We start from the raw sequence: 72,089 nt of genomic DNA, 5'->3' as shown, positions 1-72,089 counted from the left end.
CCCCATCATGCCTCCAACATTTGCAATCTACCTCAGGAAAAATTCTTTGGAGTTGTTGTTGTTGTGTCTTTCGGCTTTTCCCAGTTAGGGGTCGCCACAGTGGAACACCGGTCCGCTAATGATTGGCAGTAGATTTTTATGTGCCGAGTTGCCAGCCCTGACGCACAACCATCAACGAAGGTACGCCCATTCATGCATATCTCCACACAGAAGACGCTCTAGCTGAGAATCAAACAGGACAACGTCTTACTGTGAGGCGACAATGCTACCACAGCACCACCACCGCAGTTGGCTGGGATATAAAAATGCCTAAGCAAACACTTCCAACAAAGATCCTAAATCCTCTAGACTTTGTTGTGTATTTGGGAACCATACATATATCCCCCATTGTTTCCTTGTGAATTGCTTATCCAGTCTCACTCCCCAATCCTTCCTAACCTCCTCTGATTGATTCCTGTTGTTATCAGTCAATATTTTACATGCCCTGCCAGTTCTTCCTTTTTTAACAACAGTTTCTCTTCTAGACTCTACTAAAAACTCTTCCAGTCCTCGTCTTTTGCTTAGGATCCCTCAATTTATTTCTTTTTGCCTATATTCTGATATCAATCCTTGATGAGGAAGACAATTTTTAGGCTGTAGTCCAAATTCATTTTTGTAATCTTCCTCTGCTTTTACCATTCCCTCTCTAATTAATTTCTCTCAATACCTTTCTAGAACTGGTCAAGAAAGTTTAGTACAGTGATGACAAATTGCTAGTATTCTCCAGTAAATTCCAGCCCGCTCTTGCCTCTTCTCTGTAACCCTAATTGCAGTCATCCCTATCAGTAGAATCTCCTTTCTCCATCTCCAATTTGGCTTAGTTCTTAGAATACTTTCTGCTATTTTATGAGTATAATATTGTGTATGGTTATTATTACTGTTATTCTCCTTAAGGATCTGCATCCAAAATCCCAGTCTCTCCTTGTCTCTTGGGCTTCCCCCTTGTTTCATTATCTTCCTTTTTCACTTTGGATTATAGTTTTCTGCTTGTGCTTTGTACAGGAGTCTTAATTATGTAGCTCTGAAGTGCCCCTTCAAATTAGGTAACCCCAAACCACCCTTTTCTATTGAAAGAATCAACTAACTTCACTTGACTCTTGCCCTCTTCCCTTCCCAGATAAAATCCTTCAACTCTTTATTAATTATTATCCACAACTTTTCCTCTGGTTGACAAAACACTCCTGACCTGTGTATAAAACTAAAGGGACTAAAAACATTTTCACTGCTTGTAGCTTGCTATCCATATCCATAAAACAGAGCTTCCAGTTTCTCAATTTTTGTATTATTGTTTGTTTAGTTTCTTCCCACATATCCTTAGCTGCCATAACAGAATCCTTTCTAATCTATACTTCCAAGTACTTCATTGCATCATGTTGTCATAAATATGAGTATTGCTTAATCAATTTCTGAGTGGGTACATAGTTTAATTCTATTGCCTGTTTATTTATCTTCACTAATTTTGTATCCTGAAAAGACTTAAAAATTGTTACACAACACTGAAATGTCCTTTTCTGGTTTTATCAGGTGTAAAATAATATCACTTACAAATAAAGCCAACTTTTCTTGACTACCAGTCTTGTTTATTTGTTGGTGTAGATTTAAGATCCTAGAATTGGTGTTTATAGAGTCACTGGTGTTAAACAGAAATATTATGTCAAATAGGTTTGGGTCTTTCATGTCTTGAAAAGTGAGACACAAGTTACATTGGAGCAAACAGTAGTCTACTTAGTATAAGGATAGTTGAAGGATTTAAGTCCTTTAATTATCTTGGTTAAAAATCTTTACAGTTGAGTGATATGCTTGGATTCCTACATCTATAAAGGAGCATTTTGTTTATATTTAACAATGAGTCTAATAAGGGAAGAAAAAAGTGATAAGATAGCTTCCATGTATCTTGATGATATTTCTTTGGAAATTAACTGAGCTAGCTAGAAGGATTTCCCGACTATGGTGGAAACATGATGAGCAGATGAGAATGACTTGTCTCTTATAACCGTATCATTTTGAAGAAGAGTACAACTTATAAGGTATGAGTTTGGAGCAGCTTTTTTACTGAACGATATTATGATCCATTTTTTGTTTGCATTTAGCTTGAGACTGTGTATGTGCATATTCCATCCCTTCTTGAAGCAGTTTGAGCAAATAACAGGGCTCAACTTACACTCATCGTTTAGAAATCTGGGGGTAAAGAGGGGAAGGGGAGCTTTTCCACCTGAAAAAAGCTGTTTGCATGTTTTTTTTTTCTTTACTGTGCTTTCTGTGCAGCATAACAGGCTTAAGGAACAGAGGAGTGATAAAATGTGTACTTATCCTCACTGTTGTGCAAATTTTGTGTTAGTATATTTAGAGATGCAAGGGTGTAGGAGTACTCAGAAGAGTGAGAAGCTTGCTTTCCTGGAAAAACACTATTTCTTATTTTCACTAGTTCAGTGATCTATGTAACTGATAGTATGGTTTCAACAGAATGAGTTCCAATTGCAATTTTTGTTTTCATCTACCATATAATCTTAGTACTATACAGCCACTGTGTAAGAGTTTTTATCCACAGCAGCAAACCTCTAGTTAAAATGTAGCTGGTCATCTACCATGGTACTTAACTCTCTTGATATGCTATCAGTTTTAAATATTTTCCCATGTGTTTTGCTAACAAATAATATTTTATTCATCCTGAAGCTAATGATGCTAAATGTGTTAATGCTGAATGCAAGGTTATTGCCGTTTAATCATGTGACAACCCCATCCAAACCATCTTGGTGTACAGCAGTGTTGAATGGAAATATAACTATGAACCTACATTATAGTTAGGTTAGTGTTATGCTATACAAAAATTGCCTCTGTACTTTGAATTCAGAGACGAAATCCATTACACACTTGGTGGAATACCACTGTTCAACTTTGCTGGGTTAGATAACTGGCCTCCTTCTTTTACTTGCTGTGTTCATTCATTTATCCTTTTTTAATCACTCAGTAACGTGGCCTTTTACATTTAGTTTATGGAACTCATCAATAATTACCACACGAGATGATATCTCAAAAGCTTTTGCCATATCCAAGTTTGCCATGTGTTGATGTCATTTCATTATTCATGCCTACTGTTACTTCTTTCAAAGAAGGAAATACAATTAGAAAACCAAATTTACCCTTGATGACTCCACACTGGTCATATTCATGGGAAAACAGTTTACCTATCTCTTTCAGAATCAGTTCCATAAAGATTCTCTCTGTCTGTGATATTGCAGAAAATCCATGTAATCCTTTGCTGGAGAAGTAAATTATCCAGTTTAGGATAATGAATCTCTTGTTATGATTTTGTTATTTCCTAATCTTTAAAGAATGCAAGCTTGCTAATATAGCCAGTGTCTGATAACATTTTAACAAACTGCAGTCAGTATGTTACTCAGAGAATATATGATATTTAACTATCCATGCTCAAGTTGTGTATCTTGTTCTCTGCTTTAAGATTATATATATATATATATATATATATATATATATATATATATATATATATATATATATATATATATATATGTTCCCCTGTATATATATATATATATATATATAGATAGATAGATATATATGTTCCCCTGTTGTTGGTCCTGCAACTATCACAGTTTCTGTCCTCATTCACCAGGGCTACCAAACCTGCCTTAGTAACCTCAGGCTATACCTGACCCACGTCCAGAGCCAGCAAAGAGATTGAGAACCCTGGTATAGCATCACATTGCTGCTAGGGAATGCTTTTCTCTAATTTCTCCCACCTCTGGACATGCACAGTACTGTCCTGAGTTTGGGATGTATACTGACCATCATTATTGAACTGTCCTTCACTTTCACAAGGGGCTGACATCAGCAGGATGTCATACACATCCTCAGATGGTAACTTGCAGATATTTTCTTGTTCTTCACCAGGGAACTCAAACTGCAATAATGTGGCATGAAAGTGTGCAACTCCCCCTCCCATCAGCATGGGCATGTCCATTTTTACCTACCAGGACCTAATATTCAAAAGTCACTAGTCAAACCTGCATCACCTGGGTTGCAGTAAGGGCTTCGTCTCCATACTCCACAGTGCTGGTATCTACTTTCAGATTATGTTTAATGAAAATAAATACAGCCCTACCCAGTCCACTGGGTCTGCAATACTGGAAGGCAGAATGCCTGGGACTTGGAGTACAGAAGATACAACCTAAAAGCTACTTTTGAGTGATTCTGTAAATGTTAATTTCTTCTAAGAAGAGGAAAACCCCAAGGCTACCAACTGTGTTTGTTAGGTTCCAAATTATTAACAGTGCTGCCTTTACTTCTATTTTCTTAAGCTTAGTACTGGTCATGTGTGTCTCATTCATAATTTGGGTCTGTCTGAAAATAAACTGGGAGGGTGGAAAATGTCCTACTCCATACTTGTACCTTCTCTGTGGTAAGCATTATAAAACATCAGATGAATCTGATGCAAAATGCACGTCTCCTTCCAGGCACACAAGCACCAAATCTACTTAATGCCCAGAGCACCAAGTCCATACCCAATAACTAAAGGACAGAATTTCATATTTATGCAGTGGTACATAGAACCACAAAGTTACTATCTTCCCCAACATGAAGGAATTTCCAGTACCAACAAGGGCAATAGAAAGTCCTATTGTTCCTGTTGCCTCTCTCAAGGGGTAGGATCCCTCAGAATGTTTGCACCATAGGATTCCTGCAACTGTGTTATGCTATTTGCGACATTCCTAATTGTGGACCAATGCAGGCAAGTTAGATTGAGTTTTTTCTTTGCATAGCGTAGTAAGTGGTCTGCCTTTTCTTTTGATCATGGAGTCACCAGTTGTAAGTAGTATGTTGCCATAGTTGACACTATGCAGTAATTGCATTATGGGCTTGTGATCCAGAGTAGTATTTAAGCTTACTCTGATAGCAGTAGTCTATGGACTCTTTCCTGTGGCCTTATGTGGTAATTCAGGGTATATTTACTTTGGTAAGAATGTTTTCCTGTGGCTGTATGGGGTAACTCAGAGTATATTTACCTTGGAAAAAGAACATTTTCTGTGGCCTTATGTAGTGACTCAGAGTATACTTACTTTGATAGATGAAGGTTTTCTTGTGGCCGTATGTGGTGACTCAGAGTACATTTACTTTGGTACAAGAAGGTTTAGTGGATTTATAGTATGTGGTACACTCTGGCTGAAGAACATTAGATGCCCTGAATGATGTTTTAGACACAGCGTCAGAGTAGGAATAAGTGGAATTATGCAGTTGTTCAAAGACAGCAGACATTGTAAAGAATCATTTCTTGTGATTTAGATAACTGATATGATTAAACTAAGTGAATGTACTTCATAATAGTCAAGCTCAATTTCACTTTCCTCTGCTATGTATTATAGAAAATGAAGAAACAGAAACAGAAATACTTCAGACCTTCATAGCTCTTATTATTTTACATTTTCCTATTACACGTTATATTGCGTGTACATATCAAGATAAAGTATTACTTTAATAAAGATGTAAAGTCAGAGGTACACTGTTTAGAAAAGTGCAGTGATGTAAAGAGTATGATCTATGAGACAGGAGATATATAGCAAAAAGAAATCAAATATCTCACAGCACTAACTGAAGAAGAAGCTCTCCTCCAGTTTACTGGCCAAATTTCCACAAACAGTATAAATACTACCTTGGTTCTCTCCTGAAAAGAAGTCACTGGCTTAGAGGTACTAACCTGATCAACAAAGAATAAATAAAAGAAATAAATAAACTGTTTTTGTAGGAGCTAACATTATGGATGTAACACCTCAGAGTAAAGACAGTGGTTTACTTTGCTGAAAATTAACCATTCCCTCTATTTGAAAAGTAGTGTGAATTCCAAGTTCATATATTTGGCTTGTGAGATTGCACGGGAGTAGTGGACACAACCCCCTACTCACATGATCACTTTAAACTATTTAATTAATGCATTTTAAAGTAAACTGTAATTTCAGTTTTAAATATAACCAGTCAGATTTCTAGATCTGCATATCTGAATCTTGATTAAGTAAAAGTCAATAGGTGTTTACATCAGCTACTCCCTGACTAACTCCATGCATCAGGATAAAAAAAAAAAAAGAGTATGGATAAAATGGCAGTAGTAAGGTAACATTTTAATAATGAATATTAGATACACACACACACACACACACACACACACACACACACACACACACACACACACACACACACACACACACACAACCACTAAAAACTTGCAGGGACTATTTTCTTATATACGATTTATAATGCCAAGAGGTTACTGCAAAAAAAAGTGTTCTGCAGGCCAACGAAGTGTGATCCACTCTGGAACAACTGCAAATGGATATATATTGTGTGAAAAATAAACAAGTCATTTAATCCTGCCACCGCTTACACCAGATTCACACCTAAGTGGGTTTAAGTGGTCAGCTAAGACTAAGCAAAAATTGTTTTGATTCTTCTTTCTGCTTCACAGAATAATCCATAAATTCTCTTGATTTATCTTTAATTTCTAATAGGTCAGGTTCGACCTGTAAGTACAAAAACATTCAATGGTATGTTCTTTTGGCATGAAAAGGAAGACTGTACATAGAGTTAGGTAACAGTGAATACAGAAGTAAGGTCATCTGCCAGGGGAAAAAAATGGCATTTTATCTGAATGTTGATTTGAATCATGAGGCACAAATACAATCTGAGAAAATCAGTTTGTTGCACACTATGACATGGCCATCAGCAACATTATATGAAATTATGTCATTTCACACCAGGCTATTTCTTTCTATGGTGTGATGTGTATCTAATGGTTAATAAAGTGATGTTAACATGCAAGGTATTTGATACTAATGTTGGGCAACATTACCAAGCCGCAGTACCTGATATAAAGTATAATTTATGGGTATGTGAGTAAAAGTGTGTGCTTGTTGCTTCTTTACTACTGTAGACATACATAAACTATAACTTAGTGTCACACTGTAAAAACCTTTTATTTTAGGCAGCTATTCACAAAAATCAAGTTATGGTCAATAGTTGCAGACCAGTGTTTGTATAATAAGGTGATAACAAGCATTTTTGGGCTACTAGTTTCAGTCACTGGGGATTTTTCATTACTGCTTGTAGGTTTTGTTCCTTTGAATACTTTTGCCAACAGTAGAGTAAATAAAAGGCAAGAATAAAATGACAATGAAAAGGAGGCACAACCTTATAACTGAAGTGATGCAATCTTTTTGTATAAAGAGTTTTAATTTACTACTTCAAAATGAGTTTCTAAACAGTCTTTGGAGGAGTATAACTGGGTGAACCTGACATGCCATTCTATACAGTCTTTTTTTTTTTTTTTGGCAAACAAGGCATTCAGAGTAGGCAAGCACTGAAAACATGTTTGAAATATCCCTTTAAAGAACTATTGCACTTGTAACTAATTCTAGTCCAGGGCTTGCATGGGGTACGCTACCTCATCATTACACTAGTAAGTAATTCTAGTCCAGGGCTTGCATGGGGTAGGCTACCGCATCATTACACTAGTAAGTAATTCTAGTCCAGGGCTTGCATGGGGTACGCTACCTCATCATTACACTTGTAACTAATTCTAGTCCAGGGCTTGCATGGGGTAGGCTACCTCATCATTACACTAGTAAGTAATTCTAGTCCAGGGCTTGCATGGGGTACGCTACCTCATCATTACACTTGTAACCAATTCTAGTCCAGGGCTTGCATGGGCTATGCTACCTCATCATTACACTTGTAATTAATTCTAGTTCAGGGCTTGCATGGGCTATGCCACCTCATCATTACACTTGTAACTAATTTTAATCCACGGCTTGCATTGGGTATGCTACCTCATCATTACACTTGTAAATAACTCTAGTCCAGGGCTTGCATGGGGTACGCTACCTCATCATTACACTTGTAACCAATTCTAGTCCAGGGCTTGCATTGGGTACTCTACCTCTTCATTACACTTGTAACTAATTCTAGTCCAGGGCTTGCATGGGCTATGCCACCTCATCATTACACTTGTGACTAATTTTAGTCCACAGCTTGCATTGGCTATGCTACCTCATCATTACACTTGTAAATAACTCTAGTCCAGGGCTTGCATGGGGTAAGCTACCTCATCATTACACTTGTAACTAGTTCTAGTGCGGGGCTAGCATGGGGTACGCTACCTCATCATTACACTTGTAACCAATTCTAGTCCAGGGCTTGCATTGGGTACTCTACCTCAGCATTACACTTGTAACTAATTCTAGTCCAGGGCTTGCATGGGGTACGCTACCTAATCATTACACTTGTAACTAATTCTAGTCCAGGGCTTGCATGGGGTGCAGCTACCTCATCATTACACGTGTAACTAATTCTAGTCCAGGGCTTGCATGGGGTGCGCTACCTCATCATTACACTTGTAACTAATTCTAGTCCAGGGCTTGCATGAGTGCAGCTACCTCATCATTACACTTGTAACTAATTCTAGTCCAGGGCTTGCATGGGGTACACTACCTCATCATTACACTTGTAACTAATTCTAGTCCAGGGCTTGCATGGGATACGCTACCTCATCATTATACTTGTAACTAATTCTAGTCCAGGCCTTGCATGGGGTACGCAACCTCATCATTACACTTGTAACTAATTCTAGTCCAGGGCTTGCATCGAACACTACCTCATCATTACACTTGTAACTAATTCTAGTCCAGGGCTTGCATGGGGTACATTACCTCATCATTACACTTGTAACCAATTCTAGTCCAGGGCTTGCATTGGGTACTCTACCTCTTCATTACACTTGTAACTAATTCTAGTCCAGGGCTTGCATGGGGTATGCTACCTCATCATTACACTTGTAACTAATGCTAGTCCAGGGCTTGCAATGGGTACACTACCTCATCATTACACTTGTAACTAATTCTAGTGCAGGGCTTGCATGAGGTACGCTACCTCATCATTAACCTTGTAACTAATTCTAGTCCAGGGCTTGCATGGGGTACGCTACCTAATCATTACACTTGTGACTAATTTTAGTCCACGGCTTGCATTGGCTATGCTACCTCATCATTACACTTGTAAATAACTCTAGTCCAGGGCTTGCATGGGGTAAGCTACCTCATCATTACACTTGTAACTAGTTCTAGTGCGGGGCTAGCATGGGGTACGCTACCTCATCATTACACTTGTAACCAATTCTAGTCCAGGGCTTGCATTGGGTACTCTACCTCAGCATTACACTTGTAACTAATTCTAGTCCAGGGCTTGCATGGGGTACGCTACCTAATCATTACACTTGTAACTAATTCTAGTCCAGGGCTTGCATGGGGTACGCTACCTCATCATTACACGTGTAACTAATTCTAGTCCAGGGCTTGCATGGGGTACGCTACCTCATCATTACACTTGTAACTAATTCTAGTCCAGGGCTTGCATGAGGTACGCTACCTCATCATTACACTTGTAACTAATTCTAGTCCAGGGCTTGCATGGGGTACACTACCTCATCATTACACTTGTAACTAATTCTAGTCCAGGGCTTGCATGGGATACGCTACCTCATCATTATACTTGTAACTAATTCTAGTCCAGGCCTTGCATGGGGTACGCAACCTCATCATTACACTTGTAACTAATTCTAGTCCAGGGCTTGCATCGGGAACACTACCTCATCATTACACTTGTAACTAATTCTAGTCCAGGGCTTGCATGGGGTACATTACCTCATCATTACACTTGTAACCAATTCTAGTCCAGGGCTTGCATTGGGTACTCTACCTCTTCATTACACTTGTAACTAATTCTAGTCCAGGGCTTGCATGGGGTATGCTACCTCATCATTACACTTGTAACTAATGCTAGTCCAGGGCTTGCAATGGGTACACTACCTCATCATTACACTTGTAACTAATTCTAGTGCAGGGCTTGCATGAGGTACGCTACCTCATCATTAACCTTGTAACTAATTCTAGTCCAGGGCTTGCATGGGGTACGCTACCTAATCATTACACTTGTAACTAATTCTAGTCCAGGGCTTGCATGGGGTACGCTACCTCATCATTACACTTGTAACTAATTCTAGTCCAGGGCTTGCATGGGCTATGCTACCTCATCATTACACTTGTAACTAATTCTAGTTCAGGGCTTGCATGGGCTATGCCACCTCATCATTACACTTGTGACTAATTTTAGTCCACGGCTTGCATTGGCTATGCTACCTCATCATTACACTTGTAAATAACTCTAGTCCAGGGCTTGCATGGGGTACGCTACCTCATCATTACACTTGTAACTAATTCTAGTGTGGGGCTTGCATGGGGTAAGCTACCTCATCATTACACTTGTAACCAATTCTAGTCCAGGGCTTGCATTGGGTACTCTACCTCAGCATTACACTTGTAACTAATTCTAGTCCAGGCCTTGCATTGGGGTACGGTACCTCATCATTACCCTTGTAACTAATTCTAGCCCAGGGCTTGCATGGGGTACGCTATCTAATCACTACACTTGTAACTTATTCTAGTCGAGGGCTCTCATGGGGTACGCTACCTCATCATTACACTTGTAACTAATTCTTGTCCAGGGCTTACATGGGGTACGCTATCTCATCACTACACTTGTAACTTATTCTAGTCGAGGGCTCTCATGGGGTACGCCACCTCATCATTACACTTGTAACTAATTCTAGTCCATTGCTAGCATGAGGTACTCTACCTCTTCATTACACTTTTAACTAATTCTAGTCCAGGGCTTGCATGGGGTATGTACCTCCTCATTACACTTATAACTAATTCTAGTCCAGGGCTTGCATGGGGTATGCTACCTCATCATTACACTTGTAACTAATTCTAGTCCAGGGCTTGCATCGGGTACGCTACCTCATCATTACACTTGTAACTAATTCTAGTTGAGGGCTTGCATGGGGTACGCTACCTCATCATTACACTTGTAATTAATTCTTGTCCAGGGCTAGCATGGGGTACACTACCACATCATTACACTTGTAACTAATTCTAGTCCAGGGCTAGCATGAGGTACGCTACCTCATCATTACACTTGTAACACATTCTAGCCCAGGGCCTGCATGGGGTACTTTACCTCATCATTACACTTGTAACTAATTCTAGTCCAGGGCTTGGATGGGGTACGCTACCTCATCATTACACTTGTAACTAATTCTAATCCAGCGCTTGAATAGCGTACGCTACCTCATCATTACACCTGTAACTAATTCTAGTCCAGGACTTGCATGGAATAAGCTACCTCATCATTACACTTGTAACTAATTCTAGCCCAGGGCTAGCATAGGATACGCTACCTCATCATTACACTGGTAACTAACTCTAGTCCAGGGCTTGCATGGGGTACACTACCTCATCATTACACTTGTAACTAACTCTAGTCCAGGGCTTGCATCGGGTACGCTACCTCATCATTACACTTGTAACTAATTCTAGTCAAGGGCTTGCATGGGGTATGGTACCTCATCATTACACTTGTAACTAATTCTAGTCCAAGGATTGCATGGGGTATGCTACGTCATCATTACACTTGTAACTAATTCTAGTCCAGGCTTGCATGGGGGTACGCTACCTCATCATTACACTTGTAACTAATTTTAGTCTAGGGCGTGCATGGGGTACGCTACCTCATCATTACACTTATAACTAATTCTAGTCCAGGGGTTGCATGGAGTACAGTACCTCATGATTAGACTTGTAATTAATTCTAGTCGAGGGCTTGCATGGGGTACGCTACCTCATCATTACACTTGTAACTAATTCTAGTCCAGGGCTTGCATGGGGCACGCTACCTCATCATTACACTTCTAACTATTTTTAGTCCAGGGCTTGCATGGGGTATGCTAGTTCATCATTAAACTTGTAACTAATTCTAGTCCAGGGCTTGCATGGGGTACCCTACCTCAATATTATGCTTGCAACTTATTCTAATCCAGGGCTTGCATGGGGTACACTACCTCATCATTACACTTGTAAGTAAGTCTAGTCCAGGGCTTGCATGGACTACACTACCTTATCATTACACTTGTAACTAATTCTAGTCCAGGGCTTGCATGGGTACGCTACCTCATCAGTACACTTGTAACTAATTCTAGTCCAGGGCTTGCATGGGGTATGCTACCTCATCATTACACTTGTAACTAATTCTAGTCCAGGGCTTACATGAGGTACGCTATCTGATCATTACACTTGTAACAAATTCTAGTCCAGGGCTTGCATGGGGTACGCTACCTCATCATTACACTTGTAACAACTTCTAGTCCAGGGCTTGCAAGGGGAATGCTACCTCATCATTACACTTGTAACTAATTCTGGTCCAGAGCTTGCATGGGGTACGCTACCTCATCACTACACTTGTAACTTATTCTAGTCGAGGGCTTGCATGGGGTACGGTACCTCATCATTACACTTGTAACTAATTCTAGTCCAGGGCTAGCATGGGGTACGCTACCTCATCATTACACTTGTAACTAATTCTAGTCCAGGGCTTGCATGGGGTACGGTACTTCATCATTACACTTGTAACTAATTCTAGTCCAGGGCTTACATGGGGTATACTACCTCATCATTATACTTGTAACTAATTCTAGTCCAGGGCTTGCTTGGGGTATGCAACCTCATAATTACACTTGTAACTAATTCTAGTCGAGGGCTTGCATGGGGTACGCTACCTCATCATTCTTTTCCTCCATCCCCTCCCCATTTTGCTGCAGTCTGAAACCAATGCAGTATTCTGCAAAGACAACAGCTCATTTTTTTCTTCTTTAGCTTTCTGCTGCTTGTCTTCTTTCTGTCCATTTGCATCCAAGGAGCACTCACTTTATTCCTTCTTCCTCCTTTTTTCTAACTTTTTCTTCTTGATCTTGTTTTTATCCCTGTAACGGCACATTATTCTGGTACTCTTTTGAAGTGGAAGCCAGGGTTGCTGTTGAAGCACTAGTGGCTGGCACTCATTTGTGTGATCACCAGTGTGTGTCACTTGTTGGATTTTTCCCAGCAGGATGATTTTCCAGTAAACCAGGAGGTTTCCTCTTTCCCCATGATTGTGTGATATGTGGGTGTTGTGCTGCAGTCTCCCACATCATGCCTCCCACCTGTACAGATACATTTTGTTTTGGTGAATATTTCCTCCTGAATGGATTTTTCTGTTATGTATAATTGCTAATGAATATGGTGATCACACATGAGTTGAACATTCCTCAGGAAGCCTTTTGAAACAACATAGCAATATTTCATACAGAGATTGTAAGATTGGGGAAAGACTGTTTTTGTGTCATTTTGACATTTCGTTTGCATGTGCATTATAGTGCATTAATATTCTTTATGGATGACATTTGTACTATGGTTGCAACGTCCTCCACAAATGTAATGGTTCATGTTATTGTGTTAGTATAGCACTGTTGAATAAGACATCTGCTTGACGTAAGATTTTTTAATATGGAGAGGGTGTAGTGGTACCCAGATAATTACACCTGTGTAAAAGAAGTGGTGTAATAGTGACTCAGTTTTATGCAGGCATGAATCTAACATGATATTTTGTCAGTATTATGACATCTGATGTTTTGGGCTTCCAGTTACATTGATTAAGGCAGATCTGCACTTACAGGACACACTAAAACTCTATTTTCAAATGCAAAACAGTTTAGGGGCTAAATGTGTTGTGTGGAGGTTTTTGCCCTAACTATTCCATACGCAGCATGGATTTGAGTAGGAGTCCTGAATATTGATGGAACTAGGCAGATGCAGGTTATGGAGAGTAAGCAGCTGACATGGACATGCCCATTATTATATGGTGAGGAGCTGACGCTGACATGCCCATTGTTATATGGGGAGGAGCTGACACTGACATGCCCATTATTATATGGGGAGGAGCTGACACTGACATGCCCATTATTATATGGTGAGGAGCTGACACTGACATGCCTGTTATTATATGGGGAGGAGGTGGTAGAGCCCTGTTGCAGGATCTTTACATGACCGAGAGTCAGCTGTTTTATCTTCAGATCACAGTGACTTGAGAGGGCATGAGTTCAACAGGATGTGCTAATTTATCTCTTCTAAAGATCACAGGGGTATGGAAGCATGTACTTCCACTGGGCTCAGTGTAACAGGCATTGTGTCATGCTTTCTCATCAACAACGGGAGAGGACCATACAAAGAGTGACTTCAATGATAACTGCTGATGAATCTGGAAAGATGCAGATGTAAATATTTATAAAGAATATAGAACACTGATATTAAATAAACACATTAACCCCTTTAGTAAAATACCAAACTACAGCAATGTTTTGGAAACATGCCTTCATTAGTTCATTAGTCTGTTCAATAAAACAAATGCTCAAGACTGTTTATAAAAACAACTACTAAACTGATTTTTAAAATAGGCAAATTATCAACTTCTCAACTTCTGAAAATACTGAATATCAGTGTTTAAAAGTACTATAATGAGCTCTGAATCAAGGCCAGGGAATTTAGTGTTTCTCAACAGCTCTACAACTTTAATTCCAAGTTCAGTAATATTATTTATGTGCCACAACCTCAGATATGTTTTAGTAAGCCTTGTAATCCCTAAAATTTGTAATTTTAAGTATGTTTAGTTCCATCACCACTCTTGTATGGAATGCTAAAATCTTAAAGAGAATGTACATAAGAGGATATTTATATTTTTCTCTCTTATTTACTCTAATTTATATATACATAATGGATATAGGTACCACATCTAAAAATGTTTTAAATGTTAGAACTCCCATTTTTTAATATTACCTGCAATATTTTCAGCTTTTTAAATGTTACTTTTTAATTAGCCCCACATAAGGTAGTAGCTGAATCATGCTATAAGAGTAAATGTCAACTTTTTTTGGTACTTCCTTATTATAGTGGCCTTGGCGATATAGTTACGTAAAGAGGGAACATAAATTAACAAGGAAGCACCTGAAACTGTGATGTTTACCATTATTGTTTGACTGTAATTTTCAGTAATTTATCTGAAAATCAAAAATGTTGCAATGGACACAGGAAAAAATGAAATCAAATCAGGGACATTCTGCAAAATCAGAGATATTTGTATGGTAGGGTTTTACGTGTCGGTAGACATCAAATTCATTATTCGCACAGCTATTTGCAACAGAAATTGATTTCAGAATATTAAAAATAACTTTCAGACACAGCTCTCAACCTTTTACATTCAGAATCAGGGACAAATGCTCTAAATCAGGAATACTATTTAAAATATTAGTACTGTTAACATGAATAAGTGAAACAGTAACACAACATGAATTAAAAGGCATTCCTCTAAATAAAAAGGCTATAACTGTAATAATTACATGCAATACAACACATATTCCCCCCACAATCCACAGCTGTAGGAAGAAGAAATGTACAATTTTCAGACCCAAAAAGGAGCATTTGTTGAGAGGTACATTGTTTGAATACAAAAAGCAAACATCCTCTTCTCCTTTAAGATCGGCAGTTGATAACTGCAGTGCTTACTGTGCTATTATATCAGTTGCCAGATGCATGATTAAAAATCAGATAGTAAAATAAGCAAGTACCATTTATTCCCTTAATTTGTTCTAAATACATGCATAATACAAAATACATAATATACATAAGATGCATAATCCCTGAACTGTATCGCCCTAACAATTTTGCTAAGGCAGTTTTCAATTTTGTGTAGGCCACTATAATAAGGAAGTAACGCTTTTTCAAGCACTTTTTATACCCCATAACATATGAAAAAACTAAGAGTTTTAGCATGAGAGGTACTCATAGATATAGTAAGTGTGCTTTTATGCATGTATCAAGTCAGACAAAGAAGTTTAAAAATCTACTTCAATCAAGGTATGTTCCTTTTTGGGGTTCACACTTGTTTGGCTGCATATGTCGTGTATGTAGCTGCATGCACTTTTTCAGGTCTTTATGTGGATAAAATTAAAAAGGGAAGCAGAAGTTAAAATATCTGAATTTTTAACAGATATCAAGAAGCAAGTGAATACTAATGATCTCGTATTACATGTTAAGAGCAATAATGATGATAGAATTGTTTACATTGCAAGTATTACACAGAGGCACCTGAGGGAGTGGTGTAGACTGTAGATACAAGATTACTAAACTTGGAATTGAAGCAGCAACACCATTAAAGAAGCAAACAAGGTTTCTGGGCTTAATACATACTTTAGTATAGCTTTGTTCTTAAAATGAAACACAATCATTTGAGAAGGTCATTATTTAACTGTTTTTCAAAGTGATTAAGAACATAGGAACAATACTAGGCAAGAGATCACAGTGAAACGCAAGCAACCTTCACCCCCCAACACAACCCAAATGACACAAAACCCATAAACTCAGTGTGCCACTCAACCACAGCTCATAAGGCATAACAACGTACCCAACACTCTAGTCATAGGTGACACTATAGTCAGGCACACTGATGTTCTACTCACCAGGCTAAACAAGGAGAAAGGTACTGTCAGCTGCCTGTCGGGTGCCAAGATTTGCCACATAATGCACGCACTCAGGTCACTCCACAACAAATACAACTATGACTGTCATCGTCCATGTTGGTGTGAATGACCTGAGATGTACCTCCCTGGACTACATGAAAAGAGACATGGAGGAGCTGTCCGATCTTGTAGCACAAGCAGGTAGGATCCTAGCCCTGAGTAGCATCCTGCCATCACCCAGAATGATACCACAGTACAAGGACAAAATGATTGACTTCATCAATTGGCTAAGCTTCTAGTGTCATTCTGAGGGGATCCAGTATCTGTCTGCCTGGGAAGAAATGATCGACAAACCATGATGTTTTGCCAGAGATGGCCTGCACCTGTTGGCCTTGGGATTCCGGATACTGGCTAAGGCTCTTGCCATCTATATAGTGCCTTTATTAGGCAGGGTTCAAATTACAAATTCACCACCATAACAGGTACAAGCAAGCAAAATCTGAGGGTAATGCTACTCAATGCTAGATGTCTAAATCTCAAAATACACTCACATGAGGCACTCCTTAAAATGGAGAACATCGACATCTGTGCAGTGACAGAGACCTGGCTCAAGGCTCCAGACAGCACTCCTGCATTACCAGGCTATAATTCATACCACACCTTTCGGCCACCTAACCTGGACTGAAACACTAAAGGCGGAGGCTTGTCCATATTCATTAAGGATATCCCCACTTCCAGGCTAGCTGCTTAGCATAATGCATCCGAGATTATCCAAATGCAACTAACTCTGGGCAAGACCGCAATCCAAATTGTAGCTTGCTACAGATCCACCACCAAGCCCCAGGATTCCCACTCCTCATTTCTTGATACACTGGAAAATATTAGGGTACAACCTAATACCCTAATAATGGGAGATTTCAACTATCCTGCCATTAACTGTGAAAACTACTCATGTACCAACTCTTTTGCTCAACGTTTTCTGGAATTCATAAATTCCAACACCTTCGATCAACTTATCCACACCCCCACCAGGGGCAGCAATATCCTAGACCTGGTCATTACGAACATGGGCAACTGGTGTTCCACGCCAGAGGTCAATTCCTTGTTGGTCAGATCCGATCACAAGCTAATTACTCTAGACATCCATATCCCAACCCCACACCACATTAGGGAAACCACCATAAAAAATTTCTCCAAAGCCAACTTCACGCTTCTTAAGACAGAAGTGGAAAACTTCACGACACCCATACTGACATACAATAGAATACGACTGCTGAATCCTACACAAATGCACTGTATAAGCACTTACACGAGTGCAAGGATCATGCAATCCCTAATAGAACCAAGATGCTATCCTCCAAAAAAAGGAAGCCAATCTGGTGGTCCCCTGCCATAAACAAACTCTGCAATAAAAGAAAGAAACTGCTGCAAAAAGGAGTAAAATCCCATGATTGGAGAACTCCCTGTTCAGCCTCAGTAAGAAGCTGAGATCCCTCATAAAAATCCTCCAAAGCTAGTTACGAAAACAAAATCACCACTGATTCTAAAGACAACCACAAATAATTCTATAGCTATGTCAAGAATCTCAATGGCAACACTGAGATCTACTCTGAGTTACAGCACAATGGCACTAAATATACAGAACCAACTGATATTGCCAACTTCCTGGCAGATAGGTTCAGTGCTAACTTTACCCCTCTCTCAACCTCTAAAGGGCCCATCTCTATACCGGAAGAATGCAAAGTTCCTGTAATCATGACTGCACAGATAAAAAACACACTCTCCAATATCAAGAACATCCATGGGACTTGACAACATCCCAGGCTGCATTCTACACGAACTACAGAATGAACTGGCACCCCACCTAAGTACCATGTTCAATCATAGCCTCACCTCAGGCTTTGTGCCCACTGAATGGCGCACAGCAATGGTTATCCCACTCCACAAAGGGGGAGCCACCACGGACCCCGGGAGCTACCGCCCCATTAGCCTGACGAGCCTGGTCTGCAAGGCTATGGAACATATCATCATGGAGCTTATAAACAATGACATTGGTAATCTCCAAACTCTGGTCCCCACCCAGTTTGGGTTTGTAAAAGGCAGATCATGTCTTGTAAACCTCATAGACTTCTTTGAAGCAGTCACCAAAGCCGTAGATGAGGGAAGGTGGTTCACACAGACTATCTAGATCTCATCAAGGCTTTTGACACCATCCCCCACTCTGGAATTATATATAAACGCACTAAACTAGGTATAAATCCCTATGTCACAAGATGGGTTGTCAACTGGCTCACTGACAGAACCCACACTGAGAAAGTAGCAGACTCCAAATCCAACATCAGACCAATGACAAATGGAGTACAACAGGGTTCAGTCCTGGGTCCTCTCCTGTTTGGTATCTACTTCTCTGAAGTACAGGCTAATACAGAAGGTCTTTGGCTAATGAAGTTCGCAGATGACTGCAAACTAGGAGCCTTAATCAAAACTCCTAATGATGTGGACATACTACAAAAGGGCCTCACTGAGACAGATGCCTGGTGTCAAAGCCATGGCCTCAAGCTCAATGCCAAAAAGTGCATTGTCATCCCTTTTGGTAAAAACTCTGTACCCATGAACTACCACATAGGAGGTAGTCTACTTAACACCAAAAGTGTGATAAGAGACCTTGGGACACAGGTGGACAGTAGTCTCTCCTTTGATAATCACATCACCACATTAGTCAGGAAATCCTTCCACATGGCACACCTTATCACAAAAGGTTTCTCATCCAGGAAAAAGGAGGTCATTGTTCCCCTCTATTCTTCACTCATTAGACCCATTATAGAGTACAATGCCCCTTTTGGTATGTACCTCTACAACAACTGGAAAGGCCGCCGGAAATTCCTCACAAAGAGGATTACCAGCCTCAAACAGATGCCCTATGCAGACCGTCTCAAAAAACTCCAGCTTTACTCCATCGCATATCACCTACTCAGAGGTGATCTCTGCCTAACATACAAAGGTATGTCAAACCCAGAGCTGTTGGACATGCTCCACTTAAATAAATCCCAATCCCTCTGAGCTACACACTCTAGGGACCTAAAACTTGTCACCACAATAAACAGAACATGCTGGAGGGATAGATTCCTGTCCCAGAGACTTCCCATACTCTGGAACAAACTACCTATCTATATCAAACAAAGTTCCTCATTAGCGCTCTTTAAGAAAAATCTTGATGATTGGGTGGGAGATAGGAAATTCACCCTGGGGATCACTTCTGTGGCTCTACTCGACAGAGGCACAGGAAAATAATTTTCTTGGGTGGCGAAAGCCAGGGTACCATTTGGCTAGCCTTATATGAGTACACAGCAAACAGCCTTAGCAGGTACGGCAAGGGCATGGCACCAAAAAGAAGAACTGCCAGCCCAAAGTGGTGTGGAGAACTTATATTTAATGTAAAAATAAACACAGACCAGTTTTGGCAAAAAATTACATAGCCTTCTTCAGTGTGACAAAACTTCCACAAATAGCCACATAATATACACAACAGTTAATTGGCAAGAGAGCATGATTGGTCACAATCAGCACTTTCTTGCATTTCTTTTTATTTTTGTATGGAACACTTTTTTTTTTTGCAAATGCAGGGCTAAAACATCTTGTAACCCTACAGAGCAGGGTCCAGGATACTACTACTAAAATAGGTTTAATATCTTAAATAGACAACATTTAAATTAGCTTGGAGTTGGAAATGGAGGCATTCAGAGAATACTAGGAAACCTATGTGCCCCTCCCCCAGCATACAATAAAACTTGATAATGTTTATAAAATAACACAGGATGGACATTTATCTAGAGCTAGAAACAAAGGAAAAGTACATGGGTCAAATAAGTATTTAAAACAGTATAATGACACTATTAAAATTAAGACAGCGTCTATAACTGTCCATAATCAAAAAACAAAAACAAAACATGCATTATCTAAACTTGCATTGTATTGATAAACTTGGACATTTTTGCAGATGTAGAAAAGTGCACAGAGGACCAAGGCTGTGAGATCAGTGTATCAGAGTATATCATATTCAGGAGGGCCTGGTAAGGGAAAATAAAAAAATGTAATTAAGAAAATAAGGCTACTGGGGACTCAGGGAAGGTCACCTTGGAAGCAGAAAAGACAACATGGTCTAAACTGAAATTATTTACTAATTCTTAACAACAGGAAAAAAGGTGACAGACAAATGATAGAAGGAGTTCTAGAATCACACTTATGAAGAAGAAGATATGATGGATGTTAACTGGAACTCATTTTTTTCAACAGTGTCAAAAAAAGCCCAGTGCCCTAAATGGGACATACCTAGTGAACTATGTGAGAACCCTTCCAGGAAGCACCTAAGAATCATAAATGAAGGTGAAAAAAGAATTTCAGCCTTAAACATAGACAGCACTCTAGGAAAATGGATGCTATCAAAAAAGCTAGACGGAGGAAAATAAACAATGTGTTATATAGATAAGAATCAAAACTACCATCACTGTGCCTGTTATCATTTGATAAAGCATATTAGAAAAAAATAAATGAAAGAATCACAAGAAATAGACAACCAACTGAAATGGCAAGACTTGCATGCCAAAAAAAAAGTCTGAAAATGCAAGAAAATAGCAAATAATTGAACATTGCTCTTCTTCTTTAAACTATTTTTTGCAGGAGGAAGCCCCCCTGCATCCCCAATATGGGGAATATATATATATATATATATATATATATATATATATATATATACACATATATATATCTTATAAGTGTGTGTGTGTGTATGTGTATATATAAGATCACCACACCTCACAGAAAAGGGAATATTCTTAGAAATGGCTATTTCAATTTGAGTATATTAAGTCGATATTCATATATTGCATTCAGTCTCCACATTACAGGACCCAGCATTCTGAGTCTGAATATTTCAAAAGGTTACTGAAAGAATATGGCTTTCAAAAGAAGTAGTAGAGAAAGTTAAAAGATGAGGATAGAGTTCGAAAGTGTATTAAAATGTTAAAAAAAGCAAAACTAAGAACTATATTGGCTAAAGTGAAAGGATGCAAGAAAAACATCAGGAGAGCAGAACTTAAGTTAAAAAATAAGTGTCTTATGATGAAGAGTAGTACATTTTACAGATTTTATTATTATTATTTTTAACAACTGCGTCAATGAGGCAGTCTACTGACCCTTTTCAGTCATGACCTGGGATTAAATACAAGTAACTCAAACAGTAAACACGGTACAAGTAAAAAGAGACAAAATAATATATGAAGAGTAGTTATACAGTTGCATAATTAAAGCTTGCTAAAAAAACTAAATAGCATGTATTTCTAAGATTGCAAAATAATATGGAAACAGTAGAGTTGGTATTTACAAACAGTTAGCACTGGGGTCAGAAAGTTACACATGAGATGGGATTTCAGGTTGCACCAGAATATTACGTATTTCCTCTTTGTTAGCTAAAACTATAGTTGATACTTGCCAGTCTGCCAGAGTTGCAAAATCAGGTACACTCAGAGTCCTTTGCAGGTATACCTTTAAAGCTTGTTTTGAATTCTAAGAAAGAGTTTTTTTCAACTTTTAGGTGGTTCCAGGTGACTCATCCTATTCATAAGAAAGGTGATATTGTCTTTTTGGGTATGCCTAGGAGAGTAGCTTGGCTGTCTAATGGATGATTTTCACCTCAAAGGTGGGCAGTAACCTGATTTTAGGATTTTGAAAAGGAGATAACCAAGAAGGAGAGTGGCACAATTGGGTAGCCATTTGAATTTCTGCAGAGCGAGGCAGTGATGCATGCACTGATCAGCTAAGAGTGCAAACGTGCCAACTTTATTTTCAATTGTTTGAAGTTTGTGAGTATTATATGAGGAACAGAGACATATAATTGGTAGGCCATATTCTAGCTTGGGAATAAGGATATTTCTAGCAATACTAGCTGTGTAAGTAAAAATGTGGGAAATCCTGTAGCAGAGTTTAAGCTGGGTTAATACTTTACTGGTAATTAAATCCCTGTGAGCATTACAAGTTTAAGGATGAATCAAAGGTTAGCCTTAGATACTTTTATTTGTTTACATTGGGTTTGGAATTATTATTGTTATCTTTCAGAAGAATTGTATTTAGAAAGGGAAGATATTAATACATTTCTGTAAAACAAATAAAGGGTATTAAGGCTTAGTAAAGATGATATGAAATGAGCAGAAGTATCAGGCTATAAGAGATGGGTTTACTTGGATAACAAACACTGAACATGAAACCAGAAGATTGGAGAGGGTGACCCTGAATACTGAACACTGACATGAATTCAGGAAGTAGGTATATGTGTCAGTTTGAACAAAAAGCATTGCACATATATTTAGGACGTGGACGGTGGTCCTGGACAACAGACCAAACATGAAACCAGGATGTGAGTGGGGTTACCCTGGACAATGAACAGCAAGCATGAATTGGAGAAATGAGGGATGACCCTGAGCAATGAGCAGTAGGCATGAATTCCTAGGTGGTATGGTAACCTAAAAAAACAAAAATATAAAATTGGGAGATGAAGGTGGGCAACCCTAGATAATTTCAGATAGAACATTCATAATATTAATTGTGTGAGTCAACATCATGAAATGTAATGGGTTATTGTGCAATTTCTTTTTTTTAACACCTTTATTGGATTATCATTTGTGACATAGGCAAATCTACATCTTAAAACATTATTTTGCAGTTTTCAAACATTTTTCATGTTTCCTGTCTGAAATCACAATCTGTGATGAAAGTGTTCAAGAGCAATTTGTGAGATGAGGTCCCATACACACATACAAATTTTACATTTTATTAAAGTTATGAGGAAATGTTCAGCAAATTATATGCAAGATCATAACTTTATCAGTTATTAATATTGTGGGGCAAACCTTTCGGATTTCTCATTCTAGAGACATTGACATGAATCTTGACATCATTATACAACACTTTAAAAGTCAGTTTTGCAATCACAATCTGCAATGATGCCCCCCCCCAAAAAAAAAGGTTCTGTAACAATGGAACAGTTCATGGGGTGAGCACCCTATATTTAGTTGTTACTGAATATTGCAACTCAGACATTAAAAATTATTAGATTGGGGACTTCCAAGATGTCTGGACTCTGAGTAACAGCTTAATTTCAGCTCTCCTGGCGTGAAAACAGAAACTTACAAAACAGAGCCAGTAAATTTGCATTTTTGGGTACATTTCAATTACTAGCTAGTAAACACAATGCCTTCGGATGCCAGCAAGAAAACATTTAGATAACCTGAAAGAAAATCAACCACAAAGGGTGGGGAGAAAACAATGGCTTGGAAGTCTCATGCAACTGTTTAGCAAAAAACAGTTCAAGCTTCAGCTTTGGTGCAAGACATGGCTTCCAGTAATCTAGAGGAAAAAATAAGTCAAATGTGCTCAGATCGGATTAAAATAAATGAAACGCTGAAGGAGTATATTAACCCAAATAACAAAAGTCTGGGAAAAAAGGGAAGAAGCTTTAAACAGATATTCAGACGAGCTGATAAAACTGCAAAAATCAGAGGTTGAAATTAAGAAAAGGCTGGCTGAGTATGAGACTGCTCAAGAACTGATGTTTTAAAAATGGTAGAATTAGAGGACAGAGCATGTAGGAAAACCTGAGATTTCTTACTGTACCAGGGAAACTGGAAGGAACAGACTTTATTAATTTTATGCACTGGGACAGAAGGGCAAAGTACTGAAAGTTGGAGAAAGTAGAGTGTTTGTGGAAAATGATTACTCCCTGTACCCCAGGCAGAAGAGGAGTAAATTTATTCCAGCAATCAGGGACTGCCCAGAGGCAGGTGTGAGATTCAAGCTGCTATATCCAGTTATCTTCAGAATGTTTTTTTTTTTTCTGGAGGGTCAAAGCCATTTTTTGGTACAGAACATGCTAAGGAGGAAATACAAAAGTTTGTTGAACCGAAAATGAGCTAACAAATAGAAGAGGACTTATTCTACTGACAATAAAGCTGATAGAGAGACTAAACCAGTGAAACTGTGTTAAATGTTTCAAAGGAAAATGCTTGAGAGACAGTGTAAAGCACACAAACTGGCAAGAAGAAACAGGAGTACACTGGTAATGAACTAGAGACTGGAGTTGAGAGATGGAGATCAACAGGAAGAAAACCAACAACTTGGAAATGAATGAATAAATATGGGATTACAAAGCATCAATCACATTTGTGACATACGTTGGAAGAAGAAAACCTGGAAATATTGGACTTTTTTGACTTTGTTAACTTGTAATGGACTCAAAAACATATGCCCTACTTTATGTTATTAATGTTTGGAAGAACATTAAAGAAGAGGGGAAGAGGAAGGGAAGAGGTAACTGTAAGTAAAACATTTTTTGTTCTTAACAATATTTTTATAAAACATGACATGTACTGCATGTTATACAGTAAACCATTTTCAGTTACTTTTCTGTGTTATAGGGATACTAAACAGGTGACATTTATTCTTCTTTCTTTCTTTGTGTACAGTTTTAAGAAAGGTGGGCACTGCAATATAAAAACAGAAGAAAGAAAAGTATGTTTAAGATAAAAGGCTGTAATTCTAGGTTGCTGAGGTGAGGGATGGATTGTAAAAGTATACAGAGCATAACATAAGTAAAACTGATATTATGAAAACACAAGACAAACTTGGAAAAATAACAAAAAAGTATGAACGTGACCTGGATACACTCCAAAAATAATTATTTATTCACAAATAAAGTAAGCACTTTCATACAGGATAGTACCTGTACTTCTTCAGACAAGACAAGACAATACTGAATGCAAGACCTTATATACACTCTCCCAGAATGTAAATCTAATGAGCTCTATCACATGGTCAATTAAACATTAATTGCATTAAATAAAAGACCTAGCTTGGAATAATAGAAGAAAATCATTAGAAATACATTGAAAAATACATTTAAAAATAGCTCAGAAGTGTATATTAGAAGTATATTGGAAAAGTAGCCAGTAACACCTGGTAAAAATGTTAAATAACACTTATAAGACTGAAAATGAATGACTATCAATAAATTAGATAAGAAATTAAATAAACAATGGATAAAAATAACAATAAAAATTATTATGACGAAAGATAAAAAGTGTAGTGAAAAATGTGTATTCAAAACAAGGGACTGAATATGTATAAAGATACATGTGTATGTATGTACTAAGTCCTGTTTAAAACTGAATAAATATGTAAAACCATTCTTATACACCATAAGGATGTTAAAAGTCATCTACTTGAATATAAATACCTTGTAAAAATAGTAACATAGATGAATGCACAAAATGAACAATTTAAACAATCTAAAATTCTGAAAAAAAATCTAAAATTCTGAAAGAAACTTACCAAAGAAAATGAAGGCCTTTATCTTATAAGGCTCCTCAGTTTAAGTATGCAAGCTATGGAACACATTTCATTAATCCCTGGGTGCCTAAATGCATCACATCTTAGCTGCCACAACAATTCACATTTCTCCAATCTCAGAGAGGTGGGACCACCTCTAATATTTGTGTCAACTGTATCAATAACTCTAAATTCAAAAACATGTTCTGGTGAATTGATAATGTATTTAGCCAACACATTCTCTATCCTTTTATTCCTGATAGTGTAAAGGTATTCGTACATTTTGTCTCTTAGTCTTCTGTCAGATTTTCCTGTGTAAAAGACAGGACACATTTTGCACTGGGTCAGGTATATAATGCTACCAGTGTTGCAATTGTATCTACCCTTGCATGAAAATCTCATATTCCTGATTTCAAAAGAGAGTCCTGTGCTCACGTTTACAGTAGGGGTAATTTTCACATTTGAACATTCCTTTAATCCTAGGATTGTCTATTCTCGTCTGTTCCAACATGGCTTTTAGATTAATACCCTTCTTGAATACGATTCTAGGTTTACTTGGTAAACTAACTCTTAAGTTTGTATCAGCTACTATTAAATCCCAATTCTTGTGCATTATACATTTACTAATGAATGCTTCATTAATAAATGGGATCACAATTGTGATGGACAAATCCGTAAATGGATCTATGGAGGAATGCATAGTGAGTCTATTATTATGTGGACTGAAAGAGCTATGGTCATTCCCATTCACAACTAAGGAATCATTTAAAATGGCTTTATAAAACCCTGTTGCTCTCTTAGATGTGACCTCCTTTATGATGTCCTCTAATAGGGGTTGTGGGTAACCACGCTTAAGAAACATCTCTTTTAGGAACTGGCATTCACTTAAAAAGTCATGATACTTGTATAGCATTCTGGCCACTCTAACTAGCTGTCCTTTGACCACTGACTTCTTCCGGTGATCAGGATGAGAGCTAGTATAATGCAGAAAGGAATTAGAATATGTTTCCTTTCTGAAGATAGTGGTCACGTAACATTGTTTGACATTATCTTTACAAAATTGATATCCAGGTAGGATATGGTTTCCCTGTGGAACTCACTAGTGAATGTGAGAAAGTCTGTAGTGGTGTTGATGAAAGACATGAATTCTGTGAAAATAGATGCGTTGCCCTTGAAAATGATAAAAATATCATCAAGGTAGTGTGCGTAGTAATGAATATATTCCTGGAAAGGATTGTTCTTGAAAATATAGTCCTTTTCCCAATACACCATGACCAAATTAGAGAAACTGGCCCCACACAGTGACTCAATGGTGACCCCCTTGGTCTGCAAATAATAAGATTTTTCAAATAAAAAGAAATTATTTGTGAGAATTAGATCAAAGAATTATTGTATTAAGTACAGATTATCATCACTGATGCCTTTCTGGACTAACAGCTGGCTAATCCAGTCAATACCTAGTTCATGAGGGATCACCGTGTACAGGTCCTTGACATCCACTGTAACAAAATTATAATCCTCAGTGTAATCCACCCCATTGATGTTAACCAAAAAGCACCAAGAGTCCTTGCAGACTTGTATTTCATCTGTTAAAAATTTCTTAAGAAAATTATCCATGAATTTGACCATGGGGTAAGTAATTGAATTACGTCCATTAACAATAGGGTGCAAGGGAGGATTGTATAAATTTTTATGAATCTTAGGTGTTCCAACTATGATTGGAATCTGTGGTGCTGGGACTGTGAGGTAGTTAAACATCTCTAAGGTAATACGTGCTTCTATGAATATATCATTAAGGAATGTTCTAATTTTCCTATAAGCCCCATTGAGCTCATTCAAAGATACTAGTTTATAACTATCTGTTTCTAACATATGTTACATTTTCATTTTATATTTTATATTTTATAGAAGTCATAATCAAAAATCACAATGCCTCCAAAATTTTAGATTGTTTAAATTTTTCATTTTGTTTTTACAAGGTATTTATATTCAATTAGATGAATTTTAACATCCTTATGGTGCATAAGAATGGTTTTGCATATTTATTCAGTTTTAAACAGGACTTAGTACATACGTACACAGTCCCTTGTTTTGATCACACATTTTCACTACAATTTTTATCTTTTGTCACCATAATAATAATAATTTTTATTGTTATTTTTATCCATTTATCTAATTTCTTATCTAATTTATTAATATTCCTTCACTTTTCAGTCTTATAAGTGTTATTTAACATTTTTACCAGGTGTTAGTGGCTACTTTTCCAATATAATTCTAATGTACACTTCTGAGGTATTTTGAAATGTATTTTTCAATGTATTTCTAATGATTTTCTTATATTATTCCAAGCTAGATCTTTTATTTAATGTAATTAATGTTTAATTGACCATGTGATAGAGCTCAATAGATTTACATTCTGGGAGAGTGCATATAAGGTCTTGCAAAAAATATTTTGAGCTCTCTCTGCTTACTGCTTGCTGCTTCTTGCTGTGGGATGGATTTGAGGTGTTCTTAAGACACTCAGTCTTGCTGGCTGGATTCTGCTAAAATTCAAAGTCTGGTTATATTTGCATTCACAGTCTGTTGCATACAGAAACTTGCAGAATATACACTGATGAGAGAATATACTTTGCAGCATCAACTTTAGAGAGCAGTAACAAATAACTTTTTATAATAAACCAAACGGAAACACGTTGCAGCTTAAAAGTACTGTTCCAACTTTACTTCTCATATAGTACAGATGATGTGAGAGATATAACATTTACCTTAGGACTTGTGTCCCTACCATACCTCTAACATAACTGGATTTATACAGCTCTTTATATACAGTTTTAGTCCTGTAGAAACAATACTAAGCTTCCTTGTTTAACAATGTCTTGTAAGAGACCAGCTTTTCTGACAGTGTGAATATCCTGTAACAGTGTCCTGATGTCCATGTAGAAAAACATATTTTTGAGGAAACATATTGTTCTGTACTCTATTTGGATCTGTGTATAAGAACATATGTTCTTGTGCAAATGCTGATAAGCATATCCTGTTTTTTATGCAGAAAAACATATTTTTGAGAAAACACATTGTCAGAGATCAGCTTTTCTGACAGTGTGAACATCCTGTATTTTATTTGGATCTTTGTATAAAAACATCTGTTCTTGTGTCATATCCTGTTTTTCCATGCAGAAAAACATATTTTTGAGAAAACACATTGTCAAAGTGTCATAAACATATCCTGTTGTTTTAGGAAACATATTGTGTCCATCCTGTTATTTTAGGAAACATATTGTGTCCATCTTTTATATATGCAGAAAAGCATATCAGTGTTCTTTAAAAGCAGATTTTGCATTTTTGCTCTTGCATACATCCTGTTTTTGAGTAAGGGAAAAATGTCCATTCAGCAGATTCCTTTTCCAAGCCATGGTCATTTAGTATGACTGCTGATCACATATTACTAAACTCTGTTTCTGCATTTAAGCAAGCTTTTTCTTTCAGAATATTTACAACGGAATTAATTTCAGATTTATATTCATAAAATCTAACACTTTTATTTAATGTAATTAATGTTTAATTGACCATGTGATAGAGCTCAGTAGATTTACATTCTGGGAGAGTGCATATAAGGTCTTGCATTCAGTATTGTCTTGTCTTGTCTGAAGAAGTACAGGTACTATCCTGTATGAAAGTGCTTACTTTATTTGTGAATAAATAATTATTTTGGAGTGTATCCAGGTAGTGTTCATACTTTTTTGTTATAAGTAAAACTGATATGCCTTTTCTTACTTTTGCATAGGGAAATGACTGGAATAAGGCCCTTGGCTTTATCTAACAACAAGCTTTAAGTGGAAGCAAGTAAATAAAAGAATATTTAATGTAATGAAAAGTTTTCATTTAGCAAATAAATGTTTACAGTGTGACATGAGAAGCTTGTGGCTGAAGGCAACAGTGTATCTGGGTTTTGTGTTTCTATGGAGACAAGCTGACAAGGCAGCAATAAAAACAAATATTTTTTTCTTTCAGTGGCTAAAAGATAATATTTTTTGAAAGCATTCAAGGTGTTTTCAACATCTGGGAGAGGAATAAAGATAAGACAAAAACAGACAGCACTTAGTGCAAGTAGAAGCACAGGTTGTACCATGTGTCTTAGCATGAATAACCTTCATTATAGGTCAATCAAAGGCTGTGAGTGAAGCTGTCAGTCTGGGATAATTGTTCCTATTTGGAGGGTTAAACTTCATTATTTGACAATGTCGATAGTTGTGTGTGTTTGTATAAAGCTAATAGGTTATGCAGGTGTTTGGGGGTATATTTGTTTTTTTTTTTTTTGAGTATTTTCATTAAAACAAAAAGTTCTTGTAAGTTGTGACACAAGTTCAAATGGATATGATAACAAATATCTATATAAAAGATCAACTTGCCAAACATTAGTATATGCATGTAACACATTAGACAGCTAAAAAAAGCTTTTATACATAACAGTTGGGAATAGTAAATTATTCTTATCACCATGGCAACACTTTCCATATTATCTTTGAATGTGAATAGTCTCACAAATATATACAAAAATAAAGAGTAGGGAACTATATTTAAAAATGCAGACTGAAAATAGTTATGTTATAGGAGACATATTTGGAAAGAAATGAGCATGTGAATTAGATAAAGAAAGGATATCAGAATGGCTATTCACCGAAATACTTGGGACAAAGGAAAAATAGACTACTTATATTAATTGCTAGATGAGTTCCAATAGTGATATAACAGGAAACAAATCTTAATGGTAGATTTGTGGCAGTAATGAGCTACTGGCAAGGGAGGATATGCTGGTGTGTAGTTATATTCCACCTAAAACTGCTAGAATGGAGCTTAAGACAATTCTGGGAGAAATAATCAGCTTTCAGCAGGTAATATTACATATGGGGGGGACTGAAATTTTATTTACAACCATGAGGATGTATCGGGGGGGCTAGAAAGGAAATATAACAGAAAAGAAATTTATGAAAATATTTGGTATGAAAGATATGAATTCAGTAGTAGGAGCTCAGAGAGAATTTACATATTATTGCCCAAGGTACAAAAACTGGGCTAGATTAGACAAAAATTATATTTCTCAGGAATATGTGCATTTAATTGAAGGCTTTAATAAACATCTGATAACTATTTCAGATCATGCAACAATAATAACTAAAATAACAATGCAGGGTAACGAAATAAAAATGAGACACTGGTGCTTCCCCAACTATCTGTTAGATAGAGAGGAATTTAAGAAATGGATAGTGGAAATTCAGGAGTTTTTAGGGAAGATAGACATTTCTTCAGAAAATATAGCTAGGGAGAGGGATAAAATGAAAGCAGAGTTTAAAACTATGGTAGAAATAAAAGAAAAAAGATATGACTAAGAAGGAACAAGAATTATTTATAGGGACTGACAAAGGTTGTAGTATTGCAGAACAGGGTAAATCTCACTGAACAAGTAGAGATCCAACTAAAGAGAAAATATGGGACTACCTGGATAATATTCATGAGATTAGAAAAGTTGCTGTTAAGCAACTGTTTTTGATAATAACTCCAGAGCACAAATGTTTTTAGGACAATATCTCAGGCAACAGAAAGCAGAATGGGTTGTTGCCAAGCTTAGGGAGCCTATAACAAGGAAAATAACAAGAGATCATGTACAGCTATTAGAAATATTTTGGACACTTGATGAAAATCTGTATAAAGCAGATAAATGTGGAAATAAAAAAAAAGTACAAAGGGAAATTACAGAAGAATTAAATATGCCAAGGTTAGAAGCAGATTAGGCTCAATTATAAACAGTTAAGATGGAAGGAGATGAGGTAAAAATGGCGATGTATAACCAAGCTACAGGAAAGTCTGCATGGATAGAAGATATTCCTGTAGAAGTTTGGAAACTAGGAGAGAAAAAAGTGATAAAGATCTAGAAGGTTTTGTTTAACAGTATTTTAAAAGGTGGAGAAGCACCAACATCCTGGAAGAAAAAGGTGGTGGTTGTAATACCTAAAGATAGTAAAGTCCCATCAGTTGCAGCTTCATATAGGCTGATTTCAATTCTGTAAAACATGATTATAATGTGTTCATGTCTATAATGGCTAAAATGGCAACAGTGATGCCAAAATTGATAGATTTTTGCAGGGGAGGCAAATATTTGGCAACATTAAAAGAACAGTGATGAACCAGAGGGAAGCAGAATGTAAGAAAATACCACTGTTGATGGAGGGTCTTGATGCAGAGAAAGCATTTGATAAAGTAGGTTGGGATTTTATGAGTAGGGCAATGGAAGCATTTGCATTCCCTGACACAATAATTAGATTAATTAGAAGTATATATGAGGGAAGTGAGGCAAAAATTAAAGTGGGATTCCTCTTTGATAAGTTCTGTTTAAACAGAGGAACCAGCCAGAGGTGTCCTCTTTCTCTTTTGCTATTTGCATTATATTTAGAACCATTGGCAAAGTAAATAAGGGACTCAGAAATTCAATGATATAATTGATATTGTAATAAATAAAAGTTGGCTTTATTTGAAGATTATATCATTTTGTACCTGATAAAAAACAGAAATGTACATTCAGTACTGTGGAACATACTGAGATAGATTCAAGTATTTCCAGAATACAAACTTAATAAAGATAACCCCAAGCAATAGCTACAAACAATTTACCTGCACATGAATTGGTTCAGCAATATCCATATTTATGGGGGGCATGATAAAGTGAAGTGGTTAGGAGTATGTGTTATTATGTTATTGCAAATATGGATATGTGGGAAAAGACTGAAGAGATAATACAAAAACTGAGAAACTAGAAGCTCTGTTTCATTGATATGGATAGCAAGATACAATCAGTGAAAATGTTTTCAGTCCCTTTAGTTTTATACACATGTCAGGCATATTTTTATCAATCAGAGAAGAAGTTGTGGATAGCAATTAATAAAGAGATGAAGGGTTTTATCTGGGAGGGAAATTGAGCAATACTGAAGTAGGATAAGCTAATCCTTCCTATATAACAAGATGGTATGGGATTACATGATTTGAAGAGATACTTAAAAGTTAAACAGTTCAGGATCCTATACACAGCACAAGCAGAAAACTATAATTCAAAGTAGAAAGGGATGATGATGAAACAGGGGAGAAGCTAAAGAAATAAGGAGAGACTGGAAGTTTGGATGCAGATCTTTAAGGAGAATATCAATAACCACACAAAATATTATATTCATAAAGCAACAAAAAGTATTTAAGAAATAAGCTAACATGATAATGAAGAAAAGTTCTGCTGATAGGGATGACTGCAATTTGGGGTGTAGAGACTAAACAAGAGGGGACTGGGATTTATGGGGAAAACTGGCAAAGGAAGCAACTTATTGGGAGCAAATATTAGAGAGGGAAACATCATAGAGTGGGAAGAGGCCAAGAATACATTTTGACTGCAGGCTAGAGATGACTTCCCTATCAAGGACTGATATCAGAGTATAGGCAAACATAAAGGAATAGTGAGATCCTATGTGAAAAACAGCACTGGTATTGTTTTTAGTAGAATGTAGAACGGAAGAGGCTTTTAAAAAAAGTGGATACTTAGTAGGGCATATAAAATATTGTATAATATAGGAATCAATCAGAGGAGGTTAGAAAGGATTGAGACGAGATACTGGATAAGCAATTCACAAATAAACAATGGAGAATATATGTATGGCTCCCAAATATGCAACGAAGTCTAGAAGATTTAAGATTGTTGCTTGGATGTGTTTGAATAGGCATTTTTATACCCCAAGCAGACTCCAAATAATTTTTCCTCAGGTAGATTGTAAATGTTGGAGGTATGATGGGGAAGAAAGAGGTAAATGGGAACATATTTTTGGAAGTGTAATGAATTGGCAAACTTTACAAATTCCCTGCAGACTGTCAGAAATACTGGGTGAACAAATTGGTGTAACTAAGGAAATAATTTTTTTGAGCTGTGATATAGAATTGGAATTACCTAGACATAGTAAGGCCTTGCTGTGTTTAATTTGGGTGGCTGCCAAAAAAGCAGTTACTAGAAATGGAAATCAAAGTCTAGACCAACTGGACTAGAAGTAATAAATATAGTAACAGAGAAAAAAAGAACTGGAAGTGGGATCTTTAGAAAAGGGTAGGAGCAAATTACATAGAAAAAATAGGAATTGTGGGAACAATACATGCAGATGTTTTTGAGGAGGAATGAGGTTTAACGATAGGCAGGAACTGAATGAGATGTGTAATGTTTAATTGACAATGACCGTATAGAAGGTTATATGTGTTGTATTATGTTTGCAACTGAAAATATGTTAATATGGTTTGTTTTCATTTATATAAATGCATGATTGCCTACATCATGTGATAATTCAATGAAGATGCTTCTTGTTTAAAAAAAAATAAATGATGAGATTATAGTTACTTGTTCAATATCTCACAGGAAAAATAATATGTGTTACAGTGTTATCACTACGTCAGGGGCTAATGAGGCATGAGAACAGACTCAGCAATGGGGAAATGAGAAGAGGGAGGAGGATTATGCTGCAGGTCTGTAGAAGGTAAGTAAGGGGTTGGAAGGTTCTATAGTTGTAGTGGACAATTGGAAGGATGCATGGGTGAATATGATGTACCATTTTCTTTACTTACCAAAGAATAATAAAGATGTTTAGATCAGGAAAAATTCAGTGTTTATCTGTTTTTGAATATAGTAATACTAGGAATGTGCACTATCATTATCAATTGAATTTGCAGTAAAAGGTACTAGAAAAAAATTAAGCTTGTTTCCTGCCTTTCCTGTAAGTGGTCTAGACTGTTTGTAGGCTTCTGAGCCCCCAAGCCTTTCTGTGTTGGAGGGAAACCTTATAGCTTAATTTTGTTTCTTAGAACTAGCCAGTTTTCTGGTTTCAGCACTCAAATCTGTTTCTTTGAACTCAGAACTTGTTCAGAACTCATTGTAAGCACTAAATAATCTGCAAATTACTACAGCACTCAACTTTCCTCACTTGTCTAGAGGAAAGCAGTTTTTAGTACTTAATAAATAAGCACGTATCCAGGAATGTCTAAGGGTCAGCGCCCGGTGATTTCTCCTGTCTACCTGATGAATCTGGGCATCTTGGGGCAATGCAGCAATTGCCACATATACACAGACAACCCTCTCCTCCTACCACCCAACACTACAACCTGTGAGAGATGCACTTATATAGCCAAACTGGAAGGAAAGCTCTCTTCACCCAAGACTGGACTAGACAGTCAAGAGGAGAAGGTAAACACTTGCACCACACCACACTCATCACATAGTCCCTCAAAACCTACACCACCAAAACACACACATAGAAACACAAAACACATACCTACATTCACGGATGATCTCAATAAAAACCTGCCTAAGCATCAGGGACCTGCAAAGCAGAAACACAAGCAAACTCCACCCCCAACACAACCCAAATGACATATAGCCCTCAAACTCAGTGTGTCACTCAACCACAGCCCATAAGGCATAACGTACCCAGCACTCTAGTCATAGGTGACTCTATAGTCAGGCACACTGATGTTCCACTCACCAGGCTAAACAAGGAGAAAGTTACTGTCAGCTGCCTGTCAGGTGCCAGGATCCATCACATAATGCATGCACTCAGGCCACTCCACAACAAGGACAAATATGACATTGTCATTGTCCATGTTGGTGTGAATGACCTGAGCTGTACCTCCCTGGACTACATGAAAAGAGACATGGAGGAGCTCTCCTATCTTGTAGTCCAGGCAGGTATGACCCTAGCCCTGAGTAGCATCCTGCCATCACCCAGAATGATACCACAGTACAAGGACAAAATGATTAACTTCAACAATTTGCTAAGCTTCTGGTGTCATTCTAAGGGGATCCAGTATTTGTCTGCCTGGGACGACATGATCGACAGACCACGATGCTTTACCAGAGATGGCCTGCACCTGTCACCCTTGGGATTCCGGATACTGGCTAAGGCTCTTGCCACCCATATAGTGCCTTTTTTGGCAAGGTTCAAATGACAAATTCACCACTGTAACAGGTACAAGCAAGCAAAATCTGAGGGTAATGCTACTCAATGCTAGAAGTCTAAACCTCAAAATGCACTCACTCGAGGCACTCCTTAAAATGGAGAACATCAACATCTGTGCAGTGACAGAGACCTGGTTCAAAACTCCAGAGAGCACCCCTGCATTACCAGGCTATAATTCATACCACATCTTTCAGCCACCTAACCTGGAATGAAGCACTAAAGGTGGAGGTGTGTCCATATTCATTAAGGATATCCACACCTCCAGGCTAGTTGCACAGCATAATGCATCCGAGATTATCCAAGTGCAACTAACTCTGGGCAAGACCGCAATCCAAATTGTAGCTTTCTACAGACCCCCCCCCCACCATGCCCCAGGATTCTCACTCCTCATTTCTTGATACACTGGAAAGTATTAAGGTGCAACTCAACACCCTAATAATGGGCAATTTCAAATACCCCACCAGTAACTGGAAAAACTACTCATGTACCAACTCTTTTGCTCAATGTTTTCTGGAATTCATAAATTCCAATGCCTTGGATCAACTTATTCACACTCCCACCTGGGGCAGCAGTATCCTAGACCTGGTCATTACCAACATGGGCAACCAGTGCTCCACACCAGAGGTCAATTCCTCATTGGTCAGCTCCGACCACAAGCTTATCACCCTAGACATCCACATCCCGCCCTCACCCCCAATTAGGGAAATCACCATAAAAAACTTCTCCAAAGCTAACTTCACACTTCTTAAGACAGAAGTGGCAAACTTCATGACACCCATGCAGACAGACAATAGAGGTACGACTGCTGAATCCTACACAAATGCACTTTATAAGCACTTACACGAGTGCATGGATCATGCTATCCCTAAAAGAACCAAGATGCTATCTTCCAAAAAAAGGAAGCCAATCTGGTGGTCCTCTGCCATAAACAAACTCTACAACAGAAGAAAGAAACTGTTGCAAAAAAGAGTAAAATTCCATGACTGGAGGAACTCCCTGGTCAACCTCACTAAAAAGCTGAGATCCCTCATAAAATCCTCCAAAGCTAGTTACGAAAACAAAATTGCCACTGACTCTAAAGACAACCACAAAGCATTCTATAGCTATGTCAAGAATCTCAATGGCAACACTCAGATCTGCTCTGAGTTACAGCACAATGGCACTAAATATGCAGAACCAACTGATATTGCCAACATCCTGGCAGATAGGTTCAGTGCTAACTTTACCCCCCTCTCACCCCCTAGAGGGCCCATCTCTATACCGGAAGAAAACAAAGTTCCTGTAATCATGGCTGCACAGGTAAAAAAAACACACTCGCCAAAGCCAAGAACACAGCATTCATGGGACCTGACAATATCCCAGGCTGCGTTCTACACGAACTACAAAATGAACTAGCACCCTACCTAAGTACCATGTTCAATCATAGTCTCACCTTAGGCTTTGTGTCCACTGAATGGCGCACCATGACAGTTATCCCACTCCACAAAGGGGGAGCCACTACGGACCCCGGGAACTACCGCCCATTAGCCTGACGAACCTGGTCTGCAATGGCATGGAATGTATCATCATGGAACTCATAAACAAAGACATTGGTAATCTCCAAACTCTGGAGCCCACCCAGTTCGGGTTTGTAAAAGGCAGATCATGTCTCCTAAACCTGATTGACTTCTTTGAAGCAGTCACCAGAGCCATAGATGAGGGTAAAGTGGTTCACACAGCTTATCTAGATCTCGCCAAGGCTTTTGACACCATCCCCCACTCTGGAATTATAGAAAAGCTCACTAAACTAGGTATAAATCCCTATGTCACAAGATGGGTTGCTAACTGGCTCATGGACAGAACCCGCACTGTGAAAGTAGCAGACTCCAAATCCAACTTCAGACCAGTGACAAGTGGAGTATCACAGGGTTCAGTTCTGGGTCCTCTCCTGTTTGGTATCTACTTCTCAGAAGTACAGGCTAACACAGAAGGTCTTTGGCTAACAAGGTTTGCAGATGACTGCAAACTAGGAGCCATAATCGAAACTCCTAACAATGTGGAAATACTACAAAAGGGCCTCACTGAGATAGATGCCTGGTGTCAAAGCCATGGCCTGAAGCTCAATGCCAAAAAGTGTATTGTCATCCCCTTTGGTAAAAACTCTGTACCCATGAACTACCACATAAGTGATAGTCTACTTAACACTGAAAGTGTGATAAGAGACCTTGGGACACAGGTGGACAGTAGTCTCTCCTTTGATAATCACATCGCCACAGTGGTCAGGACATCCTTCTACGTGGCTCACCTCATCACAAAAGGTTTCTCATCCAGAAAAAAAGAGGTCATTGTTCCCCTCTACTCATCACTCATTAGACCCATTAAAGAGTACAACTCCCCTTTTGATATGTACCTCACAAGACATCTGCAATAACTGGAAAGGCCACAGAAATACCTCACAAAGAGGATTACTGGCCTCAAACAGATGCCTTATGCAGACCGTCTCAAAAAACTCCAGCTTTACTCCGTCGCATATTGCCTACTCAGAGGCGATCTCTGCCTAACATACAAAGCTATGTCAAACCCAGAGCTGTTGGACATGCTTCACGTAAAGAAATCCCAATCCCTCCGAGCTACACATTCTAGAGACCTAAACCTTGTCACCACAATAAACAGAACATGCTGGAGGGATAGATTCCTGTCCCAGAGACTTCCCATACTCTGGAACAGACTACCTATCTATGTCAAACAGAGCTCCTCATTAGCACTCTTCAAGAAAAATCTTGATGATTGGATGGGAAATAGGAAATTTACCCCAGGGATCACTTCTGTGGCTCTGCTTTTCTACTTTTCTTGGGTAGTAAAAACCAGGGTACCTTTTTGGCTAGGCTTATATAGGCCCTAGGGCTAATAACCTAGTACCTACCTATGAACCTATGCACCTATGAACTATAGGGGTGGATAGGAAGATTTTTTTTTATTATTAAGATAAGATGAGTCATAAGATGAAGCTGTTAGTTTACCACTCAGTCTATGACTCTGTCATTACTTATGATCATGAGTTCTGAGTAGTGATTAAGAGGGTGAGATTGTAGACACTAGTGCCAGAAATTATGTTTCTTCACAGGGAAGCTGACCTTACTCTCCACAATAAGTTTTAATGCATTTATTCTGAAACTTCATTTTTTGGTACTTTTTTACAAGGTTGTGCCAGAAAATAGACTCTTAAGGCACAGTTCACCTTCATAAACTAATAAGCAAAATGAATAAATGAAAACACAGAGGATTTTAGCAGATAGCCACTGCTCCTTCATGGTGAGTGGAGTCAGATGAGGAGGTCTGGATCTTAAGAGGATGTCTCCTTGATGGTTTCCACTGCAGGTGAAACAAATGTTGCCCACTGGGAGGACCTCTAAGGGTAGACCCAGGATGCACTAGAAAGTTTACATGTCATAGCTTGCCTAGGAAAGGCTTTGGGGATCTCACAGGATGAGAAGAAGGCCATTACTCTAAAAGCAGTTGATAATCAGGTTGATCAGATTCTAGTGCCTTAAATGTTTCTTAGATGTTACAGGTTAGGACTTAGTACTTTTATGTGATGGTCCTATCATTTTATAACAGCCTCTCATTTTGTGGAAGACTTACAAATTAATAATATGGGTTTACAATCTGATGGCATTCAGCTTGGTGTGGAGGTTAATTTTTTTAAACATTAAGCTTAGTCAATTAAACACTGGGCTATATAATAAGTTTACATATAAAATCAGTTTTTATATGGTAATAGTTGTCATCCAGACCACCTGATAAAGATTTTACCTTATAATGAGTTTTTAAAAATACATAAATTATGTAATAGGGATGAAATCTTTATGCAAGAAATTTTGGAATCAGAAAATATGTTCCTAAATAGGGGTTACAAGATGGAGATAGGCTTGGAGGCTAAGGCTAGGGTTATGGATCTAAGGTGGCCTAATGTCCAAAATAATATGGAGGTCCGAAGCATTAGGGACAGAATGTGTTCCTGGTTTGATGATAACATCAATGATATCTTTACTGAATATGCAGCTAATAAGGAAGGGAATTTAAGTAATGTTTTCTTTGTAACTACTTATAATATTATTAGTGATAAAATAGTCAATACAGCTCGTCAGTTTTGGCCTATGTTGTTTAGAGATAAGGAATTAAATAAGTTGTTGCCAGAAAAGTTAAAAATTTCTTATAAAAGGGATAGAAACCATAATCAATCTGAATTGCCCATAATGAATGTTAGTGCTGAAATGTCTACATTTAAAGGCACTATACCATGTAATAAATGTTCTGTATGTAAAAATGTGATCAATAGTTTTAAATATATTAATGGATAACAGTTTTTTGTTAGGGGTAATTTTAATTGTAATACATGTGGGATTATATATGCTCTTAGGTGTAGTTGTAATAAATATTATGTTGGTGAGACTAGTAGGAGCTTTAAAGTGCATTTTCAAGAACACTTGAGAGACATAAATAATGCTAAAATAGATAGCCCTTTGGGCAGCCATTTTTCTGAATTTCATAGTTGTAATCCTAACCACATTATTGGTTGTGTCTTGGAGAAAATTGAGGTATCTCTGGGGGAATTAGTAAATCTAGGCACTATGTTACGTAAAAAGGAACCATCATATATTTTAAAATTCAACGCTTTGGAACCTTTAGGGTTAAATAAGGAATGTGACTGGAAGTATGCAATTTAAATAATTAATTGCAGTGGGTATGACTTGTAAAGTTTATGTGTATATAATTCTGCTGTTTTTTATGTTGTTTTACTCTTTGAAGGCTGTATAGCCGAGGCGCTAAGTAATCAATTGGTTGGCTTGTTCGTTGCTGGTGGTATAGTTTTTTTGGACTTAGTACAGACCTTCTACTGGGTGCTTCCTGTGCAGTAGAAGAAATATGAAGAGAGCATGTGGAGTCCACACAGACACAGATAGTTATTAAAAGTCAGGACTAAACACTGACACTTGAACTATGAAGCAGAAATCATACTACTTAGCTACTCTTCTGTCCCTCCCATCACAAAGAATGGCCCTAGAAGAACTTTGAAAAATGAAGGGATATTTGTCAAGCAGTTTAGGTGAAATGCCCAGGATGCAATAATCTAAAAGTTTAATGATGTAAATTCTTACAAATATTTTTAACAACTCATAGTAAGGTGAGGTGATGGTACTAATCTGGGGCAATGTAGATAGGATTTCATTTTACAAGTGAAAGCAGGACAGAGAAGAAAAGATGCAGACAGGCTGACTTAACTTCTATAGTATAACTTCCACAGGATATGTTACTAACAAAAACGAGCTGCCACGGAGTACCTATAAGTACCCAAAACACCTCTACATCCAGTAAAATATTTTTTTCATCAAATATTACGGAGCGGACTGCTCCACTATACAAACCGAGTGTTGTCAAGGAATGGTAAAAACCATATACTTGTTCCCAAAAATGAGAACCGCCAAAAGCAGGTTGCAATGTAGTTGCTAAATGTACTGGCTGAATGCTACAGCAAAGCAAACAATGTCCAGCCGGTAAAGAGAACTGACATTCAATATGAAAGAATTGCAAAGCAAATGTATTTCATCCAACACAAATGTTCCTTTTTTCAGGTTCTAGTGAGCGGACTGCTCCACTACATGAACCAAATAATTCCACAGAGCGTTTAAAACCGAATGCTGTATTGTCTTCTTAAAGCAGATAAAACACCAGATGCAAGTTAATATAGCTACTAGACGTTCCAACTGAACAACCTACTGCAAAAACGATGTTCAGCCAGAATGAAATACTGACATACAATACATTCGAAACTGCAAAGTAAATCTGGTTAAGCGCTTTCACCCATAATACGGGCATCTTCATTCGGTTTTAAATGCTCTGTGGAATTATTTGGTTCATGTAGTGGAGCAGTCAGTTCTCTTTACCGGCTGGACATTGTTTGCTTTGCTGTAGCATTCAGCCGGTACATTTAGCAACTACATTGCAACCTGCTTTTGGCGGTTCTCATATTTGGGTACAAGTATATGGTTTTTACCGTTCCTTGACAACACTTGGTTTGTATAGTGGAGCAGTCCGCGCCGTAATATTTGATGAAAAGAATATTTTACGGGATGTTGAGGTGTTTTGGGCACTTATAGGTACTCCGTGGCAGCTCGTTAACTTCTATAGTCCCATCTATCTTAAAGATGGAAAAAATCAGTGCAAGAAGGCACCATGAATGCCTGTTGATAATATGGTACACAGGAAGGAATGCCTATCAAAAAGAGAGACGTTATCTCAATATACATACAGTGGAGGAGACTCCAGTTTGAATATTGTGTGCAGATCTAAAGAAAACATTTTTGCAAAGACCTGGGGTTAAATTGTGTAGAAGAATGTGCCCAGAATGACACAAGGTCATATGAAGCAATGTTAATGAAACCATCAATGCACATCTTTGAGGTGGAAAAAAGGAAGAAAGAAGACATAAAACAAATGTGTAAGAATCTTAAAGGAACCAGTAAACTCCAGTATTAATTTGAGAATGAACAGTTCAAGAACAATGTCTCACACACTGAAAGTAGAGAAACTGTGATTTTGGGGAGATGTAAAAAAATATTTTTCATAGAGAAACGTAGAGTTACATTGGACAGACTTTTATATAAGGTGTCAGGTTTAAAATTAGTGAACAAATTCAGACTGGCATGGGGCATATAAAAGGCTATACTGGAGATAAGCAGAAGTTAGCAGTATACAAGATGTTTTATAATGACTGCTTATCCATTGGGCAAGATAATGTGTGAACTAAGTGAATCAAATCTTCAAGTTTGGATCCAGTATGTGTCAGCACAGGATAAGCTGCTCAACAGTCCAGCTTGCTTCACTAAGGATGGCCTTTACCTCGCATTTCAAGGCTTTCATATACTGTCTAAAATATTTACTGCCCCTAGTGCCTTTTTAGGCAGTGTCCATTTGATGGACATTCCAGTGTCGCTACCACATCAGTCCCCAAATCAGGTTCCATTAAGATGTATCTCTTTAATGCCAGAAGTCCAAACAGTAATTTACCTGATCTTGAGACACTCCTGCATTTGGAAGACATCCACGTCTTCATAGTTACTGAGACTCGATTTAAATATAAAGAGAGCACTTACACTATACCAGGATTTTGCACTTTTCATGTTCTCAGGTCCAATGACAACTGTAGTTGAGTCCCCATATTTGTCAGTGAACATATTACCTGCAGGCAGATTGATAAGGACTCACACACTGAACTTACTGAACTACAGATCACTGTAGGTAGTATTAGTTATCAATTTACAGCTTGTGCAGAACACTTTCTTTGTCCTCTGATGACCATGTATGATTCCCCAGTGTTTTAAATGATCTCCCTATTAGCAAAATCCCTTTCTTGTTTGGGTGACTTTAATTACCTCTTCAATAAACTGGAACACCTATAGCTCCAATGTAGCAGATGCTCAAAAATTACAACCGTTAATAAACACAAATTCCCTTCTGCATGATGATAAAAAATTCTACTAGAGGGCACAGCATTCTTGACTTTATTCTTACAACTCTGCCTGCCCTTTGGACTCCTCCTCCTAGGGCATCTCATTCCCCAGTGAAGTTTGACCATAAACTTTGACCTTCTCCTTTAAACTCCCAAAAGCTCTTATAGCAAAACCCAGTGAATTTAAGGACTACAGACATGCCAACCTCAATCTGTTATGTGACGAAATATCAAACTTCACTTATGACTGACCTTCTCAGACTTTATTACAGCAGAAAGATTCACTAAGGAATTCTACATCCATTTTGACAAATTCATAGAGCTAGCAGTCCATAGCAGAACAGAGTATCATGGATAATTCAAAAATCAAACCACCTTGTGGTCCATCACAATAACTAAACATCTTAGATTATTTAGTAAATCCAGAAACCATTCTCTCAGGGATAATATCAAAATCATTACAAACAAAAACCTGAAGAACACAATCAGGTCCACTTAAGGAGTTTGTGAACTTAGGCTGGTGTCTAAAGCCAAAATATATTAGCTATGTTAGAAAACTAAAACAAACAGCTTGCATTGTTGGAACTTATTCATAATGGAGCCTCATATTCTATCTCAACTGACATCATCAATATGCTTGTGAAGTAATTTAGTGCTAACTTTACCACTGATGCTTCTATTCAAAGCCTTGAAATAGTTCATAGGTAAGCACTATGCTAGCAGTGCTTGTATGCCATTTTAAGTCAAACAATTTTCCCGTAGTTGAGAATCAAACCCTGTACCTTCTGTTTGTCAGGTACCCTTTAAACATTACGCCAGCCAATTATCCAGTTATCTCTAAACATCATTTATGAAAGTGCTAACCATGAACAAAAGTACTTCTTCCTTGGGACCTGATAATATATTTGGTTGTTTAATTAATAGTGGTAAACAAACATTTGCAGACATACTCCTCAAACTATTTAACTAAACTTTAGCTAATGGTTGTCCCTGATGAGTGGTGCACAGCAGTGGTGAAGCCACTCCGTATAATTGACCTTACAACTGATCCAGGTCATTATAGGACTATCAGCCTTCCGAGCCCTATTTGCAAAGCCATGAAATATATTAATACTGACTTTATAAATTGTGATATCAAGAATCTTGTTAGACTTGACCCCCCCCCCCCCAAGAAGTTTGGATTTGTGAAGGGTACGTCCTTTCTATTTAAAGGAGTAAAAGAGGATTTAGATGGAGGCCATGCTGTGCATGCAGCATATCTTGACCTGGCTAATGCCTTTGACACCATTCAAATGCTGGCATCATGCAAAAGCTTAATGCTTTAAAAATCAGCCCTTGTGTGGTAAGATTAATTGCAAACTGGCTGACATAACTGACACAGAGTGAGCTGCAGGTGCTTCATCAGAAAACATGAAAGTAACCCCTAGGGCTCAGTGAGGGGACCTCTTTTTTCCTATTTACTGCTCAAATTTCTAGGAAAAGAGCCAAGATCTCTAGCTAACAAAGTATGCAGATGATCACAAATGGGGATTTTTGTTAAGTGACTCTACTGTACTCAAACCCTCCAGAATAAACTTGCCTTAGTAAAGTCTTGTACTAAAAAATAGGCTCAAACATAATGCTAAAAAATGTATTATCATCACTTTTGATATACAACCCCTCCTCTCATCATATAGTGTAGGTAACACACCTCTACAAAATGAAAATATAGTTAAGAACCTAGGTACATGCATTGATAGCTCCCTCTCTTTTGACAGCATCTAACAACAGTTGCCAGGAAATCCTTTTATTTAGCTCAGGTAATTTTATACGCAACATTGATCAGTTATCATGTACAATGTTCCCTTTAGTATATATCTCATTAAACATATTAAACAATTAGAAAGACACCAAACGTTCCTAATCAGAACAATTAGAGGTCTAAAGTAACTGAGCTACTGAGAGTGGCTGGAAAATCTATCCTTTTATTTAGTGTCGTATAAACCTTTGAGGGAAGATCACTGTCTCGCTTTCTGCGCAATTAGAAATCCATTGGTCCTGGACCTCCTGTTTCTCTGCAAGTCCAATATCTCCTCCATTACTAGAACCTGGGATCTAACTCTTCACCAAAAAATAAGTCATAGACAGTGTGTGAGGGAGGGACAGGATTTATAACCCAGCACCTCCTGAACCTTTGGAATACAATTCCCCTCCAAGCTAAGTAGCGTGAATCATTATCTTCCTTTAAACATAAACTAGATGACCGAATGAGTATCCAAACGTTTTCTACAGACTTGACCAGTATTGTCCTCCTGGGGGAAGGTGCTTTCTGAGGTAGGGTACTGGGAAGGTGAGAATGATCATGAAACTCAGTACCCCTGGAATATATAGGAATCTATGACTCTATAAAAGTTTTCTAGTTTCCCATCACATTCTGGTTATCCTTGTCTGCTTCTTCTACCGCACATACGTGAGACATTGTTACATGTTAAGTTTTCAAAGCTCTTACCAAAACTCAAGTTCTCTCTTTACTGAGTATGACATATTTATCAGCATACAATATTTCAGCTGATGTTGCAAACACTTTCAGGGTTTCAGCAGTTTTACAAACCCAAAAAAACTGAGTTGTTGATTTAAACATTCATTGAAGTCAAGTCAAGGAAAGAAAAGTGAACTGAAAACTGAGTGAATTATATATTTTTATAAATAACAAGGAAATGGACTTTATCAGTGACTTACTTGTCTTACACTCCTTAACAAACTGTAATTAACAGTAGCAATTATGCTATAATGAATTGCTTTCTCATATCCTTTCCAGCTCTGAAAGCAAGCTAGTCTCTTTAGAAGTTATGTTTCTGCTGTATTTGATCAACACTGAAAGAAGTCATAACATAATAAACAAAGAAAAAGGAATATAAGCACCCAAGTTAACTGAATGACGTGGCAGTAGTTTTGTCCAAGGGCTAATGGAGCAAATTTGTAATGCAATACTTGATTGAGCAGTGAGGAAACCTTAGACACAGAACAAACAGTCTTTTTCTACAATGGCTTAAGTAAGTGCTGGAAGGTATTTTCAACTTTTTAAAAATAAGTCTTCACCACTTGCACAAAAGTGAAATGGATCAGCACTATTTATTTTAATGCACTCACTTTATGCACTAGTGCCATGGGGTGGGTAGATATAATATTGTAAACTTGATACAAGTTTAGGGCAGAAAGCATTGTATTATGCTATGCTTCACATCAGTGACATACACTTGAAACTGAATGCTGTGAGAGGCAATGAAAAAATTTTTGGTCAAAATGTGATTTTCTGCAGTATTTATTAATTCAGATTTTAAGGAACAAGCAAACCACAAACACACACACACACACACACACACACACACACACACACACACACACACACACACACACACACATGCATGCACACATACATTTACGACAATATTCAAAAATAGTAGCTAACCTATTCACGACTTGTGAAGAAATAGCACTGCTGAATAAATGGATCAGAATTCCAGACTACCAGACATATGCACATCTCTTCATGCATTTGAATGCAAACCAGTAACTTTGCATTTGTTAGTTTAAATGCTTTCTTGTTACTGTTATATGTCACTACAGGAACAGAAAACATTTTCCGGAACTGTAATGACCAGATGAAAATATGTCAGCTAAAAATAACCTCAGCAACTGACAGATTACATCCAAGCTTAGCTAAAACAGCTTTAGGTGCTTTAAGACCAAGGAAGCCACAATTGCTAGACTTGTTTCGAAAATGATGTGGTTTTCATGTATGCATGTAAGAGTGAGTACAGCATTGAACTTATAGAGGTGCCTGTAGGACAGTAAAACCAACCAGATTTAGTTCCTTATTCTTGCCATTGTAACCTGGTATACACATATCTATTTATATAATTACTGATGATTAATATAGGCGAGCAAACCAGAAGCAAATCTTTCAACAGCAGAAGTAGAGACAATCTGTCAAGAAGCATGTTAAAATAGTTCATACTACATGCAGGTAGTTCAGTAGTAAAACAGAAGCTGCCCATCGGTTAGTGTGTGTTGTGGGATTCCTCTCCTTCTTGTCTTGCTTAAATTGTATTTGTATGGCACTGCTTATCTTCTCAGAGCAGACTGATGATGCTTGAACAAATACCAGTAATGTCAGTTAAAATATCTTTATGTACATTTTTGGGTTTGAGACTAAGAACTGCAGACTTGTTAGAATGAAGCTAAAAAGTACAAAAACAAGCAGTCTTCACAAAGTAAATATCATCTTTAGCGTAAATGTGCAAACAGGAACTAATGAGAGCATTAATAAATAATACTGGCTCTATGAATAATTTATGTAATGTTGTTTATGTTATAATATATATATATATATATAGCAATATATGTAAAGCATGATATTTGTTCAGTTTAACTTAAGACAGTTTGATTATTTTATATAAATGTAATGTGCCTATGCACAAGTGATAATTCAGTAAAGGTGTTTAAAAACTACTGGCTGTACACAGCAATTGGTTTATTAAAAGACAAAACTAAAACAATATTCTTGCCCATTTCTAGGCCTTATTCAAGTACTGGAAAAGACAAAGACACAGTATAAAATTATTTGTTCTTGTCTTCTAGTAAACCAGTATGCAGGACAGATATGTTTTAAAACACATTCCGCTGTGATTCTTTGTTTATCTAATAAGTGAATTGATGATGATACATGCATTTTGTATCAGAATAACCTGTGCCGAAGGCTGTCTCATGTGACTGAGCTTTGCTCTAACTGCTGTCCCATCCTACACTTACTTGAAGCCCCTGTGAGTGACCTTTCAACTGGCAACATCCAGTTTTTAAAAGGAATAAAGATAGATATGAACTAACTGATGATACAATGCCAAGAACATGTGACTCGTTAGTTTAATACTACACATTATTAATACATGTCCAAAGCCTTTGACAATTCCATAATGCTGGAATAAATGACCATCTTGTCATTCTGTCTATATAAATTAACCAGATCTATATCTGGCTAATGAAGAATGAAGAAGGTATTACTAAAGGCAATAGAGTCTGCATTGTACGTAATGGCCAGAGTGATAACACAGGGTCCCATATTTCATGCAGTCTGTCCAACCCTTTCTAAGTGTGTGGTTTAATAAATACGCAGATATCTGCAAAATCACTTGTGTAACTACTAATTTAAAATATTACAACAGTTACAAATAAAGATGAATAAAGTATGAACAGTGTTTTATACACAATCATTAATCTTAAATATACATAAATGTTCCATTGGGTCTGTACAGTCTGTAAATGGAATCCTTATTAACAGTTGGCAAAAGTATACTGTTCTAAGGTCAATGATGACTCTCCTTAACTTCAACATCACTTAAATAAAACATGAAAGTTATTGCAACTTACCATTTGATGTTTCTATATATTCATTTAAGGGGAATCAATAAGTGTATATCTTCTTTGCTCAAGGTATACCATGCTTAGAATTTTGTAGACAGTGCTGTTCCAAAACACAAGCAAACCAATCAGAAAAAAGTCAAAAGTATTATGCCAAAAGATTATTTCATCTAACAGAACTCATATACAAGAGTAGACAATACTTAATAGCCTAAAGTTTGCTGAGAAACAAATTCATACTGTGTTATCAGGCTTTTAATAACCCTGTGCTTCAAACAATTTTATTTCTTGAAGTTAAAATATGCAATGATAATACTAGAAAATGAATTGCATTATTTAAGAATAAAAAAATTATATAACTAAAATGGAACATTTATATACACAAGTTATATTTATATTCTACAACAGACTTCCCATATTAATAAGTAAAAAAAAATCCTCTCTTAATCATTACAAGACTGACAATGACATGTTTTAAGTGCTCAACAAAACCATGAAATCTGGATTTCATAATGGTCATCAAGAATCTTTAATCACAAAATTATAAAACCATTTAAGAGGAAGGAATGAATGGAGAAAGAAAGGAAGGAGAAGGAGTGAAAGTGGGTGTGTAGATTGATAAGCGTGTCCAGATATACATCACAATCCACTGCCTCAAACTTGTGTGGTACAAAAAAATCACAGCAATTTGATTGAACATTATCCTAAGAAATGCTGAAACAGCCAAACAAGCAAGAATGCATGTTGAAAAAGGGTGCTATGTATTTAATGGGAGAAGTATATTCCAGTGCAGAAGGCTTGTTAGTTACAGTAAACTCTCAGTTAACCTGTACCCGTGGGGATTAGTAGATGCCAGATAAGTGTAGTTTCTGGTTGCTTGAAAGTTACTATTAAAATAGACTTGACAAATACTGTACCCTATACAATACCGTACCATACCATAAACACTGTATTGATTTGATTTTAATATTGAAATACAGTAATTAAAAGCCTGACTAGAATAATAATACTTTAAACTTATATTTCCGCTAGAAAGTGTGCCACACGGAATGGTTTTCAGTGGCACACTGAGTGGATTGGAACTGAATGTACTGAATAGAGAGAGAGAGAGTGAATGCATATATGAAAGCAGAAGTGACTGTGTGTGAGAGATCAGAGAGATGTATGAAAGCTGAAGAATGTGTGTGAGAGATTGGAGAGAGAAAGAGTGAGTGAATGCATGTATGAAAGCAGAAGTGAAAGTGTGTGAGAGATTGGAGAGATGTACGAAAGCTGAAGAGAGTATGTGTGAGAGGTCAGAAAGAGAAAGAGTAAGTGAATGCTTGTATGAAACCTGAAGAGACTATTTGTGTGTGTGACAGATCAGAAAGAGAATGTACAATCTGATGCAAACTGAGTATGGAGCGAGTGTTAACGTTTTAGAAATTTGACTTGTTTGGTTTGACTTGTTCTTAGGTTGGGGAGAGAGGGAATTTATTTGCATCCTCCTTTCTAAAACGCAAACTCTAAAAACGTAAGGTATGTTTCTGCGGGGGGGGGGGACAGAACGTGCAACACAACACATGAAAAACTGACTACTGTATTTCTTTGACTTTTTTTTCTGGTTGCTTGAGAGTTCTGGTTGCTTGAGTTCCATTTAACTGAGAGTTTAATGTATAATGGAGGTTTTAGGTATTTGAGCTAATACTTGTGTCTGTTTCCTGGGGTATTAGGCTAAGCTGAAAAAATGCAGCATTTGTCAAGTGAATTATCATATAAGCCTGAGGTGACGCCAGGAACAATTCCATTGAATTCATAAACTATTAATATGTAGTTGGCACATTTCTGCCTGAGTGTCACACTAGTCTTTACAAAACGTGACTGAAGTTGCATTGTACTCCATGTTCAGTCAACTTTGCATTGTATATTGTATCCATAATCTTAGCCTGAAGGAATAGTGCAGATGGCTAAAGTTAACTCACCCTTCCTGCGGGAATATTTTTGCTGGGCAACAGAATTTCAAATTAAACTCTTTCTAATAAAACTATCATGATAATCAGTGGTGAGCCTTGGACTTGGCTGACTTGCTAGGGGTCCATTTGTACATTGTAGGATACTTTGCCTGGTATTCCAGCTTCATTACTGTTTGTATTTATTTGGAAAATGCCGCATTTCTGATAATATATTCTGGTAAAGCCAAGGGAGAAAGAGAGAGAGAAATTGTATCTGCCAAAAATTGCAAATTAAAAACAAAAGTGAAAACACTTTCTCAATGGAGAGTGCTACAATACAAAAATCATTCCACACTAAGATAAATGGCAGTTTGGACCATAACTTGTTTTAGGACAAATCACTTAACTTACTGAAACAAAAGGGTTAGTGCAAGTATTTTAGATGGATTTTTGAACTTATTAATGATGGAAAAGCACTGGCATAAGCCAAAAATTACATACATACTAATAGTTGCCTGAGACACCAGATGCTGAGGAACACAGTCTCAGTCACTGTTTTCCATAGGAAATTGCCGCTGGTGTGATTTCTAAGACTTGCTAGGTAGTGATTCCCTTCCTTTGAGGGATGTCTCCTTTTGAGCTGGCTCAAACATGAAATTGGTATATATAAGTTTGGGGGTATACAGGGCTTGCCAGGGCGGTGCAGTGGTGCAGCGGTTAATGTTGTCACCTCGCAGCAAAAGGTTCTCCGTTTGATTCTCAGCTGGGCTGCCTTCTGTGCAGAGTTTGCATGTTCTCCCTGTGTTCGCGTGGGTTTCCTCTGGGTACTCTGGTTTCCTCCCACAATCCAAAGACATGTGTCTGGAGCATTTCTACCTGGGTCTCCGCTGAAAATAGGCTCTGCCCTAGTCAGACTTTCCCGGTCAACAAATGTTAAAATAAATATATCAGAGGGTATTGGGGAGGGCTTATTTCCCTGCAAAAAAATACTTAGAGTTAACTTTTTTGCCCGTCTGTATTATGGGCAATAGTTTTAAGTGTTTCCATTGCTCTGGGTTTTGCCATTCGATGTTTCATAGTGGAACCATTCTATTGTACTACATACTGTTTTCACTTTTCATTTACATTTACTGCAACTGTATACTATAAGGTTATTGAGCTGTATTATAGGCTCTGTATTACATTATCGAAGTTTCAAAACTTCGAATCTGATATGGTCGACACCATATAATTGAAGTTTTGAAACATCGAAAATGTAATAAAACACAACAACCTACAAAAAAAAACATTTAAATGCTTTAAGCAGGGGGCAAACCCCCCTGCACCCACCACACCCCACTACTTAAATATACCAACCCTGAGATCTCACTATAGTGCAGAAAAGGGAAATCTTCCCTTTTCATGCTATATGGAAATCTCCGTTAAAAGATTAGAAGTTTAAGACTTTGATCATATGGTGTCGACCATATCAGATTCGAAGTTTTGAAACTTCGGTCTTCTGATATAGACCCGTATTATATGTGGTGTAGATTTATTTACTATATATTTGTAATTTATGTATCCAATTTATTTGATTACATTTTTATCAGTTTACAGTGAAAAAATGAGTGTTGCTGAATGTATATGACTTTTATTTTTGCCTTAGGTTTGGTTGATGATTAAAAAGGTAACCAGGCCACTTTGTTAATCCAGATAGTGTACATACAAACAAATAAACAAGCAAATAAATAAGACAAACTAGCTCCCAAGGATGGAACCAGGTGCTTTACTGATATGTTTTTATTTAAGTAACAGTTATGAAATTACTGTTCCTGTAAGTGTGTGTGTGTGTGTGTGTGTGTGTGTGTGTGTGTGTGTGTGTGTGTGTGTGTGTGTATGTTTGTATATAAATATATAAAATAAAGCTCATTGCAGCTTCCACTAAGGGGGACTGCAGCCTCCACACCCCTATTACTTACATAAACCAACTCAGTGGTTGCACTATCAGAAGGAAAGGGGAAATTCCCAGCAAATAGGCAAGTTGGCACCCTGAGCAAAAGCCCAGGAGTTGTACATTGATGATTAAACAAATGAGTGCTGATTACTATTTTTTTTCACTGACAAGCCTGGCTCCCATATACATATGTGTACAGAGTGGCATGCTAGCTGCTTCCCATATAGAAATGATGTGTATATATTATGTATTATGGTATGCACATGATTGTAGCATATATAGTCAGGATATTTTTCTTCTTTCATCTGTTCCCATTAGGGGTTGCTACAGTGGATCATCTGTTTCCATCTCTTCCTGTTCTCTGCATCTTGCTCTGTTACACCAACCACCTGCATGTCTTCTCTCACAACATCCATCAACCTTATCTTAGGCCTTCCTCTTTTCCTCTTAACTGGCAGCTCCATCATTAGCATCCTTTTCCTAATATAGCCAGCATCCCTCCTCAGCACATGTACAAACCAATGCAATCTCGCCTCTCTGGCTTTGTCTCCAAACCATCTGACCTGAGCTGACAATCTAAAATACTGATTCCTAATCCTGTCCATCCTCATCACACCCAATGCAAATCTTAACATCTTTAACTCTGCCACCTCCAGCTCTGACTCCTGTCTTTTTGTCAATGTCACCATCTCCAACCCATATAACATAGCTGGTCTCACTACCCTCTTGCAGACCTTCCCTTTCACTCTTACTGGTACCATCTGTCACAAATCACTCCTGACACTCTTCTCCACCCACTCCACCCTGCCTGTACTCTCTTTTTCATCTCTCCTCTACACTCACCATTACTCTGAACTGTTGATCCCAAGTATTTAAACTCATCCACCTTCACCAACTCTACTCCCTGCATCCTCACCATTCCTCTATCCTCCCTCTAATTCACACATATATATTCTGTTTTAGTCCTGCTTACCTTCATTCCTCTCCTCTCTACAGTTTATCTCTACCTTTCCAGGGTCTCTTCAACCTGTTCCCTACTCTCACTACAGATCACAATGTCACCGCAAACATCATAGTCCACGGGGACTCCTGTCTGATCTCATCTGTCAACCTGTCCATCACCACTGTAAATAAGAAAGGATACATATATAGTCAGCTAATATGCTAGCAAAATCCTGTGATATCCCAGTAAAATGTGAATCTTCTGAAAAAGCCATTTGTTAAACATAGGTTTATAGTCACAGTGATAAGAGATATTTGCCTCACGTGAATTGGGATGTTGAGGCCAAGAGTGGAGACTCTTAGTAGACCCTGAACAGAAGATGTTGTGAAAATGCCAGAAGACTCACTGGAAGCCCTGTGGATTTACTTGAGGAGTACCAGAAACCTGTTTATGGGTATATTTGAAAATTGCAAAGTGACTTAACCTGAGCTACAACACCACGTCTATGAAACACAAGAACTGTTATGTTTCACTGAGAAATTTTGAAACTGGACTTGAAAACACAGAGTTGAACTGTAACTTGACTAGCAAAAGTATGCACAATGGTGATTTCCTGTTTAAATTGAGCAGACTTTGATTTTATATTTCACTGCAAATAAACTGCACTTAAACTGAAGAAAGTATGTGTTTCTATCTATCTATCTATCTATCTATCTATCTATCTATCTATCTATCTATCTATCTATCTATCTGTCTGTCTATCTATCTGTATGTTTATACATTTATGTGTGTGTGTGTGTGTGTGTGTGTGTGTGTGTGTGTGTGTGTGTGTGTGTGTGTGTGTGTGTGTGTATCCATGCTTCCCATGTCCAGGATCTAATACCTTGACTTGCACCAAACCTGGATGCAGAAATAATGTCAGATAGGTTGTATTTAATTTAATATTTTTTCAAACTTCCCACCACTAATATATTTGACAAAAACAAATGCAAAACAAAAAAAAAAACAATGTAGTATTAATATATCCCATATCCTTCCTCAAAACTGACTCATATGAATTAAAGAATTATTTGTATACTCTCAAACGGACAATTAGTAACTATGCAACTAAAAGCATGTTTGATACATATTATCAGTGATTCAGAAACATCTAGCCCAATCATTAGGCAAAATTGTATGAAGGCTGGTGACATGCAGGGCAGGGCCAATTCAAAAATAGAGGTAGAAATTGTGTGTGGAAATTACCTGTGTATTTCTTGCTTAAATGTTTCTATGTATAAGGTGAAAAATAATAAAGAATTATTATTGAAAAAAAAAAACAGAGGTACTGTCGTTGTTGAAGCAGGAGAAATTGCATAGTCTGTATCATATGCTAATGACCATATCATGATATCGAAATGAGCAACATTATGGAAATTTCCACTGAAAATGCAAATGAGGGTAATCAATAAAGCAGAGTGAGTCAGAAAATAACAAAAAAGGTTGTGTGATCAGTCAAAATAATCAGCGAGTTTGTACACCATGATTTCTTGATGAGCGGGCCACTCTGACACCACGTGTCCATGACAAGGTGTGTCATCACCCTCTGCATCACAGAAGGACACTACCTAGCCTAATATGCCATTTCCTCCATGACAGGGACACCATTTTCTCCCCAATATTGTCCAAAGTGATTGGTTTAGTTACTGGAACTACTCTGTTTCTAGAAATGTCCCAGCCATATTTGCCTCTAGTTATTTTGCTGTCAGTTATGTGAGTCAGACTGAGGTAATTTACTTAGACAATGGGACATGGGAGCAATGTATGCTCTGAGGGGGTAGGTACCAGTGTGTTGTTAATAAAATCTTGCACTATTCATTTCTCAACTTGGAGGAAGTTGATTTTGCAGAGCTTTACCTTGCCAAGAAGGTAATTCTGTTTCCTAAACTCATAATGGACCTAATAAGCACTCTGCACCTGTTGGAATGAAACCTTGGAGGATGATGAAACCCTCTAAAAAGAGTCTCTATTAGATGAACTATTTGACACAGTATCATTGGTAGTCATGACATTAGCAGCAATCTGAGCATTCTTGGTGCTGAATATTGAATAATCATTTTGATCTCATACATACATACATACATACATACATACAAATATTTCAAGCATGGGCATTAATGCCCTTCTAGCTTGACAATATACCAAAACACTTGTTCCCATAATAAGTGTCCGGGCTGTTCTTAAAAATATCTGAACTAGTACTTGCTTTAATGTAGACTGGTAGTCTGTTCCATGCATCAGCTGCTCTCTCAGAGAGCCAATTAGTTCACTTCTCATTCCTATAGAATCTTCTACATAGGTTGTCTGATGATCCTCTAGTAATTTTTGATAACTCCAAACACTCCCAGAGGTAGTTGTCGCCAAACACTCAATATACCCGAATAAGATCTCTTCTCAAGCAAAGTTTTTTTTTCTTTTCCTATCAAAAAGCATTTTGCCTGCTTTGAAAATCTCATCATAAATGCAGATCACACTAAAGGAAAAATATCCCTGTCTGACTTCAAATTTTAGTGATGATTCCATCAATAGAGGCTAACAGATCATCAATCTGCTTTTTGTTGTACTGAATGCGCAACCCTAAAAACTGAAACCTAGCTTCGGTGGAAATTTATTGTATTTATTTATTTGTATTTGTTTACTGGACTGAGCCAACTAGTTAAGTAAAAGTAATCCCTTTCCAGTAGAGGCTCAGAGAAAAAGCTCCAATAACAGACACATAATGCAATACAAAAAAAAAAAAAATAACAGTGAAAATTATGACACATACAAAGTCCATGTGAACATTAACAGTGACAGATGTATATACATTGTTAAATTAAAAATACAGGAATATACTGATAAAAGATATAGTGAAGTAGTAATAATGATTCATTATTCAAACTCTGACAGAGAAAAAATAAACAGTTTTGCTGAAATGGTAAAATAGATAATTGGGAAAAGCAATTGACACTTACAAATACATGAGAAGCTATGATTTAGGAGATGCCTCAATAATGACAGTTTTTCTTAGTAATGTATGACAATATATGTCTACAAGTAGCGAGAAAAAGATTCATCTTAGTGTATGCCTTTTGCAGTTTTAGAGACACATACAGTAAGGATGCAAGTAGTGAAAGCAATAGGTTAGGTGTGGATAGTGTTCACTTCCATTAATTTAAAACATCCAGGAGGGAGATTGTTGTTGGTAGGACTTAAGAAATATGCAGATCCCTGAAACTTGTTTCCATTCTAAAATCTGTGTAAAAGTGTAAAAACAAATTGTCCTGTTGTAACTGTTTTAATCAATTTTATGTCCAGCTTATTAAAGACTATTTCAAAACTGAGAAAAGATTAATCTGAAGTGTAACATAATGACACTGTGGGCACTTTAGCAAGATTTTTAAACCTATTTTCTGTAGTGTTACCTCTTTGGCAATGCCACTTGTAACATTAAGAGCTACCTCTGCTCTGAGTTGTTATGAGTCAGGGAATGGTGCCTGGAATGTTAGTATTCAATTAGTTCTGGTCAATGGATGAACAGTTTTAGTAAAGTAAAAAGGAAATAGTTGTGCCTCAAAAAGTAGTGGAAGTCACGTGTAACTACAAAGGTCCAGAATTAAGAGAAATATCCCAAACCATTATTATTGTACATCACTGACAACATTGCTAATAAAAACAAAAATAAAAAAAGCTTCCAATCGTCAAAGACAATAAAAATACAAATAAAAAACAACAGTACTAAGACATCAGCACACTTCTTTATTAAAATATACAAGTGCTTCTGTCTCCAAAAGAATGAGACTTTATAGGTTTAGTGAATATAAAAATAAGAACAATTTAAAATGTGTGCAAAACAATCCAAATTCAGTAACAGCAATAAGCAGTCATAAACATTAATTTGTATTATTAACAAATCAAAATAAGAACAGCAATTAAATGTTTAACACACCCTTAAAATTAACATGTTCATTCAATATGGGATGTTCACATGCATTTAAGTTTACCTGTCATTCAAGTTATAAAAATCTAGTTGATCCTGTAAAAGATCCCATAAAATTCACATGTACTCGATTAAGCATATATAAAAACAGACATTTAAAATGAGGGCATGTCACAATATGCTGAAAATGGCATACCCCCTGTGTTTTTTTTAAACACTGATGATTTAAAAATGGATGCATGCAGAGGTACAACATTTAAAGATGTACGATAAACATCTGTAATACTGAAATAATTTAATAGTAGACAGAATATATGAAGCTTATAGCCAGCATGCACAACTAAGAACAGCAATTCACAAATGAGTGAATGTTGAGCTATCTATACTGTAGATCAATATCTGTGTATGTTCCTTTAAGAAGCTTTCCAAGGGCTTCCACAAGTGTATAAATACTGAGCATGTTTGAGCCTGACTGGCATTTTGTAGTAAGCTGTTCAGATATAAGCATGAATGTATGTAAGATCTGTCTGTTAACTAGTTCGTTCGCACTTTTTGATGCTGCTATCTATCCTGATGTATTTCTATATATTAAAGCATCTAAATGAACCCCCCCCCCGCATGCCTGTCTTATTTGTTAGAGAAGGACGAGCAACATGGTGTCAAAAGAGGGATGTCTAAAGGACATGGAATCAGAAACAGAATATCTAAAGGGCACAACGTTAAAGGCGGCTTGGGTAAAATGACTTAAGGCACTTGCTTGTGGTTGGTGGAATATACAGGAGTGAATCATCCCTAAAATGTGCAAACTTCACAAAACAGGTCAGAAACTAATTTCAGGTATTAACAAATACTCAGCAATATTTCTTTTTGCACAATATAAATGGGGCATGCAGAACATTCTAAATGATATTCGCATAAACCAATATGTACAATATTGATAAAAATATTTGAAGTACTATGGAAAATGTTTGAAATAAAGTCCGAACTGTATAAAACAAAGAAAATAAAGGGAGATGACTGCATTTTCACAAAGCATGTATTTTTCATATTGTGCAAAGATATCCGAGTTATCAGAAGTGTATAAATAGTTTGCATGTTTGTGCAGTGTTACAGTAAAGCTATTTCACAAAAGTACATCCATTACATGGCATATTTCACAGAATACAGCCATTACAGAGCATATTTCACAAAGTATAGTATTTCAGAGTTTATTGTGCATTTGAATGTTTTTACAAGCTCACAGAAGTGTTTGCTCGTACATAATTACAAGGCTATATTTTCGGTGTGTTTATGTGTAGACTTTGTGGGCATGGCAGATGGATTTCAGAAATCCAGTGCACTTGTGTTTGACAGTAATATTGCTAAGAATTGGAGAGTGTTTGAGCAAGAGTATGACATTTTCACATATGTTGCATTTTCTGTATTTTTCTGTACAAAGGCATTTCTTCTTCTTCTTCTTCTTCTTCTAATTCTTCTTCTTCTTCTTTCGGCTTTTCCTGTACTGTACAAAGGCATTTATTCTGCTTAATTTAGCTGGGTCAGAAGCCATAGAAAGGGAATGTTCATTTGTGTATGCACCTGCTATCTATGCAGGAGGGGGAAAACTATCATATTGGTGTACCGGCAGAGTTAAGGGAGGACCCTGAGTGCCTAAAATGTAAATTTAGAGAAATGTGTAACCCCAGACAAATGTTACAATGGAAAGGCACTTATTGTATACAAGGGAGCAAAAGCCTTGTGAAACTTTTGCAGCATATATAATTGACCTGAAAAACAAGGCTAAAACATGCAGATTTGGTGATTTAAGGGATGAGTTGATAAAGGACAGACTTGTCTGTGGTATAAAAGATGATGCTGTGAAAAAGATTTTGCTTCATGACAGTAATTTAACTTTGAATAAGGCTATTGAGATTTGTCAGATATATGAGCTCACAGAAAAGTACACAAATATACTTACAAATGAGAACAGCTCTAGAAGGCACAGTGATAAAGCTCATGTTGATAGTATGCAGCAAGTGGTTAAAAGAAACAGGCCTAAGTACATGGCAGCAACTGTAACCCTTGCAGCACTCACTGGTAAACCCCAGAACTTTCAAGCAAATTCCAGAGTTCTCACAGTCTCAGTGAAGCATAAGAGTGTCAGCAAACTCAAAGCATAGGTCCCAACCTAGTTTCATTGCCAGTTGTCGTAACTGTGGTGGAACTCATGAATCTAAAAATGAAAGATGTTTAGCTTTTGGTCAACCATGCCACAAATGCAATAAGTTGAATAATTTCAAAAGATTTTGTAAATCAAAAAGCCCACATTCTTTTATTAAGAGGGAACATTTTAAGAAATTAGTTGATCAATCAGAAAGCTGCAACCTTACTCTTTATGTTGATGGTGTGTCAGTACTTCATGAAACAGTCAATGCAGTAGATTTAAGGGGAAAGAATGAAGTATTTTGTACTGTTCGGATAAATGGAAGGTCCATAGAGCTCAAAGTTGATACTGGTTCCAAGTGCAATGTTATGTCAGCAGAAACATCTGCGAGAGTGTGTCAAGGTGAAAGGCTTGATTTGGTAAGGTATGTGAAGCTTGTTGCTTATGGAGGTGAAGAAATTCAAACCGCAGGCTCAGTAGTGCTTTCATGTTACTTCCAGCAGAGCGGACAAGAGCACCGGAACCACAGAGCGAGGGGGAAGTCCCCCCCTCACTTTTGCATGCCATTGCCAACCATCCAATTGCTTACAAACGACAAGTCTCCGGGATCACACCATTCCTTTTTCTTCATTAACATTTAAGTGCACAGGGTTTCTTCTTATAAACTATCATTTTATATGGTAAACACTCAAAACCCAGAATGATAAATATACTTCAAGTTCACAAAGCAACTCAGTTTATACTGATAAAAATACTATGCAACCACAATGTCATCCACTCAACATTTCCTGTTTTGTAATGTTTTTGCTCACTAACTCTTTAAGCAAGGAAGAGAGTAAAGACGTCCCCCACCCTTGCTTGAGACATATTTGCTCATCATGTGGTATCCGTCTCCACTAGCCTAGTGGCTGAAAAGGGGTGCTGACTAGTTAGCTTATTTAAATAGGGGTGTGTGGCTGTTTTTTTGTGTGCATAGTTTCTGTTGTTTCAGTTGTGTCTGGCAACTGAACTGTTCGTGGTTTGTATTTTATGTTAAGCATTGAGTAGTTCTTGAAGTATATATGATGTTGAGTGTTCTGTTAGCTTCCTTCCAACACAACTCATTACAACAAACTTCGTCCCCGAGTCTGAGATTGCACTACAGTGAAGGAAATGTTAAATTTCCCGATCCCCACTCTAGTGCGATCTCGGAAACTGTAATGCATTACACTTAAATATAAGGGGGGGGGGTGCATAATGGTTAAATAAAGTCTTTACCAGTTTACTTCACAAACACAATCATCTCCGTGTCCAAGATCGCACTACAGTGAAGGAAATGTTAAATTTCCCGATCCCCACTGTAGTGCAATCTCAGAAACTGTAATGCATTACACTTAAAAGATACAAGGGGGGGGGTTGCATAATGGTTAAAGTTTTTACCAGTTTTTTTTACCTCACAAACAGTAAAGAGTGCTCTCAATGGACCATTTCAGACAGTACTACTCAGTCCTCGGAAGCTCAGTTTGGTTAAATTAAGTGTTCTTCTTCCAATCAAAGCATTAAGCAATGGAGTCTGAAGAAATCAAACCTCAAACCACTGCTGCACAACAGGAGACAGCTTTTGATAGCTACTTAATTCTCTGCACCAACTGTCAGGTTGTTTTATTTGCTTCAGAAAACATATATTTCACATTCTGTTACTCTGTCAGTGTCAGTGTTTTAAACTTTTAAGTTAATGCATTTTAAAAGTGTCCCTTAATATTTCTGGATTTGTCTCTGTCCCTGATTCTGTTGAGAATTGTCCCCTGAATCGATGAGACCACCATGGCAGGAATCCTGAAGAAGTATACAGATACAAATGTTTTTAATTCTGTTTGGACATTTTCATTTGCCATTTCTTGGTAGCAGGAGACAGAAAAGAAAGGATGAAACATACATGGGGTGAGATTAAGATGAGCGCTGGTTTTGTTGGTGATTGCAGCAGACTGAGTCATCATATTTGCAAGGGAAAAAAATGGGGAAACTAGTAGGATCCAGTAGCTCACACTGTTGTGCTCTGCCTCTGCTGGTGGCTTCCTCCACTAACTTCCACTTGTGTGGGGGGTTCAACTTGAAATTCTGGAGACTGGGCTATACTGCACTAAGCAGGTGCATTGGTCTGCCTCCCCCCTGCCTGACTAACTTAATAGTTCAGTCTGGTCTGGGTTCAGTGGCAGGTCACAGATGCCAGTTAAAGCCGTTGTGTTCTTTCTGTGACCTTACCGGCTCCTGCGCTTTTTATGCTTGCTATATAATCCAGATCTCCTTCCCTCCTCAATCGAGGTTCGAAAGTGAGTAGTCAACTGACGTTTGTGTTATTTCATTCTTTTGAAGATGAGTAAAAAAGTAAGAGTTTGAAGTGAATTGCAGTCCATTTGCTGTCAGTGCCATGGTGGTGGTATGTTAAATATATTACTGTCTTAAGTTATTGCAGGCAGTTGTAGCCTCTGCAGCTGGTGTGTTTTATCAATTTTATCTTCTGTTTTTTTTTTTTTTTGTTTGGAAATTGGACTTTGGTAACTGGGCAGGAAAGGCACAGGGTGAGGGTTTTGTGTCTAATCTAAGGCAGTGAAGAGGTCGTTGGGGAAAGGAAACTTTTTCATTTCAGTGCTTGTGCATACATAGAAATGTACTGAAGGAGAGGTTGTTGGGGTTGGGGAAAATGTTTAATTTTTGTGCTTGTGGATAGATGGACAAAGTACATAAGGGATCCTTGGGGGAAAGGATTCATTTTGATGTAATTTTATTTTTACTCTGCAGCCAGTATTTATCTATTTTAACTTCTATTTTTTGTTTGGTAACTGGGCAGTAATGGTTTTGTGCTTGTGCATACATGGAAAAGTAATTAAGGGAACCTTGGTGGAAATTATTCATTTTTATGTCATTTGGTAGTGCTTGTGCATGCATGGACAGACTCTGAGAGGGTTGTTAGGGCAAATGTTTCATTTGGTGTTTGTGCATACATGGACAAACCTGACTGAAGGGGTCATTGGAGAAAATGTTTCATTTTATTGGTTGTGCTTACATAGACAAAGTAATGAAGGGGTCGTTGGAAAAAATGTGTAATTTTTGTGTTTGTGTATACATGGACGAAGTACACAAGGGATCCTTGGGGAAAATGATTCATTTTGATGTAATTTGGTGCTTACTATGCATACAAACACACTACTGAAGAAGTTGTTGGGAAAATGCTTGTGATTGTGCATACATGGAAAAGTAATTAAGGGAACCTCAGGGAAATTATTCATGTTGCTGTCATTTGCTCCTTACATGCATACATGGACAGGCTATTGAGCACGTCATTTGGCAAAATGTTTCATTTTGGTGTTTTTGCATACATGGACAAACTGCTTAAGGGAACCTTGGGGAAATTATTAATTTTTATGTCATTTGCTTTTTGTGCATGCATGGACAGACTACTGAGGGGGTGGTCATTAGGGGAACTGTTTCATTTTGGTGGTTGTGCATACATGGGAAAATACTGCAGCAGTCTTTGGGGGATTTAACCCCCACAGCACTACAGTTTTCATTTCTTACTTATTTCTTGAGTGTTTATGTTACTACTACATTGGTTTATAGATTTATGCTGGACCCTTTACTATTTGGAATCTATTTCTCAGAAGTCTAGGCAAACGGAAAAATGCTTGTGGGAACATGGTTATAACATGACTAGCTGGTAAAGATCCGACCTGTGGCACAGTAACCTCTTATAAATCTGTGAACCCTTGATCTTATAACTTTGGATATTGATTGCAGCTTGCCGATTCTTGGTTTGGGGGCCTTTCTGTAAGAATGCAGTGTGAGAAGAGAGTAGTGTATTATAATATGTTAGTAGTTATGCAAAGTTTTTCTGTGTTGTGCAGTTTTGTCTGTATTTTCTTGAACATTTCAGGGTTAGTAAATTTATTTTCAAGGAATTCAATGCATCCAAGTTGGAAACTTCTGGTAGAAGCCTTATTGTGTTTTTACCTGATTGGCCCGAGAGATTAACTGTGGAAAAGTCTTTTATCCTGCCGTGATAAGACTTGCATTTGCGCATTGTACAAAGTCAGCTCCCCATGCCTTGTGTGTGTGTGTGTGTGTGTGTGTGTGTGTGTGTGTGTATATATATATATATATATATATATATATATATATATATATATATATAGGATCTATATTAAATCAGCGAACTCTTAAAATAGCGAACGCTGATTTATTGACCCTTTAAGAGTGAAAGCTGACAATCCCGAAGACACGGAACAGAGATTTTTTTCCCAGTTATAGTAGACAACATTCTGGTAGGAGGTTGTGATGAAGCTGAGCATGACAGAAATCTCAGAAAAGTTCTGGAAAGGGCATGTCAAGTGAATCTTATGCTCAATCAACAGAAATTCAAGTTCAAAGTACAACAAGTTACTTATATTCGTATTTATTTACTAGTACAGGCCTATGACAGAGCCTTCAAAACAAACAGCCATTCTTGAGATGCCAGCACCAGACAATGTTCAAGCCCTGTAACATTTTCTTGGCATGGTTAACTACCGAGGCAAGTTCATTTCAGTCTTGAGTCACCTATCAGCACCAGTTAGAGAGCTGACACATAAAGATGTGTCCTGGTCTTGGTTAGAGCAACACAGAGAGCATTGGATGTCCTAAAATACAGAATTGCTAGTCCACCAACTCTCAGATACTATGATGTTCACAAACCAGTTACACTTTCTTATGATGCTTCGAAATTTGGTCTTGGTGCAGTCATTCTACAAGAGAATCAACCTGTTGTCTATGCATTGAGAAATCTTACTCAAACTGAGATGCAGCATTCCCAGACAGTGGTGTAAAATAATGGCTCCAGGTGACTCAGTTATGCTGACTAATGTTGCTCAAATGGGCATAAGTAGTTACAAGTGATAAGTGGGTTGAGGACCCAATCTACTTAAACCTATGCCAGGGACCCATGTTAATGGTGGGAGGGGTGTATGTGCCCCTGTTGGTCAGTGTGTGCTTCCAAAAAAGCCCATAAAAGCCCAGCAGCCCTGGGTCAATAAGCTACTGGCTGGTCAGTGTCCATTTGCCTAGTCTGGGTTACCTGGGATAGCTCTGTTGAAAACTGAATGTAAAATCAATCAACCTGACAAACAAGAGCTAAGAATTACTACACTCAGTATAGATTCACTGCCAGTCCAGAGCTTGGAAATGATGACATGATGATATGGCAGCTGGACATCCTGTGAATCCAAGTGACAAGAAGGAAGGGCAGTGCAAAAAAAAACACTTGGTTTGGGATCCAGAGTCTACTACTCAGGAGGAGGACAGACTAGAAATGGTGTTTGAATTGTGGTGAGAGACAGGATTTAAAATACAAAGATAAAGTAAACAAGCTCTAGCCTAGGGAGTACGCCTTCACCATATGAAAATGAAAAGCCACAATAAGGCTACTCCCTCCACGTGGTAGCTAGCTCCAAGATGGTCTGTTTGGTGGGTATTATATATCCCCTTTCTTGTAGTTGCTGGTATGCAAGCACTACATATGTATCCCAGGTCCTTCCTTAAATAAAAACAATTTTTTAAATTCTGTTCAGTTAAAAATGACAAATTGCCTACTTCAAAGTACTAGTTCAAACACTAATAACACTTTCCTCGGAGCAAATTTCTTGTTATAGTAACTTGGCTCAATATGATAAGAAATTACTCATTCATTGGAAGTCACTTCCAGCTACCTTTCTTCATTGAATGCAAACCTCCATTCACTGACAACTATATGCTCCGCTTCCTCAGTAGGTACTTCCAAAGTTCTAAGTCAATAAATTGCCTGTATGCCAAGCACTGGAGCAAGTTGCAAAAAGTTCCTTACTTGGAAGCCAACCTGTAACCTGCATACAGCCTGTGTGTAAAGTGTGGGGTGTGGGGGGGCAAGTCCCAAAGCTCTTCCTTCTTCTAAAGCCAATTGGTTCCAATAGGCATCCCGTGTTCAAGGTCACTGGAATGAATTCCAAAGTCTAAGACCAACTTCAAATCAGCGTGCTGCCTGTGCACTTAAACGAATTCCAGGATAAATAATTCTTCCTTCCTCTGAAGCCAACTGGAATCAGCAAACTACCTGTTTGCAAAGTCTCTGGAACAGGTTCCAAAATATTCCTAGTTCTGAAGCCAACTTCAAATAAGCATGCTGCTTGTGTTCAAAAACGGACTCAGTAACGGTTAAGCGCTTTTGGTTGTAAACCAAAAGTTTGGTTTGAACCAGTACTTTGAAGTAGGCAATTTGTCGTTTTTAACTGAACAGAATTAAAAAATTGCTTTTATTTAAGGAAGGACCTGGGATACATATGTAGTGCTTGCATACCAGCAACTACAAGGAAGGGGATATATAATACCCACCAAACAGACCATCTTGGAGCTAGCTACCACGTGGAGGGAGTAGCCTTATTGTGGCTTTTCAGATTCAAAATGCAGTGAGGGATGTCAAGAGAATCAGGGATAGACTCATGGCAATCAGACTCCAGTGTAATGAAAGGGCAGTATTCATAATCTCTGCCTATGCCCCACAGGTGCAGTTGCAGGAATTACTTGATAAAGCAGGACAACATGAATTGGTGTTGATAATGGGTGACTTGAATGCATATCAGGATAGACAGAAAAGGATATGAAGACAGCCAGGATCCACATGGGTGGAACAACAGGAATAAAGAAAGAGAGGTCATTCCAGACACATGGTTCAAAAAGAGAGGGAGTCACAAGATCACATACAAGAGTGGCCAACATGCAACTCAGGTAGACTTCCCTCTGGGGTAGAATCAGTGATTGCAAAGTCATTCTCAGTGAAATAGTAGATCCACAGCATAAACCACTGTTTGTCACAATCAGGTGCAAACAGTGGTTAGAGAAGGGTCTAAGATCAACAGAGACCAGGCTGAAGGCCTAAAAGTTGACTGGAGAGAAAGTACGACAGTTCAAGGAGTTACACAGGGGTCTAGCACCCCAAGAAGAGGAGGAAATAGGTGGAGACATTAAAGAAGTATGTTAGAACCTCAAAACAGTATGTGTGTGAAGACTACAGAATAAATATGTGTCTGAGTGAGGTATGGAAACAAGGTACATAAGGAAAGCTGATTGTGAATGCAGAAGTCCAGGAAGTCATCGAAAGAAGGAGTGCAGGAAAAAGTAAGAGATAGAAAAGACAGACCAGGATAGGAAGGAATACTGGTTTGCTCTACAAGCATCTGGAAGGTCACTCAGCAGGAGGCACAAAGAAACTATAACAAGTTGAAGGCATAGACAAAAAGATAAAGAAGATAGTCAGATAACCTTCATAAGGGATGCCAACAACAACCTGATCACCAGCCCAGAGGACATCAAAGGCAGATGGAAAGAGTGCCTCCAGCATCTTCTAAAATGAAGAAAATCCCACAGAAGATGTACTGCCTCAGACACAGCCTATGATGAGAGAAGAACAGGAGCTCACCATAGGAGAAGTAAGAATAACACTAAGGAAAATGAAGTCAGGGAATGCAGTAGGTTCAGATGAGGTCACAGCAGATATGATAAAGATGCTGGGTGAGATAGGGGAGAAATGGCTCCTGAGGATACTCATAGCAGTGTGAAGAGAAAGGCATATCCCAGATGACTGGAGAATAGGCATACTCATGCCAGTGTACAATATCAAAGGGGACATCCACAACTGTGGGCAATATAGCAGTATCAACCTCCTGTCACATTGCGTGAAAGTTTTGGAGAGGGCGATTGATAAACGGATAAGCAGAGAAGTAGAAAGTAAGATGGGAGATGAGCAGTTTGGATTCAGATCAGGATGCAGCACAGCTGGCGCAATGTTTGCAGTGAGACAGATAGTTCTAGGGCATTCCTAGACTTGGAGAAAGCATATGACAAGGTCTCAATAAAGCTGATTTGGGCAGTAATGTGGTGATTCAAAGTCCCAGAAACAGTTGGTAGAATTAGTGCAGGCTATGTACAAGGACACAATAACTCAAGTATGAACAGTGTTCGGTCTTACAGAGGGGTTCCTAGTGGGAATAGCTGTACATCAGGGTTTAGTTCTGGGTCCATTGATTTTCATACTGGTAATGGACTACATTGGCAAACAGGTTGGCGGGGACAGATTGACAAAGTTTCTGTATGCAGATGATGTAGCATTACAGGCAAACTCTGAGCAAGAATTTCAGCAAAGGATAGAGGAATGGAATACAAAACTGAAGGCACATGGGATGAAACTGAATACAGATAAGACAGTTGTAATGGTGGCAAATTGGAGGAATTAGAAGAAGCTAAGAACTGAGACATAATGCAAAACAGTAGAACAGGTTAACAGCTTCAAGTATCTGGGGGAAGGGTTGATTGAGGAGAAGAGAAGTCTGAATGAAGAGGTCAAAGCTAGAATCAGATAGCCCACGGCCATATTTGCTTTGTTTTTGGGTTCATGTGTATTTTTAATGTTAAAGGTTCATTGTGCTTAAATCTCCCAGATACTTGAAGCTGTTAACCTGTTCAGGTGTAGTGTATGACAAATGAGTGCTAAAGAAACTGAAAAGTAAGGTGTACGAAACAGTGGTGTGAGCAGTACTACTGTATGGTACAGAAACCTGGACACTAAAGACAGAGCAGATGAGGAAGCTAATAGGAAGGAAGAGGTGATGGAAATAAGGTGCCTGAGATGGGTGGTAGGATGCACACTGTGAGACAGGTGAAGAAATTAGGACATAAGAGCAGAAGCCAAAGTAGTTGTAATTGCAGAAAAGATGAACGAGAACAGACTGCCATGGTTTGGGCACATGTGCAGAAAAGCAGAAGGTAATCTGATAAAAAAAGATTTGGGACAGATAGGAAGAAGGTAAGAGGAAATGAGGGCATCCAGCGAAGAAGTGGATGGATTGTGTGAGAGAAGATCTGCAGCAGTCAGGTATGAGTGTTGAAGAAGGCAGGAGTGTAACATTGAATCGAGAGAGTTAACATGACACCCCAATACCATGTAGAAAAAAAAATGGAAAAAGGTTGTTGATGATGACAATTTACACAACAGCTATCAACTCCCCCTTTTTAAGTACATGTTATACGGACTTGCAATATAATCATTTCATCATTAACTGCTACATTCACTTTTTGAACTGAAGTAAACATTTAAGCACAATGAACCTTTAACATTAAAAATACACATGAACCCAAAAACAAAGCAAATATTATGAAGTGAAAAAAATGTAATGACTGCTCATTTCCTGCCTGAAAAAAACTACCTAACCACTTAAACCAGTAATCATCACAGCAGGGTTATGTAACTTCTCCCACCTTTTGTATCACTTGTAAATGTTTTTTAATAGACTCAGTGTTAACACTAGCCAATACATCTACTCTTGATACAACTTTATTAGTATGAATACATGTATCACTTATTGCTAGAATCTACTGGCTTATACCTACTCGTTTTGTACCATTTTTTTAAAACACATGAACTCTGTTAGTGATCTTATTAAAAGAAGAGACAACATTTTATTTTCATCTGATACAGGATGATTTCTGATTGTATGTACCTCCTGAATAGTTTCCATGAGATTACATGGGTACAGTATTAATGATATCCTTCACCGTGATGTTGGTTTCTGAACACATATCCAGCAATTAGTTTTATTAACAATATCCAAATAGACACAGTGCATGGCAAAAAAAGTATTAAACCATAGTACCCAATATTCTGCACTGCCAGACTTTAGACTTGCCGTGTTTTCTTGCTTTTTAACTTGAATAGGTTGGCTGGAATAACTTTCTGTATATCCTACAATAATTAATATGACAAATGCTAATAGCATAGTGAACTCCAAACAATTTAAATGCTTTTTAAGTTTATACATTACTGCATGAAACACAATGATCCATAACCATCATCATCATCATCATCTTCTTTCGGCTGTTCCCATTAGGGGTCGCCACAGCAGATCACCTGTTTCCATTTCTTCCTGTCCTCTGCATCTTGCTCTGTCACACCAACCACCTGCATGTCCTCTCTTACCACATCCATAAACCTTATCTTAGGCCTTCCTCTTTTCCTGTTACCTGGTAGCTTCATCCTTAGCATCTTTTTCCCAATATACTCAGCATCCCTCCACAGCACATATCCAAACCAACGTAATCGTGCCTCTCTGGCTTTGTCTCCAAACCTTCCAACCTGGGCTGACCCTCTAATATACTTATTCCTAATCCTGTCCAACCTCGTCATACCCAGTGCAAATCTTAACATCTTTAATTCTGCCACATCAAGCTCAAACTCCTGCTTTTTTGTCAGTGCCACTGTCTCCAACCCATATAACACAACGATCCATAACCACATAACAAAAAGAAATAAGACAATAGTAGTAAACATTTTTACAGGTAATACAGATTGATAGTACACAGAAAAAACTGTAGCATGATAAACTAAACATATTACCAAGGCTTACAGTTTCATAACATTGAGGTATTTTTCATTGTATTTGCTCTTTCTCATTTCTTTAGCAAGCTTCTTGAACTGATGTTGATTCTTCATTTCTTAAAACCAATAAATAAATAAATAAATAAAAGCAGTACTAGTTGTTATCAGTTACTGCTGATTTAATTACTTTACACTGATTTAGATGCTAGATGTACCACTTTATCTTGTCTTGATTTATTTTCTCATTTTTTTTCCAACAGCGTACACTAATGGCCCCATCCATGAAATAACAATATAAGGACCTTCCCAGTTACCATTCCAGAGACATGCTTCTAACAACATTTAATCATTCCGCTTTGCTCTGGCTGTACCTGTACAGCAAGTTCTGGTGGTACTTTAATAAGCTTCTTTGCAGCAAACCTGCTGATTTCTGTTAAAGACTTTTGTAGTTGTTGTAACCATACATTATTCTGTGCTCCTGTAACTTCAGGACTAGAAGCCGGTGCATTAGGGTCAAATAAAAAATGCATTGGCATCTGCATGCCTATCATCGGCACATAAGGTGTAGTCCTGTCTTGGCACTTGGAGATGCTCTGATTCCTAACAGAATACCTGGTAAATGTGGAACCCACTTGGCTCCCTTTTCTAGACAGGCCTTTTTTTTTTAAACCTTTCTTTAGGAGTACTGTTCATTCTTTCTACAATTCCATATGACTGAAGATGGTATGCCAGATTGCACATTGTGGACCATTATCTGATTCTATTATCTGAAGTTAGCCCCATTGAGAAAATATATGTGTACATAGTGCTGACGCTGTGGGTTTTGCAGTACAATTTTTGGTAGTATTGCTTTGATGCATTTAGAAAATGTATCCACAACAACCAGCAAGTATCTGTATTCTCCGTTTGTAGTAGGCAATGGTCCTGCATAATCTATCTGCACACTGTACCCTGGTCTCTCTCATAATGGAAGTCTCTCAACTGTGTTTTTTTACAGAATGGATTTGTCTGTAAACATACTATACATTCCCCGACTATGTTCCATGGATGCTAATACTTGTGTTTTACTGCTGGACATGGCTTTTCTGCTGATGTGTGACCCAGAATCTGCTGACTGTATTTTGGCATTTGCTTAACTTGAGGGCCTGGTACATATGGCACATTTTGACCTCTTTAAGTTTCAAACACATTAATATTCAATTCTGGATCCACTCGTAATATTAATATTTTACACCTACTGAAGTCATCTGCTTGACCCTGTGACTTCTGTGAAAACACAGCATCAGTGGGTTTCTGTGTATATATTAACTTTACTGACTCAGACTTTTGGTGTGGGATATAAAGGTTTACCTGTTTTAACACTTCTTTTGCTGCAGCATCTGCAACTGCATTTCCCTGATAATGAGGGCTGTCCTCCCACTGTCTGGTGTGCTTTAACCTTACACACACTCCATTTGAGAAGGTGCTGTTTGTCTCAACTCAAACTTCTGTCTCAATGTTTCTGTATATTGTAGTGGCTTGTTGCTGCTGTCCACAAAACCCCTTCTATTCCAAACTGCTAAATGTATCATTAGAGCTGTCCCTACATAAAATCACTGATAATATTTGCACTCGTCTTATTCCTTTGTCATTTGTAACACACACAACACCACCTACAACTCTGTTCTTTGTGCTGACCTGCGCCCAGGTGACTTAACTTTGTACAACTGTGTTGTACTCCCATCAACAACACTGAAAACCCAGTCTTGTAACTTCCTTCATCCCAATATCTAGCTCCATCCATATAAATACATTTGCATTTTATATCAAATTCTTTGGAAATGGAGATTTTAGGGTTTTCCAGATTTCATCCTTACAGCTGTGGGGATTTCCATTCTACAACATACCTCTCAACTATACAGATTTTCACAGACTGTCCAGATTTTTCCGTCATATTTGTGGTCCATTTTTCATAAAATTGTGGTTTTCTGGCAAATTAGTAACAAATCATTAATGACT

The sequence above is a fragment of the Protopterus annectens genome, chromosome 17.part0 (assembly GCF_019279795.1).
Source record: "Protopterus annectens isolate FY-2018-M chromosome 17.part0, PAN1.0, whole genome shotgun sequence".
Lineage (NCBI taxonomy): Eukaryota > Metazoa > Chordata > Ceratodontiformes > Protopteridae > Protopterus > Protopterus annectens.
The sequence above is the reverse complement of the archived record's forward strand: the minus strand, read 5'-3'. Positions refer to the sequence as shown.